This window comes from Phyllobates terribilis, unplaced genomic scaffold (assembly GCF_046119375.1).
Source record: "Phyllobates terribilis strain yellow unplaced genomic scaffold, ASM4611937v1 Scaffold_71__1_contigs__length_7168151, whole genome shotgun sequence".
Classification (NCBI taxonomy): Eukaryota; Metazoa; Chordata; class Amphibia; order Anura; family Dendrobatidae; genus Phyllobates; species Phyllobates terribilis.
This window is the reverse complement of record NW_027362831.1, coordinates 3,599,175-3,671,263: the sequence shown is the minus strand read 5'-3', so window position 1 is coordinate 3,671,263 and position 72,089 is coordinate 3,599,175. Positions and strand designations below refer to the sequence as shown.

Here is a 72,089-nt window from a genome sequence, read left to right as displayed (position 1 = left end):
GGAAAAATGTGAAAATGTTATTTTTACGGCTCAATGTTATAAACTTCTGTGAAGCACCTGGGGGTTCAAGGTGCTCACCACACATCTAGATAAGTTCCCTGAGGGGTCTAGTTTCCAAAATGGTGTCACTTGTGGGGGGTTTCCACTGTTTAGGCGCATCAGGGGTTCCCCAAATGCAACATGGCGTCCGCTAATTATTCAAGCAAATTTTACTTTCAAAAAGTCAAATGGCGCGCCTTCACTTCCGAACCCTGTCGTGCGCCCAAATAGTGGTTCTTCCCCACATATGGGGTATCTGCATGCCCAGGGGAAATTGCACAACACATTTTGGGGTCCATTTATTCCTGTTACCCCTGCAAAAATAAAAAAATTTGGGTCTAAAGTAACATTTTTGTGAAAAAAGTTAAATATTAATTTTTTTCTTCCACATTCCAAAAATTCCTGTGAAGCACTTGAAGGGTTAATAAAGTTTTTGAATGTGGTTTTGAGCACCTTGAGGGGTGCAGTTTTTATAATGGTGTCACTTTTGGGTATTTTCTGTCATAAAGACCCCTCAAAGTGACTTTAAATATGATGTGGTCCCTAAAAAAATGGTTTTGTAAATTTTGTTGGAAAAATCAGAAATCGCTGGTCAACTTTTAACCCTTATAGCTCCCCAATAAAAAAAAAATTTGGCTCCAAAATTGTGCTGATGTAAAGTAGACATGTGGGAAATGTTATTTATTAACTCTTTTGTGTGACATATCTCTCTGATTTAAGGGCATAAAAATTCAAATTTTGAAAATTGCAAAATTTTCAACATTTTCGCCAAATTTCCATTTTTTTTCACAAATAAACGCAAGTGATATCGAAGAAATTTTACCACAATCATGAAGTACAATATGTCACGAAAAAACAATCTCAGAATCAGTGAGATCCGTTGAAGCGTTCCAGAGTAATTATTTCATAAAGTGACAGTGGTCAGTATTGTTAAAATTGGCCTGGTCATTAACGTTCAAACCACCTTGGGTTGTAAAGGGGTTAAAAATGATGGTAATCCTAATTGACCTAAAACGGGAAAGGTTTATTCTGATTTCATGTCAGATATTGAGTAAAACATGCAGATGTGTCTTTTTATATAGTGTATGTAAACTTTTGGTTTCAAATGTATATATCCAGGGGTGGGTTACGGATAGCCAGGCCCCGGGCACTTCAGACTGTGTGGACCCCCGGGGGGTCACGTGATGGGTCATCATATACCTGAAACAGATTATTTCTGAAAAAATAGCTGCTGAGTGAAACTATAACAAAAAAAACATCAATTAACATAAAATTTACCTACAGTTAAAAGATTGTTTAAGCCATAGTATTGAACAGACCAATTGTAATATGTAACAAGTCTCTTTCCAATTGTCAGAAGCTTCTCATATCGATAGTGCAGCACAAACACAGAATACTGTAGAAAACATTTACAGGATCTCGTTTCCACTACAATAGAAACATCAGTCATTATATCAATAATAAAGTGTCAAATGTATAATGTAAAATAAATCTATATATATTTCATAAAGCTGCCAGGACCATAAACTGTAGAAAGTGTCCTCTCACTAAGCCTAAGCTCAAGCACAGCACATAGTTTGGGGTTTATTACTTGTTACATTTTATAGGTTAATTTGACCTTCAACCAAGGGGACTTAGTAGAGATTTGTCTCTGGACGCGTTACCCTTTTCCCCTGTATGATGCTGACCAATCATAAACTGGAGGCAACATGGAGGAAAGAAAACCCCCCCAGATTAGGTAAGACCTGACATTTTCTGTGTAATAGAAGACTTGTGTTTGAAGCACTACTCCAGGAACTTCGTTTAGTTGCACCATTCCAGCACTGAAATAATAAAAAAACAAAACACTAGACCGTAGCTTTAACCAGGTCACAAAACTCTCACTAGCGGTGATTACTGTGCAGGGGAGGAGAGCGGAGGTGTGTGATTCCATGTACTGCTCTGTATCTATCCCAGGCTGTGTGGAATAATGTCCTGGGACCTGGGGTAAACGCTGAGCGCTGTATGTGACACGTGCTGATCGGACACTGCAGCTCTCATCTCAGCCCTGTCCTGCTGCTGTGAGACTAGAGCTGTGGTGTGCGATCAGCATTTATCCCAGGTACCGGGAAGTTATTCCCCAAAGCCTGGGACGGATGCAGAGCAGTATATGAAATCTCACATCTCTGCATAGTAATCGCTGGAAGTGAGATTTTTTTTAACTAGTTAGACGTGTATTATATCAGATACAGAGAAAGCCAGTTCTGATATTCTCTGGGAGTGTGCTCTTTATCCTCTGCCTGACACCTCTTGCATATTATTGGACAATACAGGGGAAAAGTAAACGCCCCCTTAGTTGAAGGGGAAATTGGCGTAAAGTGTACAAGTTAATATCTCTGCAATGGAGATGAGAAATAAAAGAAACCATGTTCTATTCATATCTTCAGCAACTTGAATGTGAAGTAACTAGATCCTTTTTAAAGGGAATCGTTTAATAATATGAACCTGGCCCAAACCACATATATAGGCATGCAGGTCCTTGAAACCTAAATCCAATGACACCTTTATGACGCACACCCTGGGCCGTGTGTGGGGGAATACCCAGAGCCGGGTCTCTGTGTAATGCTGGGGGTTGTAGTCTCCGTGGCTCAGGATGGTCAAACCAGTGGCGGATCTGTTTATTTGGTTTTTAATGTTTAAATGTCCGACTACGCCACCCGTGGATTGCGGTCACTGAGAACCGCCGCTGCGGGGCAGACCGCTGAGGCTGATGTTGTGTGCGCAGCAGAGGGTAGTATAACTCCCCACGGGAGGAGTATAGCCTCAGGGCAGCGTGTGTAGATGGTGAGGGTTGTGGTGCATGGGAGCAGCAGAAATGACTCAGAGTCTGTGCAGTGCAGTTCAGGGTCTTTACTGTTGGTAATGACGAAGGCCCTGCCGGGAGTACTGGCTGACATTAGAGGCCTGGTCAGTCTCTGAGCGAACAAGAGTCCCCCTGGCCAGGTGGAGTTGTAGGCCTTCCCGTCTGACTGCACTCTTCCTGGCTACCTTGCTGTAGTCGTGTAGTAGCCCACGTCCCTGAGTGTGCCGTGTGGTGCTCACCCGTATGGCTGGTGACTTGGGGCCTTTGGTAGCTTCCGCTCCTCGATGGCGGTGCCGGTCCCTTGCGTGTGACTGAGCCTCCGGGCTTCCTATGGCCAGAGGACCTGAAATCCCCTGCCAGGTGGTTTCTGCTGCTGGATGTGGAAATCCTCACAGCCTCGGACTCCGGTGTCCGGTTCTCTGCGTCTTCGGCCAGGACGAGCTCTGCTTAGCTCCAGTCCCTGGCTTTCAGTTCCTGTCTCCTACAGAGCTCCTTGCTGCTGCTCTGTCCCTTTCTCTGGAACTATCTGAGCTAACCCCGCCCCAGATCCAGTTTATAAAGGGCAGGTTCCTTACCTCTCTGGGCTGGAGCAGGAGGTGTTGCATGTTAAAGTGCTCCTGACCAGTAAAACCCATGCTTGCTCTTAGACATGGTATTTCTACCACTGTGGCAACCAGACCCCTGGGGTGCCACATTTATATATTTTATCTGTTGCAGCATACTCAAGAAATCGGTTTTGTAACTGGGCAATATGATAACTAGTGGGTGAGTGGTCTGGTGGGCGTTGTTTTCCTTAGACTAATTGTTGCACAGTCCCACTAATCATGTTACCATGCCCTGTGGGTTTGAGTGACAATAATTGCAAGAGCGGTGCCACTAACAGCTCTTTGTAAATTTCAGCATCTCTGATATTGCACAATAAGCCAGGTGTGCACCTTGGCTTCATGGGAACACTGAGCATGCCGGGTATGCAGCACGGACGCAGGACACAGCCAGCTGTGGAATTTGCAGAGAAGCTGGCTGTGTCCTGTCATCATTGCCTGCAGTTAATACACTGTGCCCCAATAAAGTTGGGGTGCATACGCCTGACTTACTGCGCAAAGTCAAAGAGCCAGTGGTAACAATACTCTTGTAACTAATGTGACTCATGCTCAAAGGGGGAATAACGTGATTAGTGGGACAATTAGTCTGGGGAAAACAAAGCCCCCACAACTAGTCCCCCACTACTTAGCAAATTGCAAGCCCTGTTATAAAACTGATTTTATACATAGGCAGCAATTATTAAGCCCAAAAAAAGCCTTGTAAGAAGGGTATAAAGGGATCAATAAATAAGTGGTTACAGATTAGAGATCCTGATCGGTTCCCTTTAACCCCTTTACAACCCAAGGTGGTTTGCACGTTAATAACCAGGCCAATTTTTACAATTCTGACCACTGTCACTTTATGAGGTAATTACTCTGGAACTCTTTAACGGATCCCCCTGATTCTGAGACTGTTTTTTCGTGACATATTGTACTTCATGATTGTGGTAAAATTTCTTCGATATCACTTGCGTTTATTTGTGAAAAAAAAACTGAAATTTGGCAAAAATTTTGAAAATTTTGCAATTTTCAAACTTTGAATTCGTATGCCCTCAAATCAGAGAGATGACATGTGGGAAATAACATTTCCCACATGTATACTTTACATTAGCACAATATTGGAACCAACATTTTTTTTTTTATTAGGGAGCTATAAGGCTTAAAAGTTGACCAGCGATTTCTCATTTTTCCAACAAAATTTACAAAACCATTTTTTTAGGGGCCACATCACATTTGAAGTCACTTTGAGGGGTCTTTATGACAGAAAATACCCAAAAGTGACACCATTATAAAAACTGCACCCCTCAAGATGCTCAAAACCACATTCAAGAACTTTATTAACCCTTCAGGTGCTTCATAGCAATTTTTGGAATATGGAAGAAAAAAATTAACATTTAACTTTTTTCACAAAAATTTTACTTTAGACCCAATTTTTTTTATTTTCGCAGGGGTAACAGGAAGAAATGGACCCCAAAATTTGTGGTGAAATTTCCTCTGAGCACGCAGATACCCCATATGTTTGGAAAAAACACAGTTTAGGTGCACGGCAGGGTTTGGAAGTGAAGGAGCGCCATTTGACTTTTTGAATGTAAAATTTGCTTGAATAATTAGCGGACGCCATGTTGCATTTTTTGGAGCCCCTGATGTGCCTAAACAGTAGAAACCCCCCACAAGTGACACCATTTTGGAAATTAGACCCCTCAGGGCACTTATCTAGATGTGTGGTGAGCATGTTGAACCCTCAGATGCTTCACAGAAGTTTAGAACATTGAGCCGTAAAAATAAAATGTTCACATTTTTGCAACAAAAAATGTTTTTCAGCCTCCAATTTTGCATTTTCATGAGGGTAACAGGAGAAATTGCACCATGCAATTTGTTGTGCAATCCCCCCTGAGCACGCCGATACACAATATGTTGGGGAAAACCACTGTTTGGGGGCACGGCAGGGTTCGGAAGGGAAGGAGCGCCATTTGACTTTTTCAATGTAAAATTTCGCTTGAATAATTAGCGGACGCCATATTGCATTTGGGGAGTGCCTGATGTGCCTAAACAGTGGAAAACCCCCACAAGTGACACCATTTTGGAAACTAGACCCCTCAGGGAACTTGGCTAGATGTGTGGTGAGCACCTTGAACCCCCAGGTACTCCACAGAAGTTTATAACATGCAGCCGTGAAAATAACATTTTCACATTTTTCCCACAAAAATGTTTTTCAGCCCCCAGTTTTGCATTTTCATAAGGGTAACAGGAGACATTGCACCATGCAACTTGTTGTGCAATCTCTCCTGAGTAAGCCGATACCCCATATGTAGGGGAAAACCACAGCTTGGGCATACGGCAGGGTTCGTAAGGGAAGGAGCACCATTTGACTTTTTGAATGTAATATTTGCTTCAATAATTAGCGGATGTGCCTAAACAGTGGAAAACCCCAACAAGTGACACCATTTTGGAAACTAGACCCCTCAGGGAACTTATCTAGATGTGTGGTGAGCACCCTGAACCCCCAAGTGCTTTACAGAAGTTTATAACATGGAGCCATGAAAATAAAAAAATCAAACTTTTTCCACAAAAATGATGTTTTAGCCCCAATTTTTTTTATTTTCACAAGGGTAAGAGGAGAAAATGGACCCCAAAAACTTTTGTGCAATGTCTCCTGAGTACGTCAATACCCTACATGTGGGGAAAATATAGTGTTTGGGCGCACGGCAGAGTTCAGAAGGGAAGGAGCACTGTGTGACTTTTTGAACGCAAAATTGGCTGGAATTGAGAGCGAACGCCATGTCCCGTTTGGAGAGCCCCTGATGTGCCTAAATAGTGGAAACCCCCCACAAGTGACCGCATTTTGGATTCTACACCCCTCAAGGATTTTATCAAGGGGTATAGTGAACATTTTGAAACCAGAGGTATGACACAGAATTTGATAACATTAGGTCATCATATTGAATAAGTTGTCAATAGTCTTGAGTGCAAGTGCTTGCTACTTGAGTTTGCATCGGGTACTCGGGTATGCACCATGTATCGCGTGTGCTCGAGTGACATGCTGGAATCCCCGCCCGCATGTTTCACGGTTATTAGACACCCAAAAAAAAACATGCGGGGATCTCTCGTGCATGGCAGGCAATCTCCGCAAGGTTTTTTTGGCCGCAAAGCATATGGGGCGGAGACTCGAGCATGTCCCTCGAGCACCCGCGATACTCAGTGCATACCCGAGCACCTGATGCAAACTTAAGTAGCGAGCATTTGCGCTCAACACTAGTTGCCATATCGTCATCTCTTTTTTTTTTTTAATTTTGAAAAAAATCCCACCCCTAACCCCAACCCTAATACAACTCCAACAATAACCCTAGCCCAACCCTAACCCCAATCCTAACCCTAACCCTAGCACAACCCTAACCCTAGAGTTTATTTTTTACGCCGTTCCTCGTGTGGTATTTGTGATTAGATGACTTTATTCTTTGGGTCGGTGCGATTACAGCGATACTAGAATCATATTGTTTTTTTATGATTGACAGCTGTCACACACTAAAAGACGCATTTTTTGGTAAAATCTAGTTTTTGCATCACCATATTTTGAGAGCTATAATTTTTCCATATTTTGGCCAACAGAGTCATGTGACAGCTTGTTTTTTGGGGGATGATTTGACGTTTTTATTGGTATCATTTTTAGGCACATGACATTTTTTGATCGCTTTTTATTCCGATTTTTGGGAGGCAGAATAAACAAAAACCAACAATTCAGGAATTGTTTTTTTTTTTTAAATGTTATGCTGTTCCGCGTGTGGTAAAACTGATAAGGTAGCTTTATTCTTCGGGTCAGTACGTTTACAGCGATACTACATTTATATTGTTCTTTAATGTTTTGACGCTTTTACACAATAAAAACTATTTTATAGAAAAAATTATTTTTTTGCATCGCTTTATTCTGAGAGCTATAACTTTTTTAATTTTCGGATGATGGAGCTGTGTGGCAGCTTGTTTTTTGCGGGACAAGATGACGTTTTCAGCTGTATCATTTTTATTTATATTCGTCTTTTTGATCGCCTGTTATTCCATTTTTTGTTTGGCAGTATGATGATAAAGCATTGTTTTTTGCTTCGTTTTTTATTTTTATTTTTTACCGTGTTCACTAAAGGGGTTAACTAGTGGGACAGTTTTATAGATCAGTTCGTTCCGGATGCGGCGATACCAAATATGTGTACTTTTATTGTTTTGTTGTTTTTTTTTTCCATAATAATATTTATTGATGGGTACATTATATTTTTATTTTTGGTGGATTATTTTTTTGATTTTTTTTTTTTTAATATTTTCTACAATTTTTTTTTTTACATTTTTTAACACTTTTTTTTACTTTTATACTTTGTCCCACTATGCCCAAAGTATCTTCCTGCTGTCTGATGACCCGGATGTTGTCATGATGACATCGGGTCGTCATGGCAACATCCGGGAAGCTGCGGCAGACAGAGTTGAACGCCGACAGGAGAGGTGAGTATCGCGATCACCTCCCCTTGCCCCCGCAATGCTGCGACCGACTTCGATCGCAGCATTGCGGGGGTTAATGTGCCGGGAGCGGTGCGGGACCGCTTCCTGCACATAGCACCGGGTATCAGCTATGACAATCGGCTAACACCCGGCGGCTATCTCGCCCGCACAGCCTGTGTGCGGGCGAAATCAACAGGGCGTACTAATACGTACCTGGCTCTTAAAGCCCAGGGTGCAGGTACGTATTAGTACACCTTGGGCTTTTAAGGGGCTAAAGTTAAAATTTCTTGGAAATAATAGACCTGAATATTAGTGATGGGCGAGCACTAAAATGCTCGGGTACTCGTTGCTCGGGTCGAGCAAATTGGGATGCTCGGGTGTTCGACCCGAGAAATGAGCCCAATGAAAGTCTATGGGAAACTCGAGCATTTTTCAGGCGGCTTCCCTCGGCGGTCTGCAAAGAGCCTAAAAATTGCCCAAATCGATGGGAACAGTGCTCAAATGGCATGGGAACAGCATGGGGAAGACCCCTGGAAGTATTTCTGACTCCCCGGTCACTGCTGTGAACAACGTTGTCAGAGGTATTACGCCACTTTTAAGGACTTACTATAAAACATACAAAAACTAAACCAAAATGGATTTTCCTGGAAAATATGTTAAGGAACATCCTTTCCAGGGTAATGACTTGTATATAAGGCAAAATAAATAACCAAAACCAAAAATACTCCTCCACACATTGGGCTATGTTCACACGTAGTGTTTTTGATGCGTTTTTGCACTTTTGGACTGCTTTCAACCGTGACAAATACATTCACCGGGAAATGTCATTTTAACATTTTACAACCTTATCTAGCCATGTGGTGTGTGAGACATGATCAGACACATCCTGTTTCATTTATGAAGGAGGGACTCTGAAGGTCACAAAGCCTATTTTTATAGGGCCATCAGGCGGCCTTTACTATTCTTAGAGAGCCATTAGCTAGCTATGCTTTGTTGTTCCCATTACTAAAGAGTGGGTTTCCTATACTGTTATTGCATATGCAGTGATTGGCAGGGCTGCCCAAAATTTGGACGCACCCCAATACCCCTTTGAAGAGACGTAGAGGAGGGCCTCCTGAAAAAAAATGTTCCCATTATTAGGAAGTGGGTCTCCCATTGTGTTTGCCTATGCAGTGAATGCAAGGGTTGCCAAAAAATTGGAGGCACTCCAATGCCCCTTGGAAGAGACGTGGAGGTCAGAGGGCCTCCTGAAAACAATGTTCCCATTATTAGGAAGTGAACCTCCCATTGTGTTTGCCTATGCAGTGAATGCAAGGGTTGTCAAAAATTGGGAGGCACTCTAATGCCCCATGGAAGAGATGTAGAGGGCCTCATGAAAAAATATTCCCATTATTAGGAAGTGGGTCTCCCATAGTGTTGGCCTGTGCAGTGAATGCAAGGGCTGCCAAAAATTGGGAGGCACTCCAGTGCCCCTTGGAAGAGACGTAGAGGGCCTCATGAAAAAATATTCCCATTATTAGGAAGTGGGTCTCCCATAGTGTTGGCCTATGCAGTGAATGCAAGGGCTGCCAAAACTTGGGAGGCACTCCAATGCCCCTTGGAAGAGACGTAGAGGGCCTCATGAAAAAATATTCCCATTAGAAAAGAGCGGGTCTCCTATACTTGTGACGCCCATGCACTAAGTGTATGGGCTGACAAACATTTACCTTTGGGGGGTATACATGAACATACTGTATAATTTTTTTTTTACAGGCATCATAAACACCCTTTAAAAATTTTACGGGCATCATAAACACCCTTTAAAAAAAGTATGTGGGTGTTGCATCATGGACCACGGTCACCCTGGTGATATGGTGGTGGAGGATGAGGAGAAGGAGGAGGACAAGAGGAAATAGCCAAAATCAGGAAGCGTATACCCATGTGTGGGTCTGAAAAGATGCATGGGAATACACCTCCCAAAAAAAGACACTGGATTTGAGTTTATGTTACGCTTCTATCATTCGGTGGTGTTGAGAAGTCTGGCCCAATCCAGCCCTTGTTCATTTTTAGAAGAGTCAGCCTGTCAGCATTTTCAGTTGACAGGCGGATGTGCTTATCAATTATAATTCCACCAGAGATAAAAAAAACCCGCTCTGATAAAACGCTGGCGGCAGGGCAGCCAGGACCTCCAAGGCGTAGAGAGCCAGTTCATGCCACGTGTCCAGCTTGGATACCCAGTAATTATAAGGCCCAGAGGAATCATGGAGGACGTCGGTACGGTCGGCAAAGTACTCCTTCAGCATCTTCCCAAACTATGCACTCCTTGTGAGAGTAACCCGGCACATCAGGGCCTGTGCGATGGGAGGGGCTGAGAAAACTCTCCCAGAACTTTGAAAGTGTTCCCCTGCCTCTGCTGGATTGGAGTTGTGTCTCTCTCGGCTGTACTCCTTGGTTGTCCAACGAACTGTGGCCTCTGCCATCAGCGTTTTCAGATGGGAATTTTTTTAATAGTTCCGCAACAAGGGCCTTCTGGTACTGCCCCATTTTTGTAGACCTGTCTGCCTCAGGAATAAGAGATATAAAGTTCTCCTTGTAGCGTGGGTCTAGAAGTGTCACCAACCAGTAATGACTGTCACCCAAAATTTTGAGAACGCGAGGGTCATGGGAAAGGCAGCGTAACATAAACTCAGCCATGCGTGCCAGACTGCTCACAGTCAAGACTTCCGTCTCCTCACCAAGAGGACGACTGACCATGCTCTCCTCCTCCTCTCTGTCCTCATGCCATCCACGCTGAACAGACGGTATGACAGTTGTGCAGGTAGTACCATCTATAGCGCGTGAAACTAGCTCCTGTTCTTTCTACTCCTCCTCCTCTTCCTCATTGTCACCCAATCCACGTTGGGAGACGAAATGAGGCTGGGCTGTGTGTAATCACCCTGTACGGTTCCTTGCTCCATCTCAACGTGCTGCACCTACAATGCATTCTCTTTGATTGTGAGCAGATAGCGTTTCAGAATACAGAGAAGTGGGATGGTGTTGCTAATTATGGCGTCATCGCTGCTCACCATCTTGGTGGAGTCCTCAAAGTTTTGGAGGATGGTACAGATGTCTGACATCCATGTCCACTTCTGAGGTCTTATGTGTGGAGTCTGAACTTCGACAGCCTTGTTGATGCTGGTAGTCAACAACTGCCCTCTTCTGCTCACAAATCCTTCCCAACATCTGCAGTGTAGAGTTCCAACGTGTTGGAACATCACACACCAGTCAGTGAGCTGGAAGCTGCAAATGCTGCTGAAGCACGGCAAGGGCGGCGGAAGCTGTAGCTGACTTTCTAAAATGGGCACACAGGCGGTGTACTTTGACAAGCAGATCTGGGAGCTCCGGGTAGCCTTTGAGAAACCGCTGAACCATGAGATTAAAACACATGGGCCAGGCATGGTACATTTGTGAGCTCGCCTCGCCTCAGAGCCACCACCAGGTTCCGGCCATTGTCACACACGACCATGCCTGGCTGTAGGTTCAGCAGTGTCAGCCACAGATCAACCTGCTCTTTCAGAGCTGTCCACAACTCTTCACCATTGTGCGGTTTGTCACCTAAGCATATTAGCTTCAGCACAGCCTGTTGCCGTTTGGCCGAGGCAGTGCTTCCAGCTTGTGACTGATGTGGTCATTTCGGAGATGGAGGCTGAGGTGAAGGAGCTGTAGACTGTGGGGGCAACCCTGATTGACCTAGGACCCGCAATCCTCGGCGTCGGGAGGATGTGTTCCGTCCCAAGGTCCGACTGGGTCCCTGCTTCCACTATGTTAACCCAGTGTGCAGTCAGAGAGATGTACCGTCCTTGCCCACAAGCACTTGTCCACATGTCCATGGTTAGGTGGACTTTCCCTGTAACTGCTTTGTTGAGGGCATGGCTCATGTTGTGAGACACGTGCTTGTGTAAAGCGGACAGCACAACGGGAGAAATAGTTTCGACTGGGGACCGAGTACAGAGGGACGGCCACCGCCATCAGGTTATGGAAAGCTTCTGTCTCCACGAGCCTAAAAGGCAACATTTCGAGCGAAAGCAGTCGCGAAATGTGGGAATTTAGTAGTGTGGCCTGTGGGGCGTTGGCTGTGTATTTGCGCTTGCGTTCCAAGGACTGGAGTATGGACAACTGAACGCTGCGCTGGGACAAGGACGTGCTTGATGATGGTGCTAGTTGAGAGTGTGCAATGACAGGTGCTGGGCAGGAGGCATCTTCACATACACTATGGACAGAGGATTGGCTTGCACTCACAACAGCAGAAGAAGCAGTGGTGTCACCCGCAGACAATGTTCCTGGACCCTGGGGTTCGGCCCACAAAGTCGGGTGCTTTGCTGCCATATGCCTGATCAAGCTGGTGGTGGTCAGGCTGGTAGTTTTGCTACCCCTGCGGATGCTGGCCTGGCAGGTGGTGCAAATGGCTTTTTTGGTGTTATCAGCAGAGTCTTTAAAAAACAACCAGACTCGGGAAGACCTAACAGTTGTACTGGCATCTTCTGTCGTGTTGGTGTTACGGGGAACAATTGCCCGCCTTCTGTCTGTGGCCAGCACACTGCTTCTTCCTGCATGTTGGGAGGCTCTGCCCCCCTCCCCCTGTGTGCTTCTGTCCTTGCTCTGCATGTCCTCCTGCCAGGTTGGGTCAGTTACTATATCATGCACCACCTTGCCTTCCACTTCCGCACCCTGGTCCTCCTCCTGACTTTCTGGCAATTGTGTCTCATCATCGTCCAAAATCGGAAAAGTGAACAGCTCTTCGGCATGTCCAAATGTGCAATTAGTTGTCTCTGGGCACTCGGCATGGTGGGAGGAAGGAGGATCAGGGTGAAAAATATGCGCTCCAGATTCTCGGCTACTGACACTTGACCATGTGGAAGACAGGGTGGTGGTGGTGGTGGTGGCTAAGTGACTGAAAGCATTATCTGTTATCCAACCAATAACCTTTTCACACTGCTCTGTGTTCAATAGTCGTAAACTGCGGTCCCCTATTAATTGGGACAGGAAGGTTGAGCAAGAAGATGTGGGTGTTTGTTGTGGCACAATTTCAGCTTGCCCAAGGCCTTGGCCTCTGCATGCACCATCACGATCACCATCATGTCCAGTTCCTCATCCATTGCCACGTGCCTTGCCCATTTTAAAGGGAGGACAATATCTTCCATGCTCACTACAAATGGCTGAATTTGGAGCAAACTTATATGTGATCTGTGTGATGGACAAACCACAGTTTTAAATAGCTGGCCTGTAGGTAACTATTTTTAAGAGCACTGACCTCCTGTCAATAAGTTCACTGACACACTGAAACAAAATTTCAATGGAGGCCAGAAATGGCTGTATTTTCAATGCAATTATATGTGATCCGTGTGACGGACAAATGACAGTTTTAAGTAGCTGGATTTTTAGCGCTGTAATATGGAAAGGACCTGGCTGTATTCTGCAGTGCCAACAAGCAAATGGCCAAGATAAACGGTGTTCTCTGGATTGCTTTTTAAGCAAATAATCAGGATTAAGATAAAAAATAAATTATTCCTGGCCCCTGATACCTGGGCCTATTTCTACAAATATCTGTAAAAGCACCAGCAGACAGAACTGGAATGGACCCTCTTGCTATGTGCACTGTAGTCTGCTATATACCCTGCCAGCCTGCCTAGCATGGCGGCGCTAGGTCTGATATAGACCTGATGACGCTGTGCGGCCAGCCAATCACTGTAATGCCACAACCTACATGGCTGTAGCATTACAGTGTGTGGCAGACAATCACTGCATGTTGATTGGCGCTCTAATGATCGCCAAACATGCAGTGAGGGGACCCGAGCTCCCGCCGAGCAACCCCGGAAATAATCGGCGAGCGCCGAGCATCTCAAGCAGTGAGATGCTCGGGCAAGCAGTGAGATGCTCGGGCATGCACCGAGCAGTAGCGAGCATGCTCGCTCATCAGTAGTTACGGTTCATTACAACATTCCACTCTAAAGCGACAGAATTACGTGACTGTCTTATCAAATCATGGCCCATCTTAATGGCTGACCCCATATTGGCAAAATATCTACCAGAGAGACAGCAAATCACTTTCAGAAAGGCAAAAAATCTCTGTGATCACCTTATGAGAAGCCACTATTATTCTACCACTCCCCCTAATTTTCAGAAAAGACCACCTCCAGTAAATGGATGTGTACCATGTGGTAGATGTGTGGCGTGTCCTAATGTTGAACAAGCTAACTCTTTCACATATTCCCAGGGCTCTAGGACCTATTACATCACCAAACCTATAACTTGTATCTCTAAAGCTATGGTCTATTATGCGACATGCCTGTGTCCTAAAATCTATGTAAGGCTCACAACTAGACAACTTAAGACAAGAATACGTGAACACGTCCTAGGTATTGAAGCGGCGGTAAATGAAACTGATATTTCTACGTTAAAAACTATTCCCAAGCATTTTAGAATACACCATAAGTGTGACGCATCTAAACTTAAAGTTCGGTGTATTGACATGATCACCACTAATATTAGGGAAGGTAGAGTGAGCAAACTATTAGCCCAGAAAGAGAGCAGATGGATTTGGACTTTAAAAGCACTCCATCCATTGGGCTTGAACGAAAATATTAGTTATGCCCCATTTCTCTGCTCACCTATATCCACATTGTTTTAGCTATTTTGTCTTACCTTTTTATCTAGTATGGTTGAGTATTTTTTTTAATTTAAACTTTTTCCTATTTCTTTAGTGTTCTCCTATGAGAGTTCGTCGTCTTTTTCTACCAAATTTTCATAAAGGCATTACATGGTGATTGGCATGTTTGTATACGTGATATCTCCATTTCTACCAGTCAATGACGTTGAGGACTTCCATTCTGCTATTGGATAACATGGACATAATTGCCGGCACTATTTGGCTCTCAAGATCTGTAACTTTTTTTCTCTGTGCACATTTTTGATCCATACAGTTAATATTGTATATCTTTCGCATTTATAGATCGATATTTTGAGGGATATTTTCTTATATCTTATTATGCATTTATACTATGATCTCATATAATCATGTTATACTTCAAGCTTTTCTTAAAGATATACTTTGTTTTGTCATTGCCAATTAACTTCTCATACTTATATATAATTGGCTATTGCCTATACCCTATATTTTTAACATACAGCACAGACCAAAAGTTTGGACACACCTTCTCATTTAAAGATTTTTCTGTATTTTCATGACTATGAAAATTGTACATTCACACTGAAGGCATCAAATCTATGAATACATGTGGAATTATATACTTAACAAAAAAGTGTGAAATAACTGAAAATATGTCTTATATTCTAGGTTCTTCAAAGCAGCCACCTTTTGCTTTGATGACTGCTTTGCATACTCTTGGCATTCTCTTAATGAGCTTCAAGAGGTAGTCACCGGAAATGGTCTTCCAACAATCTTGAAGGAGTTCCCAGAGATGCTTAGCACTTGTTGGACCTTTTGCCTTCACTCTGCGGTCCAGCTCACCCCAAACCATCTCGATTGGGTTCAGGTCTGGTGAGTGTGGAGGCCAGATCATCTAGCGTAGCACCCCATCACTCTCCTTCTTGGTCAAATAGCCCTTACACAGCCTGGAGGTGTGTTTGGGGTCATTGTCCTGTTGAAAAATAAATGATGGTCCAACTAAATGCAAACCGTATGGAATAGCATGCCGCTGCAAGATGCTGTGGTAGCCATGCTGGTTTAGTATGCCTTCAATTTTGAATAAATCCCCAACAGTGTCACCAGCAAAGCACCCCCACACCATCACACCTCCTCCTCCATGCTTCACGGTGGGAACCAGGCATGTAGAGTCCATCCGTTCACCTTTTCTGCGTCGCACAAAGACACGGTGGTTGGAACCAAAGATCTCAAATTTGGACTCATCAGACCAAAGCACAGATTTCCACTGGTCTAATGTCCATTCCTTGTGTTCTTTAGCCCAAACAAATCTCTTCTGCTTGTTGCCTGTCCTTAGCAGTGGTTTCCTAGCAGCTATTTTACCATGAAGGCCAGCTGCACCAAGTCTCCTCTTAACAGTTGTTGTAGAGATGTGTCTGCTGCTAGAACTCTGTGTGGCATTGACCTGGTCTCTAATCTGAGCTGCTGTTAACCTGCGATTTCTGAGGCTGGTGACTCGGATAAACTTATCCTCAGAAGCAGAGGTGACTCTTGGTCTTCCTTTCCTGGGGCGGTCCTCATTTGAGCCAGTTTCTTTGTAGCGCTTGATGGTTTTTGCAACTGCACTTGGGGACACTTTCAAAGTTTTCCCAATTTTTCAGACTGACTGACCTTCATTTCTTAAAGTAATGATGGCCTCTCGTTTTTCTTTACTTAGAATTTGTATTATGGCAAGCAAAAAGCAGCTAACAGTCTATTCAGTAGGACTATCAGCAGTGTATCCACCAGACTTCTGCACAACACAACTGATGGTCCCAACCCCATTTATAAGGCAAGAAATCCCACTTATTAAACCTGACAGGGCACACCTGTGAAGTGAAAACCATTTCCGGTGACTACCTCTTGAAGCTCATCAAGAGAATGCCAAGAGTGTGCAAAGCAGTCATTAAAGCAAAAGGTGGCTACTTTGAAGATCCTAGAATATAAGAGATATTTTCAGTTGTTTTACACTTTTTTGTTAAGTATATAATTCCACATGTGTTAATTCATAGTTTTGATGCCTTCAGTGTGAATGTACAATTTCCATAGTCAAGAAAATACAGAAAAATCTTTAAATGAAAAGGTGTGTCCAAACTTTTGGTCTGTACTGTATATACATTTGGGTTATGCTGTTATTGACAGTTTACCCCATTATGCTAGTTTCCTTTTCTCTCCGGTTGTATTTGACTATATATGTCTGTGGACTGGGCGGTACGCATGGCTTCACTGTTCTCTGTGGTGTCCTCACTGGCCGTAACAATATCTGCTCCATGGTGCGCGGTCACGTGGTTCACCACGTGCTTGCTGCGTCATGGTGATGTTGCCGTGGATGCGGCGGTGATTGCCATGTGTCATGCCACTCCCTCCCCACACCCATTGGCAGAGAGACTACACACCCCCTTTTCTATTGGCTCAAGGGTTTCTAAACCCTACCCACCTTCATTGACGCCACCTCCTGACGAAGGCAGCCGTGCCGAAACGCACATTAGGGTGAGTGCCATTGAGGACTGTGTTCACATCCACTGTGGCTGTAAGTATACTATAGGATTCATGCTACACTCTTTTTGGTGCCATTCTTTAATCTTTTTTCCTACTTAGGTGCATTTTCTAGGCTTTAATATGTATTAGGATATACTTTTACTCTGTAGCCTAAGGGGTCCAGGCACTGATACCACTTATAAAGATCTGCTACCCCCAGTATGAGCTATCTAGATTAGTACCTATATATAGACAGCGGTATGACTAACCTCTTATATAGCAACTACTTCTGACCTACCTCATAAGAACCTGCACTTTTATTGAATGCTTCACTGCATTTTAACAATATATACTTATTTTTTTGGCAGCCCAATTATGTATTTACATCAGAAAATAATCATGTTAATTTGTCTCATGCTCCTCATTAGTGCTCCTCCATTATTTTACTATTAACTGCCTCTGTTTCTGCAATTCATATTTTTTTCCTGTATTAATTATAATTAATAAAATTTTGTAATTTTTTCAGTATTATATGGGACTCTGACTTGAAGTTTTTTCCTCTTGCTTCTTATGTATGGAAGACTTTGTGGGGCCCATTATTCTGTATGGAGGACTATGTGGGGCCCATTATACTGTATGGTGGACTATGTGGAGCCCATTATACTGTATACTAGTTGGCCCACGACTTTGTCCACGTTTTTCATTTTGTCCCTCTGCATGTTTTGAGTTTTACATTCCTGATGTAGAATCAGTCTGGGTAAATGTACACGGAAATGGCAATAATGCAAAGCTGCTAATTGGACTTTGCTACAAGCCTCCTAATATAGCTGAACAAGTAGAGGATGATATGCTGCAACATATTAAAAAGGCAACAAAAGCAAGTCATGGTCAAGGTGCTGGCTCCCTTGAAATTGTTCCACAAAATGAAGTAATTCTCCCTGAAAATGATTGAAATTACACTTTTTGCTATAAACGTTTATTTCCTTTGCATGTATTGGAACAACACAAGAAAACAGAGAAAAAAAGGCAAATTAAACATAATTTCACACAAAATAGGCCGGACAAAATTGTTGGCACCTTGCCAAAATTATGGGTAAACAACTTTGTTTCAAGCATGTGAAGCTTGTTCAAACGCAATTGTGGCAAGTAACAGGTGTGGGCAATATGAAAATCACAACTAAAACCAGATAAAAATGGGAGAAATGAATTCAATCTTTGCATTGTGTGCATATGTGTGGCACACTAAGCATGGAGAAAACAGAAAAAGGAGAAAAGAACTGCATAATCAATAAATTTACAACCCATACAGTCAAATATGGTGGAGGTTCAAAGGTGTTTTGCTGCCTCTGACTGTGTGCAAGGCATCATGAAATCTGAAGATTAGCAAAGGATTTTGGGTCACAATGTAGTGCCTAGTGTCAGAAAGCTGGGTTTGAGTCCTAGGTCATGGGTCATCCAGCAGGACAATGACCCCAAACATACTTCAAGAAGCACCCAGAAAATGGATGGAAACAAAGTACTGCAGAGTTCTGACCAGCAATGAGTCTGGATCTAAATCCCATTGAAAACCTGTGGAGAGATCTTAAAATTGCTGTATGGAGAAAAATATTAAAATTTGAGAGTCCTTAGTGGTTGATACCATCTTTTCAGTTAGCCATTAGTCAGTAAGCTTTCGAGACTACTCAGGTCTCTTCATCAGACAAAGAATAACACAAAATCTGAAGAGTCAAATATTTATACATAATAGGGCTCAGGAATAATGCAATAGATAAGACAAGTGACATGAAGCAGAACTATCAGTTTGGGAAAAGGATAAGCAGTTGTGGCCGTAAAAATGTGTGGCCACAAGTAGATCTATTCTTTTTTTGTGTGGCGATGAGAATTCATCCAAGTTTTTGCCCTGTCTCCCCTACATACAGACCCCAAGTTGGACATTTGCTACATATTAAGTACATTACATTAGATGTGATGCAGCTGAAAGTACCTGGGATCTTGTGGTCCTGATGTGAGTTGGGAATCTTTATCTTGTCCGTGGTCATTATAAACGGACAGGTTTACATTTACAGTTGGTGAGGATGAATTTTATAAGTTTCACCACAAAGGTGAAAATATCCTCCCGGTCAGTTTGCTTTCCCTCCCAGTACCTTTTCATTCTAGCAATGTTAGGTTTCTAGGAGATTATACTCGTTCCTTTTATTTTTGGTTCTCCTTAGCTTGCCTTCTTTGCCCTATATGAATGGGTTTTTGTTTCTCATTCAGGTTTTTTGTATATTACTTCATACTTTCCTTTCCCCTTGTTGACAGTGTGTTGCAGCCTCCCCTCTGGTTCCTCAGGAGGTATGAGAAACTCCTCAACGGCTTATTAGGGAGTTAGGTCTGTGGTGGTGTTTTTAGTTGTGCAGCTAGGGCCTTTCTTGTCTGTACAGAGACTAGTTGGGTGTAGTTGCGGCATTCTCCCCAGTGTGGTTATCAAAATGCGCTTTCTGGTTAAAACATTTCCCACATTTTGAACATGAAAAAGGCTTCTCCCCTGTGTGAATTCTCTGATGTATGTTAAGATGTGATTCCTGTACAAAACAGTTCCCACAATCTGAACATGAAAAAGGCTTCGCCCCTGTGTGGGTTCTCTGGTGCTCATCAAAATCAGAATTCTGGTTAAAACATTTTCCATATTCTGAACATGGAAAAGGCTTCTCCCCTGTGGGAGTTCTTAGATGTTTGGTAAGAGTTGATTTCTCTGTAAAACATTTCCCACATTCTGAACATGAAAAAGGTTTCTCCCCTGTGTGAGTTTTGTGATGTTTGATAAGATTAGATTTTGCTGTAAAATATTTCCCACATTCTGAACATGAAAATGGCTTCTCTCCTGTGTGAGTTCTCTGATGGTTGATAAGAGTTGATTTCTCTGTAAAACATTTTCCACATTCTGAACAAGGAAAAGGCTTCTTCCCTGTGTGAGTTCTCTGATGTTTGAAAAGATATGATTTATTTGCAAAACATTTCCCACATTCTGAACATGAAAATGGCTTCTCCCCTGTGTGAGTTGTCTGATGTATATTAAGATAGGATTTCTGTACAAAACATTTTCCACAATCTGAACATGAAAAAGGCTTCTCCACTGTGTGGGTTCTCTTGTGCTTATCAAAATCAGATTTCTGGATAAAACATTTTCCACATTCTGAACATGGAAAAGGCTTCTCCCCTGTGTGAGTTCTCTGATGTTTGATAAGAGTAGATTTCTCTGTAAAACATTTCCCACATTCTGAACACGAAAAAAGCTTCTCCCCTGTGTGAGTTTTGTGATGTTTGATAAGATTTGATTTCTTTGCAAAACATTTCCCACATTCTGAACATGAAAATGGCTTCTCTCCTGTGTGAGTTCTCTGGTGGCTGCTAAGAGTTGATTTCTCTGTAAAACATTTCCCACATTCTGAACATGAAAATGGCTTCTCTCCTGTGTGAGTTCTCTGATGGCTGATAAGAGTTGATTTCTCTGTAAAACATTTTTCACATTCTGAACATGGAAAAGGCTTGTCCCCTGTGCGAGTTGTCTGATGTTTGAAAAGATTTGATTTCTGTACAAAACATTTCCCATACTCTGAACATGGAAAAGGCTTCTCCACAGTGTGGGTTCTCTGGTGCTTAAGAAAACTAGATTTCTGGTTAAAACATTTTCCACATTCTGAACATGAAAATGGCTTCTCTCCTGTGTGAGTTCTCTGATGGCTGATAAGAGTTGATTTCTCTGTAAAACATTTTCCACATTCTGAACAGAAAAATGGCTTCTCTCCTGTGTGAGTTCTGTGATGTCTGATAAGAGTTGATTTCTCTGTAAAATATTTTCCACATTCTGAACATGAAAATGGCTTCTCTCCTGTGTGAGTTCTCTGATGTTTGATAAGAGTGGATTTCTCTGTAAAACATTTTCCACATTCTGAACAGGAAAATGGCTTCTCTCCTGTGTGAGTTATCTGGTGCCTAACAAGACTTGATTTCTGATTAAAACATCTCCCACACTTGGAGCAAGAAAATCTATTCTTCGCTGTGTGAATTTTTTGATGTTTAAGAAAAGACTTTTTGAGAGGAAAACTATTTCTATATTCTGAATGTGAAAATGGCTTCTTTGCTTTAAGAGCAGTTTGTTTTTTAATGCTTATTTTGTGACTTTGATTTTCCTTATTAGTCGGTAATAAATCAGAAGACGGGACCTGTTTCAAAGGATCAGATGACAGATCTTTTCTGTGAAGGGATGATGGTAAATCTAGAGTAATGTCATTCATTTCAATTGTATCCTGTGGGATCTGAAAATTATCTGATTTGAAAATTGAAGATGTCAGCTGTCCCTCTGATCTCCTGGTACAGACATCTGCCAAGAATAAAACCAATTATTATTTATTAATAAAAAATCCTTCAATTTTATATTTTTGAACATTTCTACTTAAATTGTCTATAAAAAAGGCAAGTTATATTAAAAAATTCACTTATTCACCAGGACAATGACCATCTAATAGAAAATCTCATAGGATGAAGCAGTGGAGCGTGGTGTTCAACTGTTTGTTCATTCTGCCTCCCAAATATGGAGTTAAAGGCTCAGGCTCTGTCCAGCCACTAAGATTAGGGTTGCTGGGACCAGTAGTACCATCCAGTCTGGCAGTATGGGGGTGTGTGCTGTCCAGCTGGATTAATCTGCTCCCTGCTTCAGCCATTTGGAGAGCACTGCACCCTACTAAAGGTGGAAGCATATTGCTGGAAGCTGCCAGATACAGCCTTGTTCTCCTCTGGATCAGTCCTCTGTGCTCAGCTCCTGGCTTGTGTATTTACTTCTGTTGTGACCTTGGCCCGTTTACTGACTACTCTTGCGTCTTCTGATTTTGTATTTTCTCTGCCCTCCTGGTTCTGACCCGGCTACCTGACTATTCTTCTTCCCATCTCACTCCACCGAATAGCAGGTAACACAGTGGCCCAAGCCTAGGGGTCTCTGTGTAGGTTCAGATCCATGTAGAGGTGTTAAAGGGTGATGAGCAAAGTAATTTGAGAAATCTGTAAACAGGGTAGATAGTTATAAACCTGTTCGTGGTAGCCATCTTTTGAGCATTCCTAATAGCTAAATGGCGCTTCTTCCCTTCTTAACCTGCCATGTGCCCAGACAGTAGTGTACAACCGTATATAGGGGATTGTCAGATTCAAAATAAGTTGGAAAATAATTTGTAAGGTCCATTTGTTTCCTATTATCCTTTGTGAAGAATTCCAAAGATATCACCACATAAAGGGACACACGTCAGATTTGAAAAATGGGGCCTGATTAGAAACATAATACTGGCTGCAGGAAGAGGTTAAATCAGAGGATTACTGAAGTCAAAAACTGTGAGTATAGACAATAACACATCTACTGAAATGATAAAACTGAACTGTCTCCATCAGAGAAAAATGAGTAACTAGTGGTGAAACCTCTCTGGGGTAATTGGAGTATGGGGCTCGGTGGCTCTTGGCAATCTAAACTATCGTAAGGGACAATATTTTCTGTCAGATGAGTTTCAAGAAGAAATATTAGACATTTAAAGTGAACTTTTTATAATAGTGCAGAGCTGAGGTGTCTTAAATATAGATCTCGGGCATTTGGAAGAGGCAATGGAGATCTTTTTGAAAGACTACCAGGGAGTTACAGACTCACATAAGTGAGGCCGGCCGATCCCACCACAATCAAACTAACATACAGAATGAACTTGTAAAAAAAAGAATATATAAACAGGTTACATCTCCAACAACAACGTATGTATGAAGGGAGAAATCCAACACTAAACTGGAGTCACACTCATTTATGGTTGACCATTTGGGCCGAACAAGCCGGAACCCCGAACACGAACCTGAATCTGAAATGCCGAACAAATTCGCTCAATACTATTTATGATGTGGAGTGAATCCATGAAACCAGGGCTCGAGCCATGCCAACACATCTCCTGCAGGCGTGAATAAATGTATATTACAGCCATCAGCCGCGCACAGCTTAGAGAGATATCATGGCACAGGTGTAATGTTTTCTGTATAGTTTATCACAATCCTGTTTGAAGTTAGTTGGTTTTAAAAGAAATTGAAAAGTCAGGATAAAGGGAAACTCTGTTGTTATTGTACAGAAATTCACACGTGTCCCTCAGTGGACATTTAATGTTGTCGATCATAAAAGTGAAGTTTGGCCAGAAAGACTGGACCTGGTCTTGTAGGGACCATATGAGCACATTCAGCAGCACAGAAGGGAGAGAAGGTAGATTCATCCAATAAGATATCAGGGATCTAGGAAGCCAACAGCATCATTACCCTCCGCTTTCTCTTACAGGCTCATCATAATAGTTTTCTTCAAGTGATTTTTTAATTTGTCAGGACAATCTACATACGCTGACATTTGGCTTTGTAGTTTACAGAACTGGGCAGGTAACGGTCAGCGTCTCCTAATCCCAGGGGGTAGGTGGATCCTCCAGGTTGTAAGTTCTATAGAAAAGGGCTTTCACAATTTCCCAAAGTAATTTGAATATTTTCGGATGGAGGAGAATGTTGTGGTCTAGCGGCAAAATGGTGATCACACGATTGTGATACGACTACACCACTGATAAAGAAGCCACAGCCGGTGTCTGAAAAGAATCTGTGACTTCTGTGTATTCAGTGGTTACTACTCACCTGGGTAGTCATATGTAGGAATCTCCTCTTTACACCACTCATCACCCCTCACATATGTCTCTGTAGTATTAATATGGGTCTGATCTTCACCCTGAAACAAATATTATAAAAGTCAAAGACAGATGGAAAAGTCACACGTTTGATCGGCTCTAATACTGTTATCTCCACCGTTCTCATGACACAAATATAAAACATAATAATGGTGGATAAAACAGAACTGAAGACATGACCTTTACAGCCGTCTACACATCATAGGGGAAATCTCATGACACCTTCTCTCCATCTACCTGAGGAACATTGGGATCTTCTTGTTTACAGTCCTGTGGAAGAAGAGGATGGGGACATCTCTCTGGTGTTGTCCTCTTACTGGATAGATCTGGAGGAAACACATACAGGGACTGTATTCATTCTTTACATACAGATAATTATAGGCCGTGTGTATTTAGTCCTGTCTATTACCTGGTGATGTGAGGGGCTGGGGAACCTCCATCATGATGTCCCTGTACAGATCTTTACGTCCTTCTAAATACTCCCACTCCTCCATGGAGAAATAGACGGCGAAATCCTGACACCTTATAGGAACCTGACACATACAATGATACCGTCATCCCCCAATCCCTTCACAGCATTACTGTATAATGTCCCAGCATTCCCAGCAGTGTCACCTCTCCAGTCAGCAGCTCAATCATCTTGTAGGCGAGTTCTAGGATCTTCTGGTCATTGATGTCCTCATGTATCAGGGGGTGAGGTGGAGGCCCCGTGATTAATCTCTGGTTATGGAGAGACACATTAATAAATCTCACTACAGACATTTCCAGAGTCCTCACCTCTCCAGTTCTGTTCATCTGTTATTCCCATAGATAAGAATGATGTAATGGGACGTCATCAGAATCTCTCACCTCTCCAGTAAGCCGGAAGAGGATCTCTAGGGTGAGGTGTAATATCCTCTCCACCATCTTGTCCATCATTTTCCTGGATAAATCAGGAATATTTATATTATATTATATAATTATAGACGATCGTCACTGAGAGGATCCGGTATTTTAGAGATCTGAATGAGAAAAAGATGAGCTGATGGACCATTTTTCTGCAAACGATGATGCGGAATCCAAAATGTACCACAAGTACCCTTTATCCCTTAATCTGGTGTTCAGGTCTATTGCCGGTATATTAAAATCTGTGACATTCGAGCAGTACCTTCTCAACCATAAAAATTGTCCCTTGGGTTTTCCTCTTTTTATGGGGATGGGGGTGGTGGTTATCCCACTTCAATAGTTTATTAGTGCTTGAAGGTTTATGGTAGATGAGTGTCCCTAGGGTCCCGTTACAATCCTTCTTGATCAGTACATACAGGAAAGGCAACTGGTAATAATTGGTGTTGGTCTGCTCCTTTAAACAAAATGTACTTTTCAGGTTATATCCCCAGTACCCTCACTTTTCATCCCTTCTTTTGAGGCCCACACAGTCAGACTCTATCGGCCCTTCTCCCTGCGAGTGGCGGTTGTGTATCGCCCTCCGGGACCCTCCTGTCAGTTTGTGGATCACTTTGCCACTTGGCTTCCAAACTTTCTATCCTATGACATCCCCACCCTCATCATGGGAGACTTTAACATCCCAATAGGCGATTCCCTCTCCCCATCTGCCGCTCATCTTTTATCGCTAACTTCCTCCTTTGGCCTTTCACAGCTTACTAATTCTCCTACACATAAAGATGGAAATACTCTTTGACCTGATCTTCGACCGGCTCTGTTCAATACATGACTTAACTAACTCTCCTCTTCCGCTCTCTGATCACAACCTTCTTTCATTCTCTGTCAAGAACTGTCACCCTGCTCAAGACACCTCCACTTTCCACACTTATAGAAATATACATGCCATTAACACCCAGAAATTTATGAAAACGGTGCAATCATCATTGGCCCCAATCTCCTCCCTCTCATGCCCTGACTTTGCACTGAAGCATTATAACGAAACATTGCAATGAGCCCTGGATGAAGGCGCAGCTCCTACACAGAGAACAACTCGGCACAGACGGCGACAATCCAGGAACACGCTGCAAACACGTTTTCTCCAGCGGGGCTCCAGGTGTGCCGAACGGCTGTGGACAAAATCTAATCTGGCCGAAGATTTCCTCCATTATAAATTTATGCTTAAAACCTATAACTCCGCCCTTCACCTCTCCAAGCAAACCTACTTTAACAACCTCATCATCTCATGGTCCAATAATCCTAAACACCTGTTTGACACTTTTCATTCTCTCCTTAATCAAACAGCACAGTCCCCAACCACCAACCTCAGCACTGACGATCTGGCCAATTATTTCAAAGAAAAAATTGACCATATCCGACAGGAAATTTTCTCTCAATCCCCAAATGTTATGCATGCTCCTCCCTCACACATTGTATATTGCTCATTTTCTGACTTCGAACCAGTCACGGAAGAAGAAGTGACAAGGCTCCTTGCTTCCTCTCGCTCTACCACCTGCACCAGTGACTCTATTCCTTCACATCTCCTTCAGTCCCTTTCTCCAGCTGTCACCACTCACCTAACTAAAATATTCAACCTCTACCTCTCATCTTGTATTTTTACCTACTTTTTTAAACACTCCAGCATACATCCATTACTTAAAAAAACATCCCTGGACCAGAACTGTGCTGCTAACTACAGACTTGTTTCCAATTTTCCCTTTATCTCTAAACTCCTGGAAAGCCTGTTCCACTCCTGTCTAATATGCTATCTCTCAGATAACTCCCTTCTTGACCCTTTACAATCTGGTTTCTGCTCTTTACATTCTACTGAAACTGCACTCACTAAAGTTTCTAATGATCTACTAACAGCCAAATCTAATGGTCACTACTTCCTGCTGATTCTTCTGGATCTCTCTGCAGCATTCGACACTGTGGATCTACCTCTTTGACCGCTCCTTCACTGTGTCTTTTGCTGGCTCCTCTTCTTCTCCCCTCCCCCTTATTGTCGGGGTTCCTCAAGGATCAGTCCTAGACGCCCTTCTTTTCTACTTATATATCGCTCCTATTGGACAAACAATCAGCAGATTCGGTTTTCAGTACCATCTCTATGCTGATGACACCCAATTATACACCTCTTCTCCGGACATCAACCCTGCATTATTACAAAATACCAGTGATTGTCTTTCCGCTGTCTCTAACACTATGTCCTCCATCTATCTAAAACTGAATCTGTCAAAACCTAAACTACTCCTATTTCCTCCCTCCACTAACCTATCTATGCCCGATATAGCCATTTCTGTTTGTGGCTCCATCATTACTCGCCAGCAACATGCCCGCTGTCTTGGGGTCATACTTGATTCAGATCTTTCCTTCACTCCTCACATCAAATCACTCGCTCGCTCGTGTCATCTACACCTCAAAAACATCTCTAGAATTAGAAATTTTCCTATCTTTGACTCGGTAAAAACTCTTACTGTAGCTCTTATTCATTCTCGTCTGGACTATTGCAACTCTTTACTTATCGATTTCCCTCTTTCTGAACTTTCCCCTCTCCAATCCGTCCTGAACACAGCAGTCAGGGTCATATTCCTCGCCAACCGACACAACGATGCCTCTTCCCTGTGCCAGTCATTGCACTGATTGCCCATCCAATACAGAGTTCAATATAAACTTATCGCTCTTACCCACAAAGCTATCCACGATTCAGCACCACTCTACATCTCCTCCCTCGTCTCAGTCTACCACCCTACCCGTGCCCTTCGTTCTGCTAATGACTTAAAACTAAAATCCTCCGTAATCCGAATCTCCCATTCCCGTCTCCAAGATTTCTCGCATGCTGCACCAATTCTATGGAATGCACTACCCAGGACAATTCGATTAATTCCCAATACTCACAGTTTTAAGCGTGCCCTAAAAACCCATTACTTTAGACTGGCCTATCACCTCAACACACTTACCTAACTGTCCCAGTTTGGCCCATATTAAAATTTTCTTCAAAATCGTGCTCCTACCATCCATGCACTGATTAGCCTCTGTCTGTACTGTACACATACTGGCTGGAGACCAGTTCATGTAGTGTTATATAGTTACCCTATTTAGTATATTAAGGCAGTATTATACAATATATGTACATTTTACCTTTTGTGTCTCCCCTATTTCCTTACAGACTGTAAGCTTGTGAGCAGGGCCCTCACTCCTTTTAATATCTGAGTTATGCTTATTCTGGAAAGTCTGTATTGTCTGTATAAGTCCCCCCTAAAATTGTAAAGTGCTGTGAAATATGTTGTCTCTATAAAAATAAAAATTATTATAATAAATTCAGATGTAAATCTAAGGCCCACTCTATTGATGTTGAGTTCCCCGACAAATTAAAAAGATTGTTCACTCGTCCCTGACCAGGTGATAAAAATGTAGTCAATATATTTGTACCATACCCCAATATATGGATGCCATCACTTATGATCATCCCTGAATATTGTGGCTTCCTCCCACCAGTCCAGGAATAAGTTAGCATATGAGGGAGCACAGAGGCTCCCCATCGCAGTACCCCTGAGCTGGAGGAAGTACTTCCTGTCAAAAAGAAAGAAGTTCTGCGTAAGAGTGAATTTTAGAAGATCCTCCATGAAGTCATTATGTCTGCTACACTCTATCGATCTCGATTTCAAGAAATGTCTTACTCCTCTGATACCATCCTCATGTGGTATATTACTGTACAAAGTCTCGATATCTAGTAAGGCCTGCTCCCCTACATGCATGTATACATCCTCAAGGGTCTACATGTAGGGGACCAGCCAAAGGGAAAACCATTTTCCAGACGGATTATTCCAACTGTAAAATCTCAGGTGGTACTGGGGGAACATTATACTGTGGAGGGCATCATACATACTGCATAAGGAGTACAATGGGGGCATTACACTGTGTAGGGGCATCATACATCCTGCATAAGGGGCATAATGGGGGCATTACACATCCAGCATAAGGGGCACAATGGGGGCATTACACTGTGTGGGGGCATCATACATCCTGCATAAGGGGCACAATGGGGGCATTACACTGTGTGGGGGCATCATACATCCTGCATAAGGGGCATTACACTGTGTGGGGGCATCATACATACTGCATAAGGGGCATAATGGGGGCATTACACTGTGTGGGGGCATCATACATACTGCATAAGGGGCATAATGGGGGCATTACACTGTGTGGGCATCATACATCCTGCATAAGGGGCACAATGGGGGCATTACACTGTGTGGGGGCATCATACATCCTGCATAAGTGGCATAATGGGGGCATTACACTGTGTGGGGGCATCATACATACTGCATAAGGGGCATAATGGGGGCATTACACTGTGTGGGCATCATACATCCTGCATAAGGGGCACAATGGGGGCATTACACTGTGTGGGGGCATCATACATCCTGCATAAGGGGCATAATGGGGGCATTACACTGTGTGGGGGCATCATACATCCTGCATAAGGGGCATAATGGGGGCATTACACTGTGTGGGGGCATCATACATCCTGCATAAGGGGCATAATGGGGGCATTACACTGTATGGGGGCATCATACATACTTCATAAGGGGCATTATGGGGACATTACATTGTGTGGGGGCATCATACATACTGCATAAGGGGCATAATGGGGGCATCATACATCCTGCATAAGGGGCACAATGGGGGCATTACACTGTGTGGGGGCATCATACATCCTGCATAAGGGGCATAATGGGGGCATTACACTGTGTGGGGGCATCATACATCCTGCATAAGGGGCACAATGGGGGCATTACACTGTGTGGGGGGCATCATACATCCTGCATAAGGGGCATAATGGGGGCATTACATTGTGTGGGGGCATCCTACATCCTGCATAAGGGGCATAATGGGGGCATTACACTGTATGAGGGCATCATACATACTGTATAAGGGGCATAATGGGGGCATTACACTGTGTGGGGGCATCATACATACTGCATAAGGGGCATAATGGGGGCATTACACTGTGTGGGCATCATACATCCTGCATAAGGGGCACAGTGTAGAGTTGGCATCATACATCCTGCATAAGGGGCATAATGGGGGCATTACACTGTGTGGGGGCATCATACATCCTGCATAAGGGGCACAATGGGGGCATTACACTGTGTGGGGGGCATCATACATCCTGCATAAGGGGCATAATGGGGGCATTACATTGTGTGGGGGCATCCTACATCCTGCATAAGGGGCATAATGGGGGCATTACACTGTATGAGGGCATCATACATAGTGTATAAGGGGCATAATGGGGGCATTACACTGTGTGCGGGCATCATACATACTGTATAAGGGGTATAATGGGGCATTACACTGTGCGGGGGCATCATACATACTGCATAAGGGGCATAATGGGGGCATTACACTGTGTGGGCATCATACATCCTGCATAAGGGGCACAATGGGGGCATTACACTGTGTGGGGGCATCATACATCCTGCATAAGTGGCATAATGGGGGCATTACACTGTGTGGGGGCATCATACATACTGCATAAGGGGCATAATGGGGGCATTACACTGTGTGGGCATCATACATCCTGCATAAGGGGCACAGTGTAGAGTTGGCATCATACATCCTGCATAAGGGGCATAATGGGGGCATTACACTGTGTGGGGGCATCATACATCCTGCATAAGGGGCACAATGGGGGCATTACACTGTGTGGGGGGCATCATACATCCTGCATAAGGGGCATAATGGGGGCATTACATTGTGTGGGGGCATCCTACATCCTGCATAAGGGGCATAATGGGGGCATTACACTGTATGAGGGCATCATACATACTGTATAAGGGGCATAATGGGGGCATTACACTGTGTGCGGGCATCATACATACTGTATAAGGGGTATAATGGGGGTATTACACTGTGTGGGGGCATCATACATACTGCATAAGGGGCATAATGGGGGCATTACACTGTATGAGGGCATCATACATACTGTATAAGGGGCATAATGGGGGCATTACACTGTATGAGGGCATCATACATACTGTATAAGGAGCATAATGGGGGCATTACACTGTGTGGGGGCATCATACATCCTCCATAAGGGGTATAATGGGGGCATTGCACTGTGTGGGGGCATCATACATCCTGCATAAGGGGCATAATGGGGGCATTACACTGTGTGGGGGCATCATACATACTGCATAAAGGGCATAATGGGGCATTACACTGTGTGGGGGCATCATACATCCTGCATAAGGGGCATAATGGGGGCATTACATTGTGTGGGGGCATCATACATCCTGCATAAGGGGCATAATGGGGGCATTACACTGTGTGGGGGCATCATACATACTGCATAAGGGGCATAATGGGGGCATTACACTGTGTGGGGGCATCATACATCCTGCATAAGGGGTATAATAGGGGCATTACACTGTGGGGGGCATCATACATACTGCATAAGGAGCATAATGGGGGCATTACACTGTGTGGGGACATCATACATCCTGCATAAGGGGCATAATGGGGGCATTGCACTGTGTGGGGGCATCATACATCCTGCATAAGGGGCATAATGGGGGCATTACACTGTGTGGGGGGCATCATATATCCTGCATAAAGGGCATAATGGGGGCATTACACTGTGGGGGCATCATACATCCTGCATAAGGGGCATAATGGGGGCATCATACATCCTGCATAAGGGGCATAATGGGGGCATTACACTGTGTGGGGGCATCATACATACTGCATAAGGGGCATAATGGGGGCATTACACTGTGTGGGGGCATCATACATACTGCATAAGGGGCATTACACTGTGGGGGGCATCATACATTCTGCATAAGGGGCATAATGGGGCATTACACTGTGTGGGGCATCATACATACTGCATAAGGGGATAATGGGGGCATTACACTGTGTGGGGGCATCATATATCCTGCATAAGGGGCATAATGGGGGCATTACACTGTGTGGGGGCATCATACATCCTGCATAAGGGGCATAATGGGGGCATTACACTGTGTGGGGGCATCATACATCCTGTATAAGGGGCATAATGGGGGCATTACACTGTGGGGCCAGTAAAGGGGTCCTGTACTATGAGAACAATACGTTTCCTCCCTTCCTGTCTCCATAGTTGGGTCGTATGTATCTATTACAGGAAACAGAACAAAAACCTTATAAAGGGGCAACACAAGACCCCAAAAGAGTCTCCGTGCTGAAGGGGTTAATGCCCCCTGCGCCCAGTAATGGGGTCTCCACATACCTCCACTTGCAGAGCCGCCACCACATATATGGCTGCTCTGTGCGCACAGGAGCTGTGATGAGGTCACAGGAGGGGAGGAGTCAGGGGTCACATGATCAGGGGCCTCAGTGGATGCAGGACTCTGCTGTGCTGGTTGTCATGGTGCTGGAGGAGCTGAAGTTTATGTGTGGGGTCAGGAGGGGTTTACAGTGTGGATGTAGCAGAGCCGCGTGTGTACGAGGTGTACGGAGCAGAGCCGCGCGTGTACGAGGCGTACGGAGCAGAGCCGCGTGTGTACGAGGCGTACGGAGCGGAGCCGCGTGTGTACGAGGCGTACGGAGCAGAGCCGTGTGTGTACGAGGTGTACGGAGCAGAGCCGTGTGTGTACGAGGCGTACGGAGCGGAGCCGCGTGTGTACGAGGCGTACGGAGCAGAGCCGTGTGTGTACGAGGCGTACGGAGCAGAGCCGCGTGTGTACGAGGCGTACGGAGCGGAGCCGCGTGTGTACGAGGTGTACGGAGCAGAGCCGCGTGTGTACGAGGTGTACGGAGCAGAGCCGCGTGTGTACGAGGTGTACGGAGCAGAGCCGCGTGTGTACAAGGTGTACGGAGCAGAGCCGTGTGTGTACGAGGTGTACGGAGCAGAGCCGCGTGTGTACGAGGTGTACGGAGCAGAGCCGCGTGTGTACGAGGTGTACGGAGCAGAGCCGCGTGTGTACAAGGTGTACGGAGCAGAGCCGCGGGTGTACGGAGCAGAGCCGCGTGTGTACGAGGTGTACGGAGCAGAGCCGCGTGTGTACGAGGTGTACGGAGCGGAGCCGCGTGTGTACGAGGTGTACGGAGCAGAGCCGCGTGTGTACGAGGTGTACGGAGCAGAGCCGCGTGTGTATGAGGTGTACGGAGCAGAGCCGCGTGTGTACAAGGTGTACGGAGCAGAGCCGTGTGTGTACGAGGCGTACGGAGCAGAGCCGCGTGTGTGCGAGGTGTACGGAGCGAAGCCACACGTGTACGAGGTGTACGGAGCGGATCCGCGCGTGTGCGAGGCGTACGGAGAGGGGCCGCGCGTGTGCGAGGCGTACGGAGCGGAGCCGCGCGTGTGCGAGGCGTACGGAGCGGAGCCGCGCGTGTGCGAGGCGTACGGAGCGGGGCCGCACGTGTACGAGGCGTACGGAGCGGATCCGCGCGTGTGCGAGGCGTACGGAGAGGGGCCGCGCGTGTGCGAGGCGTACGGAGCGGAGCCGCGCGTGTGCGAGGCGTACGGAGCGGAGCCGCGCGTGTGCGAGGCGTACGGAGCGGGGCCGCGCGTGTGCGAGGCGTACGGAGCGGGGCCGCGCGTGTGCGAGGCGTACGGAGCGGAGCCGAGCGTGTGCGAGGCGTACGGAGCGGAGCCGCGCGTGTGCGAGGCGTACGGAGCGGAGCCGCGCGTGTGCGAGGCGTACGGAGCGGAGCCGCGCGTGTACGAGGCGTACGGAGCGGAGCCGCGCGTGTACGAGGCGTACGGAGCGGAGCCGCGCGTGTATGGAGCGGAGTCGCGCGTGTACGAGGCGTACGGAGCGGAGACGTGCGGAGCGGAGACGCACGTGTACAACTTGTAGGGAGCAGAGCCGCGTGTTTACGAGGTGTACGGAGCGGAGCCATGTGTGTATGAGGTGTACGGAGCGGCCAAAATCAAAGCCCTCGAGGTGTGAAGAACATACGACCCCCTAAAGTGACCCCATTTCAGACACTGTACCCACGAGGGAAGTCATCTGAGGGTGTAATGGGCGTGGTTATCCCACAGGTGTCTCACTGATTTCTTTACCACTCGTTTGTGTGTAAATAATATTACATTTGCTCATAGCCGCAGCGAGGGGTTCAGCCAGGGGCGGACACACCACCGATGCACCCGGGCCCAGAGGTGGAGGGGAGCCCATGCAGGAAGGGGCGCAGTGCTCAGGCAGTAGACCACGCAGCTGCTATGGTGCCCTTGACTGAGGGCTGATGCTGCTTAACCCCGTCCACTCCCACCTGTAAAGATTTTGATACCCTGGGCAGAGTGCGGGCATTGAAAAATGGGGCATGTCATGCAGGAGAGAGGCCGCTGGCCAATGAATGCTTTCCCATCAGACTATTGAGAGCGCTCATTGACTGCTGTGTCTGTCCTCCTGCAGGGACTTAGGCTAAGTGCCCCGATAGCGTTTTTCAAGCGTATATGCTGCGGACTGCATATTACCACCACATAGTGACCAAATAATGCCACATACAAAGAATACCGACACACGATGACTAGACCACATATCACCACATAGTGACCAAATAATACTACATACAAGGAGCAAATACCACCACACCATGGCCGGACCACATTTTACCACCACATAGTGACCGAACAACACCACATACAAGGAACAAGTACCACCACACCATGACCAGACCACATATTACCACCAGATAATGACCAAATAATACTACATACAAGGAACATAGAATTAAACCTCATACTCTTGTTCATGCATATTTGTATCCCACCCTGTATATAAACTGTTTATTGCAGGAAATTTGTGTGAAAACCACCGATGTTAGGAAATACACCCGCATCTGATCTGGTGCAAAGCATAATATCCTGGCAAAGGATCATAGAGCCGCAGATATTCCAAGCATTATCAATCATATCAACGGGAGGCAAATAGATGCATCATTGTAAAACAAACAAAAACAAGTATGTACAAAACACTGGTGAGATTACTGTAGAACATTGCAATGGTGAATCAGATTAGATGGAACGTACAAATCCATGCTATCCAGGAGTTGGATGTATAACAGATCAATTGCAATGGGACAGGTCTGCATAGAGTCTGATGCAAAACCTGATCGTAAGGCTATAGGTATAGCAAGCATTTCTATCTGTATCAATGAAAAACAAATTGTAAAGGAAATATTGAAAATCTTTTCTTCTCCCCTGTCATAGATATTAAGAAGTCTCTCTCAGACTCCTCTTCCCTCCTCCCCTATAGTAATTGTCCACGGGAGAAGAGCTGACACTTTGGCCAGTGGCCTCTATGCAAATCAACACATATGAGAAGGGCCTTGTAAGCAAATGCTGGCCCAAAAGCTGCTACCAAACTCAACACAGGCTTGTGATAGATTTACAGCTAACTGGCTAACTGAGAAGGTTGTATTCCCAGTGCTTCAAAGGGAATGTAACAAAGGCCTGCAGACGGCCCGAAGCCAATATGGAATAACTAAAGTTCCATATGTCCGATAATAATGGGGCCTATATTTTGGGTGGCAGGGTCAGCTAAGGAACAATATGGATATTTAACCGTCACTGTAAGCCCCTCTGGGGAGCTGTGGCGCAAAAGTAACAAAATAGCAGACGGTGTGGTCTTTGGAGAAAGGTAAAATCATAACGGAAAATATGGTATCACTTTTGGGGCTCTACGATCAACCCACGATAAGTTATTGCAAAAAACAGATATCTAATAAAAATATGAAGGCTGGAGACTAGCCCCCGTGATGTCATCACAGGGGGTATGTGGGCAGGTCTCCCCTTAGGCATAAAAGAATCCACGGAGGATGGATCAGCACTTATGTTGGAAGTTACATATTTTGTGTAGCACGGGTTACATTCGCTGAACGGCATCGGAGTGCTTCTCTCCAACTATACTGAGTGGTCCCTGCGAACAGTATAGAGTAAGTTGAGAATTGGAAGACAACAGTAATGTGTTGCCTGACAAAGGTTTTCTATAGAGTGTGGTGTCCACTTTATAAGATGTTACTATCCCTGTCAGGAAAATATCCAGAAATGGAGTGGAAAAATCAAAGGTTCACTGACAGTTAATTTGTATTTGAATTCCTATTCCTTAAATTTCAAAACAAATTGTGACACTAACTGGGGGTCACCTCTCTATACTAAAAGTACATCATCAACATATCTACCAAGCCAAAAAATGTGCTCATAAATGGATTATCATCAGAAAATATGTAAATTTCTTCCCACCACGACATGTACAGCATAGCCAAAGATGTTGAGAATTTGGAGCACATGGGGGCTCCAAGTACTTGTAAATAATATTTAGAATCAAACATAAAATTGTTGTGGGACAACAAATATTTTATGTTCTAATGAACCTTTTTAAATTCACAGAATATCCACTATATTTATTTAAATGGTGTTGAACAATGACAGCCAATGCATGAGAGATGAAGGAATACAGGTTGACAACATTGCTGGTGACAAACCTATATTCTTCTTGCCACACGAACCTGTCAAAAACCCTCAGGACAGACGTAGTATCTTTCACATGGCCTGGTGTTTGAATAACCAGAGGATACAAATGTTCACCAGCCATTGTCTTAAATTCTCATTCAATGAACCCATACCCGAGATAATAGGGCGAAGGGTGGGGGGGAGATACCCTTTTGTGTTTTGGGGAGCCCATGAAAAATGGGATAATCAGGTAACAGCCTGCGCTGAATTTTGTTATTAAACACCGACAAATAAATGCCTTCCTCCAGAATAGTGGACAACATTGTTTTATACAAATTGGTAGGATTCATAGAGAGCACCGGAGCAGATTTCATATATCAACAGTTCTAATAGCACATACTCCGGGGCATCAAAACATTGTGTCCATACATAATAATGATCTCACACAGTTTTCTTTCTTTGGTCTTGTAAAAGTTAATTATCCTGTAAGGGGTGGAAACAGACAGAAACACCTTAATATGTGTGAAGCCTTCTGGATCTGACGTGTAAATACTAAATAACCTTCGGGTAATGAATTTCCGCAATGACCTGTTTTACATCTATTGATGAAATTCATACTGGTTTATTCCCAGCAGACCATCTATATGGTGACATTCCAGGTTTTCTGAATTTATTTTGTGTTTTTCTGGTTATTATTTGCCGGCGTACTTATTTGCCTTTCTGTATATTGCGCTATCATTGCTGATTCATCTTAGCAGAACGCACATAAATGATGAAAATATCTTAAAGATTTTTCAGCAATGACGGAGTATTTCCATTGCAATGTTCTGCAGCTTATTTATCTTCCATTTCTCATATATTTATTTTTGTCCGTTTTTTCGCAATATAATTCAATGATTTGTTTTTCCTTGATACAGATAGAAATTCCCGCTACATCCACAGCTTCACGATTAAGTTCTGCATCAGATATTTGTTTTTGTCAGTTTTATTATAATGTAATTACCTGTTTTTCGTTGATACAGATAGAAATGCTTGCTACATCTATAGCCTCACGATCAGGTTCTCCATCAGACTCTATGCAGACGTCTCCCATTGCCATTGATCTGTTATACATCCAGCTCTTGGATATCATGGATTTGTACGCTCCATCTAATCTGATTCGCCATTACAATGCTCCATCTAATCTGATTCGCCATTACAATGCTCCACAGTAATCTGATTCGCCATTACAATGCTCCACAGTAATCTGATTTGCCATTACAATGCTCCACAGTAATCTCACCAGTGTTCTGTACTTGTTCTCGTCTGTTTTACAATGATGCATCTATTTGCCTCCCGTTAATATGACAGATAATGCTCGGTATATCTGCTTCTCTATGATCCTTTGCCAGGATATTATACTTTGCACCAGATCAGATGCGGGTGGATTTCCTTGTAAATTTTCTACTACCTATTCAATTTTGATTTGCATATTTTTTTCCCCCTTTATATGTTCATTGTTATAGGTTTATAGTTTCTCCATATTGGTTATTGTGCATATTATTTTATATTATATTTTTACGTGTGTCAGATCGATAAGAACAATATTTCTATTCACAATTTAGACATTGATATGCGTTTTATCTGTTTATTGGACATTGTTATTGCGATGCTCTATACTGAATCTATCATCCATCTCATGTATACATGTTCCTGTCCCTCTATAATCAGTATATCCTCCCACCTTCCCTTGCTATAGTTGATGGCATTTGTGATGTTCTGACCCTGTGATCTCACACCTGTACACTTAAACCCGGTGTTGTGTTCCTATATGGGATAATCCCCTGGCAGCTAACACCGGTGGTCTTCACACAAATGTCCTGCAATAAACAGTTTATATACAGAGGGGGATACGGATATGCATGAATAAGAGTATGAGGTCTAATTCTATCTTATTTTTCACCATCATGGTGTTTTGCATTTCTGGCTTGTTGTGTGACGCTTGTAATGATCATCTTGTCTGTATTTGATCTCGTTGCCTTCAATGTGAACTATGGCTTGGATTTTATTCACACCTTTTGCATGTCTAATTGATTTCTCATTTCGTGTCATGTGACTCCATTGTGCTTGTATATATATGACTTCATTGTCCTTTTCTCATCTGCTATGACTAAGGGCGCAACCCTAGCGCCAGAAATTTGTAAGAATTTTACATTTTTTGTTTTTTTAAATTATCCAATACATTTTTTTCATATTTTACCTGTTGGAGTGCTGATTTTCTCCTTCTCGTTTCCTTCATATGTCTGGGCTCACCAGCGGGACCGGCGCCCTTCAGTGGACTATCTTCACCCTGTTAGGATTCAGTGTTGCAACTCCCTAACCCTCCCTCCTGTTTCTTCACAATATTTTAACACGTATCCTAGGCCTCGCTGTTCCCCATACAAACTTGCTGTTAGAATTGTTGAGACGGGAGAAAAAGGTTTGAGGAACGCAGACCGGAACGGTCTGAAATATATAAAGAAGATCTGGTAAAATGTCCATTTTGATCACACTAATACAACCAAACCAGGACAAAGGTTTCAAGTTATAATTCATTCGATTTTTAACCATTTGTTCAAGGTTGGGGGGATATAATTTAAACGATACAGATCATCCAAGTTCCCCAGAATTTGTATACCCAGGTACTTAATTGTGTCTTTCTGCCACTTAAAGGGGAAGTTAGAAATTAGTTATTGTGTCAGTTCAGGGTTAAAAGTTATGTTCATGGCTTCTGTTTTAGAGTAGTTGACTTTAAAATTGCTTTCATGGCCGAGTTATTCAAATTCCTTTATTATAGAGGGAAATGAGATCATTGGGTTTGACACATAGAGCAACAAGTCATCTGCGTATAGAGCTAGTTTATAGTGATGTGAGTCTATAGTAACTCCACTAATATCTGGATTTTTGTGTAATGCTACCGCAAAATGGTCCATCACCAATGTGTATAGGAGAGGTGATAAGGGACACCCTTGTCTCGTCCCCTTTTTAATAGAAAATGTGTCATATAGAAGGCCGTTTACCCTATCGCTTTAGGGTCAGTGTAGAAGGATAGAATTTTAGATAACAAGAAAGAGTCCAACCTAATTTGTGGTAGGGGGCTCTTCAAGAAAGTCCAATGCACTGTGTCAAACGCTTTTTTAGCGTAGGCAGAAACAAGGCACATTGGGATCCCCTGTTTTTTGCATGTGAAATTAACAACGTTTTATTTTTATTATCACGAGCTTCTCTGTCCTTAATGAAGCCAGCCTGATCGTTGCTGACAATTGAGGGTAGATAGTGGGAGAGCCCTGTTGTAATTAATTTAGAGAATATTTTGACGTCTATATTATTTAATGATATTGGACGAATATTAGGGCAGGTATTTGGTTCTTTTCCGGGCTTTGATAAAACCGTTATATGAGCCTTAAGTGATTGGGGGTCAAAAGGCGGAGTCTTCTGAGATATTATCAAACACTTTGGCTAAAAATGGTAATAACTGGCAGGAAAACATCTTATAAAATCTATTATTGAATCCATCTGGTCCAGGGCTCTACCCGATAGGGAATTATTTATTGGCCTCTCATATCTCCTGTTCAGTGAAAGCTTTGTCTAGTATCTCCTGCTCAGGGGTCTGTAAGGAAGGAACGGCAGTGTCCATAATAGATTTGTCATTTTTAGTTTCAAGAATATTAGGTGGCATGTCGTGGTATTGTCCATGAATATTATATAGCGAACTATAAAAGAAACTAAATGCTTCCGCTTTGTCAATGGGGTTATGAATTTCTGGCCCGGGTGCCCCTTTTATTTTGGATACGTATGTCCTTTACACGTGTGGATGTAACCTCCTTGCCAATGAGCAACCACATTTATCTGTGAATTCATACGAGTACCTTCACATGTGATCTTGGCATTTTGTATACGTTTGATCTAGTAAAGACCTTCGCTCCTTTCTTTTTTTCAGATTATTTTTATTTAACAAAACAAAGAATTACCAAAATTTTTTTTTTAAATAAACTTTGTGACAAAAAAAAGAAAAAAGAAAAACCAGTAAACAATACAAGAACCGGTTTACAATGATATAAATCCCAATATCGCTCTATAGTACAAGGTTTTGGAATAGTAATTTTACATTTGTACATAAATATCTGAATACTTCCTGACGGCTTATTTTTTTCCCTATTGAGACATCAAAAGAAAATGAATATATCTAAGAAGGAGCAATTGTGTGGACTGAGACAATTATTATTTGCTGACACCTTGGGTATAAGGATATAAATTCCTGGTTTACTGTAAGGAAATGGACAAACGATCCAGGATAGTATTTCTGTGAAGGTTTTCTGAAGCAATACCTGGGGTAATTAACCATTGCTCCCATATTTGTATGGATTTCTTGAGAGCTTTCCTTTTTATATAAGATCCACTTTCCAAGCATAGAGTGTTATTTATCCTGGATTTTAGTTCTGTTATCGTTGGGGGAGAATTGTCTATCCAATGTAGTGCCAACAACTTTCTGGCTTGGAATAATATTCTTGAGCGACCTATTGCCATATGGAGTCTGGGTCTACATCTTCTCCCAGGAGTCCTAGGATACAGATTTTAGGTTCCAACTGAAGTTGTATCCCAAATACAGATAGTACAAGAGCGATCACCCCCTTCCAGTAGTCGCCAATATTTACACATTTCCACGTCATATGCATCAGGTTGGCGTCCTTTTGACCACATCTAGGACATGTGTCATCCATTTCTATTTCAATTTTAAATAAAATACTTTGGGATCTATATACTCTATGAATGAGAAGAATTCGGGACAATCTTTGTGACTCTGACAATGAAAGATTCGGTGTCAAATCCAGTATTTCCCCCATTGCTCCTCAGATAACGGACCCAAATCCTCCTCCCATTTTGTCTTAACTATCAATATTATCCAAATGTAGGGCCAGTAACTGCTTATAAATAAGGGTTAATAGACCTTTTGTATCCACTGCTTTAGCAATGGTATCTATTGGGTGATGTCTATCAATCAGTATGGCGTTTATTCTAGTACCCCTATCCTCCCACTCACTAATATTGTTTAGCTTCTATGGCTCTGGTAAGTTATAGCTGTGCCATAAAGGAGTATAGTTTGTGTACTTTCCAATCCCCAGAATATTTTTACCCCTATCCCACACCTTATATATTAACTTTAGTGTACAACATTTTAAGTAATTTTCTCGAGGAGGGCCCATATCTAGTACCGAGAATGGAAGCTTCCACTTTGTACCTTCCATAAGTAGGTGCCCTGAAATTACACAATATTTGCGAGTACCCCATCCATGAAACTACTTTAGCTCCATTCTAGCGTTAAGCAGGTCTGAGTATACCTGGAGGGAAGCAGATCATTTATGTTGTTTGTCAAGGAGATCAATCCGCTCAAGCAAATGGAGACTTTAGCTGTTCTCTCCTTTTTTTAGCTTTTATCTATGTTTTATTATTATCCCTCTGAGGACACATGCGAGTGCTTCCCATTTAAATGGTAAGGCAGTTTCATCATGCTCATATATTTGAAGGAGTCTATAGTCTCAAGAAGGTCTGAGACACAGAGTGAGTCTTTCAGCAGATTATCATTTAGGTTCCAACATCTGAAGCCTTTGTGGAGTCCGGCATAGTCAGATCTATAATACAACGGGAGATGCGTGTCTCTGAAGCCTTTATAGACTGATGAAGTGCGACAAGCCTGCGCAGTCCGGCTCCAGACAGAAGCAGGCATGGAGCCGTTACGGGTAAGAGGAGCGTGTATGGCGCCGGAGATCACGGTATGCATAGACACTGAACGCATACCGCGATCTCTGGCGCCATACTTACATACTTACCTGACCGGGAAGGTTTGTTGCCGCAGCGCCTCTCTTCGCTGGAGACCGGAGCAGGAGTTCAGGTGTCGGAATCAGCACATGCACATAGCGCTATTTGAAGTGTGTCTTCAGTAAAATGGCGCCAGACAGCGCGGTATGGGCATGCGCGTACTCTGGCACCGCACTCCTCACCTAGCCTCCAGCAGAACAGAACACCGCAGTGCTGGAGCACAGAGAAGAAAGGTGAGATTAAGTGTAGCGTGAAAGGGATGAGGGGTGCCATACATACCAGGATTGGGGGGTGAGGGGGCAACACATCTGGAATGGGTATGAGGGGTACCAAGCATACTAGGATTGGGGGAAGAGGGGTACCATGCATACCAGGATGAGGAACGGGGTGCCATGCATACCAGGATGAGGGGTACCACACATAGCATGATTGGGGGGGTGAGGGGTGCCATACATACCAGTATAGGGATGAGGAGTGTCATGCACACAAGGATTGGTGGGTGAGGGGACCATGCATACCAGGATTGGGGGATGAGGGGTGCCATGCATACCAGAATAGGGATGAGGGGTACCATACATACCAGGATAGGGATGGGGTACCATACATACCAGGATAGGGACGAGGGGTACCCTACAGGATAGGGACGAGGGGTACACTACATACCAGGATAGGAATGCGGGGTACCATGCATACCTGGATAGGGATGGGGTACCATGAATACCAGGATAGGGATGAGTGGTACCATACATACCAGGATAGGAATGCGGGGGTTACCATGCATACCAGGATGAAGGGTACCATGCATACCAGAATAAGGATGAGGGGTACCATGCATACCAGTATAGGGATGAGGGGTACCATGCATACCAGTATATGGATGAGGGGTGCCATATATACGAGGATAGGGGATGGGGTGCCATGCATACCAGGATAGGGATGAGGAAGCCATATATACCATGATTGGGGGATGAGGCGTGCCATGCATACCAGGATGAGGGATTGGGTGCCATGCATACCAGGATAGGGATGAGGAAGCCATACATACCAGAATTGGGATGAGGGGTGCCATGTATACCAGGATGAGGGATGGGGTGTCATGCATACCAGTATAGGAATGCGGGGTACCATGCATACCAGGATAGGGATGAGGGGTACCATGCATACCAGAATAGGGATGAGGTGTGCCATGCATACCAGTATAGGGATGAGGGGTGCCATACATACTAGTATAGGGATGAGGGGTGCCATACATACCAGGATAAGGGATGGGGTGCCATGCATACCAGGATAGGGATGAGGGAGCCATATATACCAGGATTGGGGATGAAGCGTGCATTGCATACCAGGATAAGGGATTGGGTGCCATGCATACCAGGTTACTGGGATGAGGCCATACATACCAGAATTGGGATGAGGGGTGCCATGTATACCAGGATGAAAGATGGGGTGCCATGCATACCAGGATGAGAGGTACCATACATACCAGAACAGGGATGAGGGGTACCATGCATACCAGGATAGGAATGAGAGGCAACATGCATACCAGGATGAGGGATGGGGTGCCATGCATACCAGGATTGGGGGATGAGTGATGCCATGCATACCAGGATGAGGGATTGGGTAACATACATACCAGGATTGGGATGAGGGGTGCAATGTATACCAGATTTGGAATCAGGGGTGCCATGCATACCAGGATTGGGGGATGAGGAGGCCATACATACCAGGATTGGGGGATAAGGGGTGCCATACATACCAGGATAGGGATGAGGGGTACCATGCATACCAGGATGAGGGATGGGGTGCCATGCATACCAGGATTGGGTGATTAGTGGTGCCATGCATACCAGGATGAGGGATTGGGTATCATAATACCAGGATTGGGATGAGGGGTGCAACGTATACCACATTTGAAATGAGAGGTGCCATGCATACCAAGATTGGGGATGAGGGGTGCCATGCATACCAAGAATGTGGATGAGGGGTGCCATGCATACCAGGATTGGGGGTGAGGGGTGCCATGCATACCAGGATTGGGAATGAGGGGTGCCATGCATACCAGGATGGGGATGAGGGGTGCCATGCATACCAGGATGGGATGGTGGGGACAGGATGGGGGCAGAAGAAATACCAGGAGGGGGCAGCATATACCAGCATGGGAGACCATATACCAATAAAAATGCTCGCCACCCGGGCATAGAACGGGTTCAATAGCTAGTTACAATATACAGGAGCATGAACTGACCATACAGCAGTTCCTACCGGAGATGTAGGTTGCCATGTAGGCAAGTGACGGCTAATTAAGAAAAGGACTATATGGCTATGCATATTGTGTAAAGGAGAATAATAGGTATAATCCTTTACGTCTGGATGTAGAATCCTCCATACATCGACCAGTTGCTACCAAAGCACAATTAGCAAAGCTTTTGTTTGTCTTTTAGACTGGTGACTCCAGCCCAGGGGCGCATCTAAAGAAGGATCCAAGACAAAATTAACCCCTTTACAACTCAAGGTGGTTTGCACGTTAATGACCAGGCCAATTTTTACAATTCTGACCACTGTCACTTTATGAGGTAATTACTCTGGAACGCTTCAACGGATCCCCCTGATTCTGAGACTGTTTTTTCGTGACATATTGTACTTCATGATTGTGGTAAAATTTCTTCGATATCACTTGCGTTTATTTGTGAAAAAAACGGAAATTGGGCGAAAATTTTGAAAATTTGAATTTTTATGCCCTTAAATCAGAGAGATACAATAAAGACCAAAAGTTTGGACACACCTTCTCATTTAAAGATTTTTCTGTATTTTCATGACTATGAAAATTGTACATTCACACTGAAGGCATCAAAACTATGAATTAACACATATGGAATTATATACTTAACAAACAAGTGTGAAACAACTGAAAATATGTCTTATATTCTAGGTTCTTCAAAGTAGCCACCTTTTGCCTTGATGATTGATTTTTCAACAGGACAATGACCCCAAACACACCTCCAGGCTGTGCAAGAGCTATTAGACCAAGAAGGAGAGTGATGGGGTGCTACGCCAGATGACCTGGCCTCCACACTCACCAGACCTCAACCCAATTGAGATGGTTTGGGGTGAGCTGGACCGCAGAGTGAAGGCAAAAGGGCCAACAAGTGCTAAGCATCTCTGGGAACTCCTTCAAGATTGTTGGAAGACCATTTCCGGTGACTACCACTTGAAGCTCATCAAGAGAATGCCAAGAGTGTGCAAAGCAGTCATCAAAGCAAAAGGTGGCTACTTTGAAGAATCTAGAATATAAGACATATTTTCAGTTGTTTCACACTTTTTTGTTAAGTATATAATTCCACATGTGGTAATTAGTTTTGATGCCTTCAGTGTGAATGTACAATTTTCATAGTCATGAAAATACAGAAAATTTTTAAATGAGAAGGTGTGTCCAAACGTTTGGTCTGTACTGTAATTCCACATGTGTAATTCATCGTTTTGATGCCTTAAGTGTGAATGTACAATTTTCATAGTCATAAAAATACAGAAAAATTTTAAATGAGAAGGTGAGTCCAATCTTTTCGTCTGTACTGTATGTGAGCAATTATATGCGTTTTCCATTGAAATCACCAGGACCCAACTCCTCTGCTTTCCTCACAATGGCCTCTTTTACATTGAAAAAATGTATGCGACAGATAATGTCCCTTGGACACTCAGGATCTGGGCCATGATTGCCTATTGTACGGTGCGCCTTTTAAATCTCCAGCTCCTTATCAATAGGATCACCAAGGATATTATTGAATAATGATCGCAGTGTTGGCATAATCACTTGTGCATTGATGCTTTCAGGTATACCACTTATCCAGATATTATTGTGATTTTCTTGATCATCAACCATATTAAACAGATGGTTTATTTACTGGCTGTGAAGATCCAGTGTTAGTTTCTGGGTGTTATGATGGCCTCTAACTTGGACGACATTATCCTCTAATCTCTGTACCTTGTCCGTAAGCTGTGACAGGATAGAAGTGAGGGGACGTATTTCAGTATTGTATGTGGTCTCCAGACTCTGAATATATTGCTCCATATCTTCTTTAGTAGGGATAGACGCAATCTGATATACAAATAAGTTATGTTGTTCCCCACATCAGAATAACCTGTGGCTGGGGGGTAAATGTCCCTGTGAAGCATGCGCTGCTCAGTATGTGGGCTTTGGTGAGAGTACAGGGAGATTTGTGGAGCTGTTTTCTTGTGAGGCCGACATTAAGAGAGAAGTTGGTGCAGGACTTACAGTCCGGAGCTGTCAGGCATCATGAGGGTTAAGACTGCTTCTTTTTCCACACTGAAGTGAGGCAGTAATGGCTCCAGAGCAGGAAGATAAGACCTTCCATAAGAAACGATGAATACCAGACATGCTGACAGAGGAGGAGGACCTCAGATTAACCTCTGATCTCTTCTTTCTTTCCCATATCGAAAGTCATGTGTGAGGCTGTAAATTGCTTATAATTCCCCCAAGAACACGATCTGAAGAGAGTGCTTTCAGTGTGTGCATTCTCTTGGTGCTATGTCCAGGCCCTGTCCTTCCTGTTGATGTTCAATACGTCTGAAGGTGGCGTTGATTGGGAGCAGGATTGTGTGATGTAACAATCTTGTGTGATGTAACAGCCTTACGGAAACACAAGTTGTGACACCAATGGAACGGCGCCAGAACAGGAAGTGCGTATGAGTGTTTTTATTTTAACAAGGCCAAACATGAGAAATGAGAAGGAGTTGTCCTAGTAGTGGACAACCCCTTTATGAAGATACAATTTTCGGTTAAAAATGTAAAAGGCTTCTCCCCTGTGTGACTTCTATGAAGTTTGTTAAGAGTTGATTTCCGTGTAAAACATTTCCCACATTAAGAACATGAAAATGGCTTCTCGTCTGTGTGAGTTCTCTGGTGACTAAGAAGTGATGATTTCTGCACAAAACATTTCCCACATTCTGAACAGGAAAAAGGCTTCTCCCCTGTGTGATTTCTCTTGTGCTTAACCAAATCTGATTTCTGGATAAAACATTTCCCACATTCTGAACAGGAAAAAGGTTTCTCCCCTGTGTGAGTTCTCTTGTGCTTAACCAAATCTGATTTCTGGATAAAACATTTCCCACATTCTGAACAGGAAAAAGGCTTCTCCCCTGTGTGAGTTCTCTGGTGATTAACCAAATCTGATTTCCAGCTAAAACATTTCCGACATTCTGAACAGCAAAAAGGCTTTTCCCCTGTGTGAGTTCTGTTGTGCTTAACCAAAACTGATTTTGAGATAAAATATTTCCCACATTCTGAACAGAAAAAAAGGCTTCTCCCCTGTGTGATTTCTCTTGTGCTTAACCAAATCTGATTTCTGGATAAAACATTTCCCACATTCTGAACAGGAAAAAGGCTTCTCCCCTGTGTGACTTCTCTGGTGATTAACCAAAACTGATTTCCGGCTAAAACATTTCCCACATTTTGAACAGGAAAAAGGCTTCTCCCCTGTGTGAATTCTCTTGTGCTCAACCAAACCTGATTTCCAGCTAAAACATTTCCCACATTCTGAACAGGAAAAAGGCTTCTCCCCTGTGTGAGTTCTCTGGTGCTTAACCAAATCTGATTTCCAGACAAAACATTTTCCACATTCTGAACAGGAAAAAGGCTTTTCCCCTGTGTGAGTTCTCTTGTGCTTAACCAAACCTGATTTCTGGCTAAAACATCTTTCACATTCCGAACAGAAAAAAGGCTTTTCCCCTGTGTGAGTCCTCTGGTGATTAACCAAATCTGATTTCTGGTTAAAACATTTCTGACATTCTGAACAGCAAAAAGGCTTCTCCTCTGTGTGAGTTCTCTGGTGATTAACAAGATTTGATTTCTGGTTAAAAAATTTCCCACACTTGAAACAAAAAAATCTATTCTCTGCTGTGTGAATGCTTTGATGTTTAAGAAAAGACTTTTCGAGGGAAAAACTATTTCCATATTCTGAACATGAAAATGGCTTCTTTGCTTTAGGAGCAATTTGTTTTTTAATGCTTATTTTGTGACTTTGATTTTCCTTAGTAGTCAGTAATGAATCAGAAGACAGGACCTGTTTCAAATGATCAGATGACAGATCTTTGCTGTGAAGGAATGATGGTATATCTGGAGTAATGGCATTCACTTCAATTGTATCTTGTGTGATCTCAAGATCATCTGATTTAAAAATAGAAGATGTCAGCTGTCCCTCTGATCTCCTGGTACAGTCATCTGCCAAGAATAAAACCCATTATTATTTATGAATAACATATACTTAAAATTTATATTGTAGAATAATTTTACTTAAACTCTCCGTAAAAATGTACATTATGTAATAGTATCATTATTTACCAAGAAAACATCACAGAAAAATCAGCCTTACCAACACCAAATCAGATAACAAATGCATTAGCATTTTAGTGTTGGTTGGGTGTACTGGGGTGTCTGTCCATGTGAGGTGCACTTATATAGTGCTGGGCAGCCTTCCTGATCTAATAGTATGGGCATCATCAATAGGCTGTAAGCCAGACACTGTGCATCAAACCTGCCTGTGTGACTGGCGTCCTATGCAAGCTTCATCTGTGTGCATCTTTAATACTAAGTAATCACCCCCTCCATGAATTGGTATGATTGTGAGTGGTTGCTCCATAAGTATTATGCACCTGCGTTGCCCCCCCCCCACCTTTATCATGGGGGTCTGCGGCATCCTGCTAGTGCATTTGTTATATGATTTGTGTTGGTAAGGCTGTATCTTTTTCTGTGATTTTTTTTTTATTTTGCCCTATGTTAGCCGTCATTATTCACCAAGACGATAACAGTTCACAGTCTAATAGAAAACCTCATAGGATGAACCAGTAGAGCGTGGTGTCCAACTGTTTGTTAATTCTGCCTCCCAAATATGGAATAAAAAGCCACCAAACAATGTTATGTAGGCAAAAATAATATCAATAAAAACTTCTACTCATCTCACAAAAAACAAGTCCCCACTCAGGTCCATCATCTGTCAATGGAAAACCAGAGGTTTCCACATTATTAGTGGCTCAAAGACTCTAGAAATGCAACATGGCTTCCATAAACCAATCCAGCAATATCCACCCTCCCAAAGTCAAATCTCCCCCTCACTTCTGAGCCTTGCAGTGCGCCCAAAACACATTTATCATCCATGTATTTGGCATTACTATAGTGAGAAGAACCCACTTAATTGATGGTGTGTGTCTCCTGGAGCACAATCTGGGCACTAGGTGTTGGGTAATGAAATTATATATTTGTAATTTTCACTCTCCATCATCCACTGCGTGCTAATTTCCGGAAAGTGCCTGGGGAATCAAAATAGTCACTGCTCCTATAGATTATTTCACTGAGGGTTATAATTTCCAAAATGGAGTCACTTTATGTGGATTTCTACTGCTCTGGTTTTCTGCAATTTGGTCACATTAGGGCTTCTGCAAATGGTGGGTCCCATCTCCTCTGGGATCTGCTCCTGCAACGTCTGCTTCTCTCACCAGGAGCCGCCTTATTCATCCTGCAGGCGGCGCTGGTGATGGAGGAGACGTCAGAACCAGAAGCTCTGGGTGGTGCAGGTTCTGTCCAGCCACTAAGATTAGGGTTGCTGGGACCAGTAGTACCATCCAGTCTGGCAGTATGGGTGTGTGTGTTGTCCAGCTGGAGTAATCTGCTCCCTACTTCAGCCAACTGGAAAGCACCACACCCTACTAAAGCTGGAAGCATATTGCCGGAAGCTGCCAGATACAGCCTTGTTCTCCTCTGGTTCAGTCCTCTGTGCTCAGCTCCCGGCTTGTGTATTTGTTTCCTGTTGTGACCCCGACCTGTTTACGGACTACTCTTGTATCTTCTGATTTTGTGCTCAGCTAACGGCTTTTCTCTGACCTCCATGTTCTGACCCGGCTATCTGACTATTCTTCTTGCAATCTCACTCCACAGAACATTAGGTAACACTGTGGCCCAAGCTTAGGGGGTCTCTGTCTAAGTCCAAATCCATGCAGAGAGGTTAAAGGATGATGAGCAAGGCAAACCCTGGGATCTGGAAAATGGAGTAGATAGCGCCAAGTCTGTTTGTGGTAGCCATCTTTTGAGCTGCGAGGTGACAACGAACAGTGTCCCCAATACATTGTGTCTGCACACTATCCCAGCAAAATCTGCATTCCTAATAGCTAAATGGCGCATCTTCATTTTTTAACCTGCCATGGGCCCAGACAGTAGTGTACAACCGTATATAGGGTATTGTTGGATTCAAGAGAAGTTGGAAAATAATTTGTAAGGTCCATCTGTTTCCTATTATCCTTTGTGAAGAATTCCAAAGTTATCACCACATAAAGTGACACACGTCAGATTTGAAAAATGGGCCCAGAAAGGAACAGAAAACTGGCTGCAGGAAGAGGTTAAATCAGAGTATTTTGGGCACTAACTACTATAGTCAAAACTGTGAGTATAGACAATAACACATCTACTGAAATGATCAAACTCAACAGTCTTCATCAGTAAGTAGTGAGTAACTAGTGGTGAAACCTCTCTGGGGTAATTAGAGTATGGGGCTCGGTGGCTCTTGGCAATCTAAACTATCGTAAGGGACAATATTTTCTGTCAGATGATTTTCAAGAAGAAATATTAGACATTCAAAGAGAACTTTTTATAATAGTGCAGAGATGAGGTGTCTTAAATTTAGCTTAGAGATATATCATGGCACAGGTGTAATGTTTTCTGTATAGTTTATCACAATCTGGTTTGAAGTTAGTCGGTTTCAAAAGAAATAGAACAGTCAGGATAAAGGGAAACTCTGTTGTTATTGTACAGAAATTCACACTTGGCCTCACTGCACATTTAATATCGATCATAAAAGTGAAGTTTGGCCAGAAAGACTGGACCTGGTCTTGTAGGGACCATATGAGCACATTCAGCAGCACAGAAGGGAGAGAAGGTAGATTCATCCAATAAGATATCAGGGTTCTAGGAAGCCAACACCATCATTACCCTCCGCTTTCTCTTACAGTCCCATCATTATATTTTTTTAAGTGATTTTCTGGCTTTGTGATTTACAGATCTGGGCAGGTAACGTCTCCTAATCACAGGGAGTAGGTGGATCCTCCAGGTTGTAAGTTCTATGGAAAAGGGTTTCAATGCCCAAAATCATTTGAACAGTTTTGGGTGGAAGAGAATGTTGCGGTCTAGAGGCAAAATGATGATCACACGATTGTGATACAGCCGGACTACACAACCGATAAAGCAGCCACAGCCGATGACTGAGAAGAATCTGTAACTTCTCTGCATTTAGTGGTTACTACTCACCTGGGTAGTCATATGTAGGAATCTCCTCTTTACACCGCTCATCACCCCTTACATATGTCTCTGTAGTATTAATATGGGTCAGATCTTCACCCTGAAACAAATATTGTAAAAGTCACAAACAGATGAGAAGTCACATCTATGATCAGCTCTAATCCTGTTATCTCCACCGTTCTCATTACACAAGTATAAAACATATAATACTGGTGGATAAAACAAGACTGAGCACAAGATCTTCACAGCTGTCTACACATCATAGGGGAGATCTCATGACACCTTCTCTCCATCTACCTGATGATCCTGAGGAACATTGGGATCTTCTTCTTTACAGTCCAGTGGAAGAAGAGGACGGGGACATCTCTCTGGTGTTGTCCTCTTACTGGATAGATCTGGAGGAAGCACATACAGGGACTGAATTCATTCTTTACATACAGATAATTATAGGCCGTGTGTATTTAGTCCTGTGTATTACCTGGTGATGTGAGGGGCTGGAGAACCTCCATCATGACGTCTTTGTACAAATCTTTGTGTCCTTCTAAATACTCCCACTCCTCCATGGAGAAATAGACAGCGACATCCTGACATCTTACAGGAACCTGACACATACAATGATACAGTCATCCCCCCAATCCTTTCATACATAGCATTACTGTATAATGTCCCAGTATTCCCAGCAGTGTCACCTCTCCAGTCAGCAGCTCAATCATCTTGTAGGTGAGATCTAGGATCTTCTGGTCATTGATGTCCTCATGTATGAAGGGGTGAGATGGAGGCCCTGTGATTGAGCTCAGGGGTCTTTCCCATCCCTCAGACACATGGACCTGACAGCGCTCACTAGAGGTCTTCACTAATATGTAATCCTGGTTATGGAAAGACATATAAATAAATCTCCCTCCAGACATTTCCAGAGTCCTCACCTCTCCAGTTCTGTCCATCTGTTATTTCCATAGATAAGAATGATGTAATGTGACGTCATCAGAATCCCTCACCTCTCCAGTAAGACGGAAGAGGATCTCTAGGGTGAGGTTTAATATCCTCTCTGTCATCTTGTCTCTGTCCATATCCATCTTTGATGGGTCCATAAGGAAAATTCTCTTAAATAGAAGATCTTCACTGAGAGGATCTGATATTGTGTAATAATACAATTACTGGAGATAATAAGGGGAAACATTTGAGGAGATTTATTATTTTACAGTATTTAGATTTCTTCTTTACATCTACTAATAAAACCTATATATTTTAGGCCACAGACAACAAGCAGTTTGTTCCTCGGAGTCTGTAGCTGAACACGTTTCTCATAGACTCATCTTCCATAACGCTAATTCTCGTCTCATTTACCAACACTGCAATCGGCATTAGCAATACTGCAGGAGATATTCATTACACGTGACATGAGAAATAACTACTTCAAGAGGAGGACAGCATCTTCCTCTTTTACTGCGGCTCTACAAACATATTTAGCCAGAGTTCTTCACTGACTACATCTCCACCGGCCGTCTATATGAATGTTTCCCGTCTTCCCCGGACTGTAATCTTCTATCACGTTAGTTCTCATGTCTGATTCACACACAGAAGTTTGAGGCTTTGATATATGGTAAGGTTTTTAATATTAAAGAGAGTAGGACTATCCCGAATGGGTTCATTTTACCATGGTGGGATAGCTTTTATGCTATTTTTGATCAAAAACAGTGTTACTAAGAACCCTATTTTATTTAAATGCACGTTTGGTTTTTATTTATTTACAGCAGGGTTTATGATCATTTTTTTCTTATAGTTTTTTTCTGATTTATGGCCATAGTAAACATGCATTTATGTGCTGCATGGATACCAACTTAAACCAAGCTCAAATTCTGTGTTTTTTTCATGGGCACCATAGTGGCCCTGTGGGCTGCTGCTATGGATGATACACCCCTAACTATCCAACTATCATATGGTAAAAATCTCATAGGTCCTGGATTTATTAGTATCTGCACTAAGAATGGGGCTAAGTGAGTATTTATTAAAGGGAATCCACTCCACCGACTACCCCACGGCCAGCAAGCATCAGAATCTTCACTGAATAAAAAGCCATTTCTTAGCAAACAGACCTCTAAAATGAGGCATACAGGTATGTATAGATTCACATTTCTATCACCTGTATGCCAATATGAGAGGTCAGATAAGTCCCAGGGGGTGACAGATTCCCTTTCATCAGTCGTGGGGTAATCATAAAACCAGATATGTATCAAGGTATTCTAAGGTGGTTAATGGTTGCGTAGTCAATGGGAGTCATGTGTCACAGAGATGGCTGGTCTCTGTGATGTAACCCGGAGTGTTTCTCTAGGACACATAAGCACTAAGAGGATCGTTTGGTGCACCTGGGAGCCGGGTTACGGGTAGCTAGGAGAGAATGAGCGGGTCCAGCTACCCACATACCTCACCTCTGGGTGTGGTTAACAGCCTATAAAATGGAGGCTGTTGTTTGGCACATGGTCTGTGTGTTTGGAGGGAGAAGGCCTCCTGTGTATGTTTGTCTTCAAACCAAGCCAGGACACTGGACGCTACCCCAGCTTGTGTGCCACACAGGCCTGGCTGAGCAGAGACCTGCTAAGGACATTTACTTTGTTTGCCTGATCTAAAGGCTATTTTCTTTTCTGTTTGGCTTCTGGGTTTATGAAGCAAGCAGCATCAACAGGAGACCAACACGCTGTAGTTACAGCAGATCCAGCAGTACTAGCAGAAACAACGTCAGCAGATGCAGCTTCTGGCAACCGCCATCCAGGAGAGGATGAGCGCTCCAACCCCAGGTCCGACTGATGATTCCCAAGTCCGGAAGGCGGCATGACGGGCTTTGCAGAAAATGACCCTGGGGGGATGACGTTGAGACCTTCCTGATGGTGTTTCAAAGGGTCACCGAGAGGGAGAAATTTCCACAAGAGCAGAGGTACTGTCGCCATACTTGACTTGGAGAGCCCCAGAAATACGCGCAGTAGGCATACTATGATTTATCTTTGCAGGGCACCCTATTTAGCTTTGCATAGTACGCCCTATTTAGCTCTGCATAGGACGCCCAAAAGGCGTACTATGATTTAGCTTTGCAGGATGCCAAAGAGTATGACAAGCTAAAAAGTGAGATTCTCGCACGCTTGGGGTTGACAATGACTATCAGGGCACAGCGGGTTCGTATCACCAGAACAAAACCACCTCCGTCCCAAATGTTTGACCTGCGGCACCTGGTCCAGAAGTGGCTGCAGCCAGAGTCCTCAATGCCTGAGCAGATGGTAGAGTGGGTGGTGATGGACCGGTTTGTGCACTCCCTGCCGAGGCCCATACAGCCTTGGGTTGCCCAGGGTGATCCCCGGTATGCGGATGAACTGGTCGGACTGATCGAGAGATACCAGGGGTTTGAAGGTTCCTTGGGAAGGCAGCCCACTACATACTGGAGTTCCCAACAGGGGGTGGAGGCCCAAAAGGTGGTGGGACTTCCAAGGTCCAAATGGACGAGGGAGGTGGTGCCCAAGGTCCATACAGGTGATGTTGTTTGCTGGAGATGCCACGGCCCAGGCCATATAGCCGCTCGTTGTCCCCTGACCCTTGAGCCGATGGACAGCAGCATAGGACAACGTAGTTCATATTATGCTTATCCGGCCTGCATTGTGAACTGTCCACCCAGCGAGGGGCCACAAGCATGTCACGCGAAGGTGAACGATGGGAGGTAACGGCACTGCTAGACTCCGGGAGCCTGGTGATCCTTATGAGGGCCACCCTTCCTCTCCAAATTATCCCGGGGAAAAAAGTCGGCGTTCAGTGCATTCATGGTGATGCTAAAGACTACCATAAGGGCCAGAGTGGACATTGAAATGGCCCACGGTACAGAGTCCAACGAGGTCGGCGTTGTTCAGGACTTGTTGCACCCTATTATTATAGGCTGGGACTTTTGCTTGCTTTGGGATCTGTGGGGGAAGGGTTCTGGGTTCGCTGGCTCAGATAAGAAAAAAATTAACCCTAATGAAGTATCACCACACCCAGAGTCAGACAGGTTTCCTTTTTGTGTACTTGTGGGGGATGAGGAGGTAGTGCCCCCTGAGTCTGCCATTCCAGAGTTAGGGGTGACCAGCGAGAATTTTGCGTTTGCCCAACATAGGGACCTAACTCTGAAGGAAGCCTTTAATAATGTCACTATTATAAATGGAGTTGCACAGGAGTCGGGGGCTGACACAAGGTTTCCCCATTTTATGATGAGTAAGGAGTTGTTGTACCAGGTCAAGAAAGTGAGGGAGGAGAGTGTGGAGCAGTTAATACAGCCGGGCCCCTTTAGACGGAAGGTGTTGGACATGGCCCATTCACATGTCTTGGGGGGACATCTGGGAGTGGAAAAAACGCAGGAACGGATCGTGCATAGGTTCTATTGGTGAACATTGAACATAATTTAAAAAAACATCACAGTAAAAGATAATACCTTACCAACACCAGGTCAGATTGCCAATGCACTGCAGGATGCAGCAAGCCTGCATGATAAAGGCAGGGCCAGCACATGTGCAAAATACTGATGCAGACAGCCACTCACTAACCTACCAAATTCATAGAGGGGGTGGCTGTGTAGTATTATACATGCACACCGATAGTCTGCATAGGGCGGACGCCAGTCACACAGATATGTGTGAAGCACAGTGCAAAAAAATGTGCAAAAAAGATGAAAAATAGTGTATAAGATAAATACACCACATGATAAATACCCCACCAGGCCTCTTTAGTGTTGGCTGGGTGAATTGGGGCATATGTCTTGTGGGCTTGCATGTATATAGTGCTTGGCAGCCCGTCTGATCTAATAGTATGGGTGTCATCAATAGGCTGCAAGCCAGACAATGTGCATCACACATATCTGTGTGACTGGCGCCCTATGCAGACTCCATCGGTGTGCATGTATAATACTACACAGCCACTCCCTCCATGAAATGGTAGTTTAGTGAGTGACTGTCTGCATCAGTATTTTGCACATGTGCTGGCCCCGCCTTTATCATTGAGGCTTGCTGCATCCTGCAGTGCATTGGTAATCTGACCTGGTGTTGGTAAGGCATTATCTTTTAGGCTATGTGCCCACGATGCAGAAATACTCCGGAGTTTTTCCTGAGCGTTTCTGCATCTCCCTGGCAGAAAAAAAGCATGCGGATTGTAAGCGTTCTTCACATGCATTTCCGCATGCGGGTTGTCAAGCGCTTTCCAAGCGATTTTAGCATCACTTGGAAAGTGCTTGACAACTTGGTCACACTATATAAATCCATGCAACCGGCATGGATTTATATAGGGTGACTGAAAGAATGGTAAAAAATAAATATATACTTACCTTCTGATGGCCCCCGGTGTCTTTATCCGATGCGTCCTGGTTTGCCGGCAGCTCGCAGTAGACTAAACGACCTGCCGACGTTAGCGGTCGCGTGACCCGTCACATGACTAATTGACGTCATGGCAGGTCCTTTTCAGACCATCGCGAGCTGACGGCAAGCTGAGACGCATCGCTAAGGACACCGGGGGCCATCAGAAGGCAAGTATAATGTATATTTTTTATTTTATTCATTTTTTTTTTTTACAGGTTCTATTGTACCCGGGTCCGGAGGAGAGTCTCCTCTTCTCCAAACCCGGGTACCATCCGCACATTGAAACGCATGGATTCTGCATGTACAGATGCAGTGATGCGGATTCCATGAGTTCCAATGCAAGTCAATGGCGGCGAAAACACCGCGCTAACGCAAAATAATTGGTAGTGCTGCGGATTTTTCCGCAATGATAATCCGCAGCGGAAATTTCCGCAGCATGTGCACAGCACATGGGATTATCATTGGAGAACATGGCAGACCTTCTACCAAGCGTTTTTTAAGCATTTCTGCAGCGGAATTGCCGTGGCGGAAACGCTTAAAAAACGGATAGTGGGCATACAGCCTTACTGTGATGTTTTATGTTCACCATTTTTAATGTTTAGTGTTAGGACTGACAAGTATGAGGACCCTTGACGTTTGGGTTGCGAGCTTGTGTATTTTGGCCAAAATATCGAGCAATAGCTCATGTGGTGTATTTATCTTCTACACTATTTTTCATCTTTTTGCACATTTTTTTGCTGCAGGATGCGGCCAGGCCTCCTGAGTGTTGGCTGGGTGAATTGGGGCGTCTGTCTTGTGGGGGTGCACGTATATAGTGCGGGGCAGCCCGTCTGATCTAATAGTATGGGAGTCATCAACAAGCTGCAAGCCAGAAACTGGGCATCGCACATATCTGTGTGACTGGCGGCCTATGCAGACTCCATCGGTGTGCATGTATAATACTACACAGCCACCCCCTCCATGAATTGGTAGGTTAGTGAGTGGCTGTCTGCATCAGTATTTTTCACATGTGCTGGCCTTGCCTTTATCATGGAGGCTTGCTGTATCTGGTGTTGATAAGGCATTATCTTTTACAAAGGTTCTATTGGCCCGGATGTCACCGGGAAATATTTAAGTATTGCAGGTCTTGCACTATGTGCCAGTTAACTGCCCCCACCTCTCACTTTTGAAGTCCCCTCGTGCCATTGCCCATTATTGAAGTGCCGTTCGAGAGAATTGCTATGGACTTGGTCAGTCCCCTGGTTGAATCTGCTCGTGGGCATCAATTTATATTGGTTATCCTGCACTATGCCACATGCTATCCAGAAGTGATTCCACTGAGAAACTCCTCCGCAAAGAATATATCCCATGAGTTGGTCCACGTTTTTTCCCCAACAGGCTTACCAAAGGGACATAGAGGGAATTTCCTGGTCGGTGACTATGAGTAAGGTGATGAGGGAGTTATGCAAAGCCCTCCAAATCTCCCAACTGAGGACTTCAGTATACCATCCTCAGACAGATAGCTTAGTCGAAAAGTTTAACAAGACTCTGAAGAGTATACTGAGGAAGGACATAGAAAGGGACAGTAGAGACTGGGACTGTCTCCTACGGTATCTGTTGTTCTCCAACCGAAAGGTTTCACAGGCCTCTACAGGGTTCTCGCCATTCGAACTTCTGTATGGCCGACATTTGCGGGGTCTTCTGGATGTCACAAAGGAAATCTGGGAAGCCGAATTCACTCCCCACAGGATTGTCATCGAGCACGCTGCTCTGATGCAGGAGAGGATTGTGAAGGTGATGCCCATCGTAAAAGAACATCTCCTCCAGGCACAAGAAGCTTATGCTAAAGTCTACAACCGGTCAGCCAGAGTGAGGCAATTCAATCCGGGAGACCGGAGTCCTCATGCTAATTCCTATGGTGGAAAGTAAGTTCTTGGCCAAGTGGCAAGGGCCGTATAAGATGGTGGTAAAAGTGGGTGATGTGAACTACAAGGTCATCAACCGGGACGACGTAAGCCGTACCAGATATACCACATCAACCTCATCAAGCCGTGCCAAGACAAAGAGGCTGTGGAAGCTCCATGCTTGCTGGGCAAGCTAGAAGGTGACGTTGGAGGAGTCGCAATAGCGGAAACGCTAATGAAGGCCAAGAAACAGCAGTGTCGGGAGTTGATGCAGAAGAACAGGGATCTGTTCTCGGAATTGTCGGGCTGCACAAGGGTCATAGAACACAAGGTTCTGACGGAGCCACATGTGCGGGTGAACTTGAAGCCCTATCTGATACCTGAGGCCCGACGAGAGTTGATATGCAAAGCGGTAGCTTGTATGCTGAAGCTCAGTGTCATTGAAGAATCCAAGAGCAGTTGGTCGAGCCTGATCGTCTAGGTCCCAAATCCCAATGGTGAGTGGAGATTCTGCAACGACTATCTGAAGTTGAATGAGGTTTCCAAATTTGATGCATATCCAATGCCACGCGTCGTCGAGCTGATCAAGAGGCTTCGGCCAGCAAGGCACATAACCACCTTGGATCTGACGAAGGGATATTGGCAGATACCCATGGCACAGATAGCCAAAGAGAAGACTGCGTTTTCTACGTATGCCTGGATGCCGTTTGGACTGCAGGGGGCCCCTGCAAAATTCCAGAGAGCTATGGATTGCATCCTTGCATCCCATAAGAAATATGCCACAACATACCTGGACAATACTATCCTCAGTCCAGACTGGGAGAGTCATCTGGAAAAGATTCAGGCTGTGTTTGATGCTCTGAGGAAGGTGGGGTTTTCAATAAACTCGAAGAAATGTGGCATGGGGAAATAAGAAGCCAAGTAATTCGGATATGTAGTGGGTAGAGTCAAGCTAAACCCCCAAAATACTAAAGTAGAAGCAATCCAAAATTGGCTGAGACCAGGGTCGATAAAGCAAGTCAGAGCCATCCTGGGAATCGTGGGATACTACAGGAAATTCATCCCAAACTTCGCCATGATGGCCGCACCCCTGACTGACCTCCTTAAAGGGACAAAATCAGCCAAGGCCAAGTGGACTGCAGAGGCGGAGACATCCTTTCAAAAGATGAAACTGGCTCTGTGTAGGCAACCGGTCCTGGTTGCCCCGGACTTCAAGAAAGAGTTTATACTCCAGACAGATGCCTCAGATGTCGGGTTAGCAGCAGTCCTTTCCCAGGAGATACACGGGGAGGAGCACCCTGTCCTCTACCTGAGTAGAAAGCTGTCCTCCTGCAAGAAAAATTATTCGGTCATAGAGAAGGAATGCTTGGCTATAAAGTGTGCGGTGGACACCTTATCGTACTATCTGTTAGGTCGAAAATTTAGATTATTATCCGACTATGCTCCACTCAGATGGATGAGGGAAAAAAGAGAAAAAATGCCAGAGTCACCCTCGGGTTTTTAGCCCTACAGGACTCCTACTTCCCTGTAGAACATAGAGCAGGGAAGCTACATAGTAATGCCGATGCTCTCTCGGGAATCCCCTGTCTGGTAATAAAAGGTGTCAAGCCCACGGCTTTAGGCAGAGGGGGGGGGGAATGTAAGGTGGCTAATGGTCGCATAGTAAATGGGAGGTATGTGTCACAGAGATGGCTGGTCTCTGTGATGTAACCCGGAGTGTTTCTCTAGGACAGATAAGCACTAAGAGGATCGTTTGGTGCACCTGGGAGCCGGGTTACAGGTAGCTAGGAGAGAATGGGCGGGTCCAGCTACCCACATACCTCACCTCTGGGTGTGGTTAACAGCTTATAAAATGAAGTCAGTTGTTTGGCACATGGTCTGTGTGTTTGGAGGTAGAAGGCCTACTGTGTATGTTTGTCTTCAGACCAAGCCAGGACACTGGACGCTACCCCAGCTTGTGTGCCACACAGGCCTGGCTGAGCAGAGACCTGCTAAGGACATTTACTTTGTTTGCCTGATCTAAAGGCGATTTGCTTTTCTGTTTGGCTTCTGGGTTTATGAAGTAATAAACGCACATGAACTTTTAAAGGAACATGCCTCCTGGTTTCCTCCCATTGTGCCCTAATGAGTAAAACCCCTACAATATGTATAAAGGAAAGGGTATGGTACTCAGAGAATGTTTCAATAATCCGCCTCAACGCATTTTCCCAACAGGTTCATTAGGAGGCTTGATAGAGGGATGATAATTCATGATGTTCAGCATAGTGTGCCTAATAGCCAGGTGTCCATGTTTAAATATCCCACTTCATCGAAAACCCCTCCCAGACTAGGAGACCCATTCCCATTCCTAGAGGTGAATTGTCACAGGATATACAGAATAGAGTCTGTCTACAATAATATACTGCGCCTACGCTACTTCTCATGAGCTAGAGGTTCGATAATGTCCATCACCTAGTGTGCATGTCCGGAAGTGACGTTCTTTATGCTGAAACACCAGATAGGTACGAGTTGCGCGGCGGCAATCAGTTTGTGACTGCGCATGCCCGTAGTTATCATTCCATCTAGGATCATTGTCCACAAATGCGCATGCCCACATGTCTCTGGAGAGCATATGGTATTGCATTGCATTCCACCAACAGAAAAATCCTCTCTGAGATCAATATCATGGGAGACTAAAAATAAGTATTGCACATCCCCCCATCATGCAATCGGCATGTGGATCTACTTTATCACTACAAAATATATGGGATGGTGGCCCACAGTATACTCCTAAATGGTCATATTTGACCCCTATTGCATAATTAGAGATACACAAGGATCACCACACTTGTTAGTTACTTAATAGTATAAGTGGGATATAACTGATAAGAAATAATTCTGATATAGAAGCTCAGATCTCCTGATGAAGTAAAACAATATGTGAACCTCGTTCACAGGGAACTGAGTAGCAATGAGTAGAGTATAAAATCCTAAAATGTAATCCGGAATGGGTCTGTATTCATACAAAACAGGCATAGGAAATTTGCTCAGTCACTTAGGGCCTTGTGAATCCAGTCTGGAAATCCACTCACTTTCCTTTTTGAGTATACATCTATTGAGATCACCACCTCTCACATTGGGTTTAACCACCTCAATGATACAAAAGGAGAAGTCTCTTGTTTCACCTCAATGTGCACTGTTCATATGTCTCACTAATGGGGTGTCCCGATGTCACGCCAGGTGTGAGTGCAACACAGAGTCACGCCAGGTGTAAGTGCAACACAGAGGAGAAAGGGAAAGGGAGCCCAGACACTAGGGAAAAGGGGGAAGAGGTGACCTCCTAATCTGGACTAGCATCATCCAGTCTCCCCCTAACGTCCCTATACAGCCTCCGCAGCTGTTGCCCATCACATGCCTCGCCCAACTATCCCTGGCATAAGGTTATAGCTGGGGGTGGAAGGAGATGAGCGCTAGTCAACCTCCGCTAGCACTCTAAAGACAAAAGGGGAAGACAACACAGGGGAATTACAACTTCGCTTTAGAAGAAACTCCAACAGGGCACACGGCCTAAAGACTCCAAAGAGAACGTGATGCTGCTTCAGCCAAGTTCCAAGTAGAAATGAGTATACCCGGCGACGTCAACATAGACACACCAGGTATATATACACCCAGACTAAATGGAGGTAGAATCTGGGTCCTAAACACAGCCTCCCATCTAGGCAGCTGCCTGCATTGCCAAACGTGGAGATCTCCTGCAAACCCCTGCAGGGCAACTGTCACCTCTGACACACCCGTGGCACCCAACCATGGCGTATTTTGCCCAAATGCCCCCTCCACACTCCTCTAAGACGGCCTCTTGGTCGTGCATACATAATCTAGGGGGCAGGTGCATGTGGCCACATATACAAGTCCTGAGGTTTTACAGTTGGAATAATCCCTCTGGAAAAAGGTTTCACCTGTAGAGGAACTCAAGAAAGATTTACATGGTCTCATCCAATTACATGTACAACTTTCTACACATCTAAAGAAACCACAGATTCATCTATCTAGCCATGTCCCCTTGGGTGCAGTTTTTTCAGAAACTATGCGCTAAACGGTCCCTAATTGACCAACCCTTTCTGAAAGTTATTGTGGGAGTAGATCACACAGAACCCTCAGGTCCAGGTCGGCCACAAGTACATCCTAGTGTTTTCTGAGGATATTAAAGATATGGTCACTCTGATTGTCACAAATTCCTATTACTTGTGTTATCCCATATTTTTCTTGGTGTCTTGGTTAGGTATGGAGGAGTGTCTGTCTCTCCTGTTTTTCTGCAAACAATCATGCGGAATCCAAAATGTACTGTGGGTACCTTTTTCCCTGAATCTGGTGTTTGTCTATTGCCTGTATATTAAGATCTGTGACAGAGCAGTTTCTTCTCAACTGTAAACATTGGCCCTTGGATATTGTTTTTTTTTTTTTTTTAAGTAGGATGCGGTGGTGGCTATGCCACTTTAATAGTTTATGGTAGATGAGTGTCCCTAGGGTCCAAACAAGGGCTGTGGAGTCAGTGCCCATTTTGGTGGAGTTGGAGTCGGTATAAAATTGACCCACTCCGGCGCCTAAAATATGTAATAAATTGGGTACAGTAGTTCAATGCAGTTTGTGAGGAATATTTTTTCATAAGAATTTGGGAAAGTTATGAAATGTCCTATAAATGTCTTTCCTATTCCTGATCTAAGGGTCTAGACTTTTAGCTGAGAAAAATTTGTCCTACTGTAAATTTATCACTTAAACATGAGCCATGTATGAGGGAGTCGGAGTCGTGAAGTCGGAGACAGTGTCATGGAAATTTAGGAGTAGGAGTCGAAGGTTTGGCTTACCGACTCCACAGCCCTGGCTCCCATCCCGTACTTTCTTGATTGGTACATCAAGGAAAGGCAACTGGTAATAATTAAACTCTGATATAAATCTAAGGCCCACTCTATGGATATTGAGTTCCAAATTCAAGAAACTGTTCACTCGTCCCTGACCGGATGATAAAAATGTTGTCAATATATCTATATCATGCCCCAATATATGGATGCCACCACTTATAATCATCCCTGAGTATGTTGGTTTCCTCCCACCAGACCAGGAATAGATTAGCAGATGAGGGGGTACAGGGGCTCCCCATCGCAGTAACCCTGAGCTCGGGTAAGTACTTCCTGTCAAAAAGAAAGACGTTATGAGTAACAATGAATTTTAGAAGATTGTCCATGAAGTCATTATGTCTTCTACACTCTACTGATCTCAATTTCTATAAACATCTTACTCCTCTGATATAATCCTCATGCGATATATTACTGTACAAAGCCTCGATATCTGGTAAGGCCTGCTCCCCTACATGCATGTATACATGCTCAAGGGTCTACATGTAGGGGAGCAGGCAGAGGAAAAACCAAGTGCAGCGGGATTATTCCACTGCAGGACCTCAGGCGGTACTGTGGGAACATTATACTGTGTGAGGGCATCATCCATACTGCATAAGGGGCATAATGGGGGGCATTACACTGTGGGGGCATCATACATCCTGCATAAGGGGCATAATGGGGGCAGTACACTGTGTGGGGTATCATACATACTACATAAGGGGCATAATGGGGGGCATTACACTGTGGGGGGGCATCATACATCCTGCATAAGGGGCATAATGGGGCATTACACTGTGTTGGGGCATCATACATCCTGGATAAGGGGCATAATGGGGGCATTACACTGTGTGGGGGCATCATACATCCTGCATAAGGGGCATAATGGGGGCATTACACTGTGTGGGGGCATCATACATCCTGCATAAGGGGCATAACACTGTGTGGGGGCATCATACATCCTGCATAAGGGGCATAATGGGGGCATTACACTGTGTGGGGGCATCATACATCCTGCATAAGGGGCATAATGGGGGCATTACACTGTGTGGGGGCATCATACATCCTGCATAAGGGGCATAATGGGGGCATTACACTGTGTGGGGGCATCATACATCCTGCATAAGGGGCATAATGGGGGCATTACACTGTCTGGGGGCATCATACATCCTGGATAAGGGGCATAATGGGGGCATCATACATCCTGGATAAGGGGCATAGGGGCATAATGGGGGCATTACACTGTGTGGGGGCATAATACACCCTGCATAATGGGGGCATTACACTGGGGGGCATCATACATCCTGCATAAGGGGCATAATGGGGGCATTACACTGTGTAGTGGCATCATACATACTGCATAAGGGGCATAATGGGGGCATTACACTGTGTAGTGGCATCATACATACTGCATAAGGGGCATAATGGGGGCATTACACTGTGTGGAGGCATCATACATACTGCATAAGGGGCATAATGGGGGCATTACACTGTGTGGAGGCATCATACATCCTGCATAAGGGGCATAATGGGGGCATTACACTGTGGGGGGCATCATACATACTGCATAAGGGGCATCATACATCCAGCATAAGGGGCATAATGGAGGCATTACATTGTGGGGGCCATCATACATCCTACATAAGGGGCATAATGGGGGACATTACACTGTGTGGGGGCATCATACATACTGCATAAGAAGCATAATGGGGGCATTACACTGTGGGGGGGCATCATACATACTGTATAAGGGGCATAATGGGGGCATTACACTGTGGGGGGCATCATACATCCTGCATAAGGGGCATAATGGGGGCATTACACTGTGTGGGGGCATCATACATCCTGCATAATGGGGGCATTACACTGTGTGGGGGCATCATACATCCTGTATAAGGGGCATAATGGGGGCATTACACTGTCTGGGGGCATCATACATCCTGGATAAGGGGCATAATGGGGGCATTACACTGTGTGGGGGCATCATACATCCTGGATAAGGGGCATAATGGGGGCATTACACTGTGTGGGGGCATCATACATCCTGGATAAGGGGCATAATGGGGGCATTACACTGTGTGGGGGCATCATACATCCTGGATAAGGGGCATAATGGGGGCATTACACTGTGTGGGGGCATTATACATCCTGGATAAGGGGCATAATGGGGGCATTACACTGTGTGGGGGCATCATACATCCTGGATAAAGGGCATAATGGGGGCATTACACTGTGTGGGGGCATCATACATACTGCATAAGGGGCATAATGGGGGCATCATACACCCTGCATAAGGGGCATAATGGGGGCATTACACTGTGGGGGGCATCATACATCCTGCATAAGGGGCATAATGGGGGCATTACACATCCTGGATAAGGGGCATAATGGGGGCATTACACTGTCTGGGGGCATCATACATACTGCATAAGGGGCATAACGGGGGCATCATACATCCTGCATAAGGGGCATAATGGGGGCATTACACTGTGTGGGGCATCACACATCCTGCATAAGGGGCATTACACTGTGTGGGGGCATCATACATCCTGCATAAGGGGCATAATGGGGGCATTACACTGTGTGGGCATCATACATCCTGCATAAGGGGCATTACACTGTGTGGGCATCATACATACTGCATAAGGGGCATAATGGGGGCATTACACTGTGTGGGGCATCATACATACTGTATAAGGGGCATAATGGGGGCATTACACTGTGTGGGGGCATCATACATCCTGTATAAGGGGCATAATGGGGGCATTACACTGTGTGGGGCATCATACATCCTGCATAAGGAGCATAATGGGGGCATTACACTGTGTGGGGGCATCATACATACTGTATAAGGGGCATAATGGGGGCATTACACTGTGGGGGGCATCATACATCCTGCATAAGGGGCATAATGGGGGCCATTACACTGTGGGGGGGGGTGGGCATCATACATACTGCATAAGAAGCATAATGGGGGCATTACACTGTGGGGGGGGCATCATACATACTGTATAAGGGGCATAATGGGGGCATTACACTGTGGGGGGCATCATACATCCTGCATAAGGGGCATAATGGGGGCATTACACTGTGTGGGGGCATCATACATCCTGTATAAGGGGCACAATGGGGGCATTACACTGTGGGGGGGCATCATACATCCTGCATAAGGGGCATAATGGGGGCATTACACTGTGTGGGGCATCACACATCCTGCATAAGGGGCATTACACTGTGTGGGGGCATCATACATCCTGCATAAGGGGCATAATGGGGGCATTACACTGTGTGGGCATCATACATACTGCATAAGGGGCATAATGGGGGCATTACACTGTGTGGGGGCATCATACATACTGTATAAGGGGCATAATGGGGGCATTACACTGTGTGGGGCATCATACATACTGTATAAGGGGCATAATGGGGGCATCATACATCCTGCATAAGGAGCATAATGGGGGCATTACACTGTGTGGGGGCATCATACATCCTGTATAAGGGGCATAATGGGGGCATTACACTGTGTGGGGCATCATACATCCTGCATAAGGGGCATAATGGGGGCATTACACTGTGTGGGGGCATCATACATCCTGCATAAGGAGCATAATGGGGGCATTACACTGTGTGGGGGCATCATACATCCTGTATAAGGGGCATAATGGGGGCATTACACTGTGGGGGGCATCATACATCCTGCATAAGGGGCATAATGGGGGCATTACACTGTGTGGGGGCATCATACATCCTGCATAAGGAGCATAATGGGGGCATTACACTGTGTGGGGGCATCATACATCCTGCATAAGGAGCATAATGGGGGCATTACACTGTGTGGGGGCATCATACATCCTGTATAAGGGGCATAATGGGGGAATTACACTGTGGGGGGCATCATACATCCTGCATAAGGGGCATAATGGGGGCCATTACACTGTGGGGGGGGGGGCATCATACATACTGCATAAGAAGCATAATGGGGGCATTACACTGTGGGGGGGCATCATACATACTGTATAAGGGGCATAATGGGGGCATTACACTGTGGGGGGCATCATACATCCTGCATAAGGGGCATAGTGGGGGCATTACACTGTGTGGGGGCATCATACATCCTGCATAATGGGGGCATTACACTGTGTGGGGGCATCATACATCCTGTATAAGGGGCATAATGGGGGCATTACACTGTGGGGGGGCATCATACATCCTGCATAAGGGGCATAATGGGGGCATTACACTGTGTGGGGCATCACACATCCTGCATAAGGGGCATTACACTGTGTGGGGGCATCATACATCCTACATAAGGGGCATAATGGGGGCATTACACTGTGTGGGCATCATACATACTGCATAAGGGGCATAATGGGGGCATTACACTGTGTGGGGGCATCATACATCCTGCATAAGGGGCATTACACTGTGTGGGCATCATACATACTGCATAAGGGGCATAATGGGGGCATTACACTGTGTGGGGCATCATACATACTGTATAAGGGGCATAATGGGGGCATTACACTGTGTGGGGGCATCATACATCCTGCATAAGGAGCATAATGGGGGCATTACACTGTGTGGGGGCATCATACATCCTGTATAAGGGGCATAATGGGGGCATTACACTGTGTGGGGCATCATACATCCTGCATAAGGGGCATAATGAGGGCATTACACTGTGTGGGGGCATCATACATCCTGCATAAGGAGCATAATGGGGGCATTACACTGTGTGGGGGCATCATACATCCTGTATAAGGGGCATAATGGGGGAATTACACTGTGGGGGGCATCATACATCCTGCATAAGGGGCATAATGGGGGCCATTACACTGTGGGGGGGGGGCATCATACATACTGCATAAGAAGCATAATGGGGGCATTACACTGTGGGGGGGGCATCATACATACTGTATAAGGGGCATAATGGGGGCATTACACTGTGGGGGGCATCATACATCCTGCATAAGGGGCATAATGGGGGCATTACACTGTGGGGGGCATCATACATCCTGCATAAGGGGCATAATGGGGGCATTACACTGTGTGGGGGCATCATACATCCTGCATAATGGGGGCATTACACTGTGTGGGGGCATCATACATCCTGTATAAGGGGCATAATGGGGGCATTACACTGTGGGGGGGCATCATACATCCTGCATAAGGGGCATAATGGTGGGCATCATACATACTGCATAAGGAGCATAATGGGGGCATTACACTGTGTGGGGGCATCATACATCCTGCATAAGGGGCATAATGGGGGCATTACACTGTGGGGGGCATCATACATCCTGCATAAGGGGCATAATGGGGGCATTACACTGTGTGGGGGCATCATACATCCTGCATAAGGGGCATAATGGGGGCATTACACTGTGTGGGGGCATCATACATCCTGCATATGGGGCATAATGGGGTAACTACACTATGTGGGGGCATCATACATCCTGCATAAGGGGCATAATGGGGGCATTACACTGTGTGGGGGCATGATACATCCTTCATAAGGAGCAAAATGGGGGCATTACACTGTGGGGGGCATCATACATTCTGCATAAGGGGCATAATGGGGTAATTACACTATGTGGGGGCATCATACATCCTGCATAAGGGGCATAATGGGGGCATCATACATCCTGCATAAGGAGCATAATGGGGGCATTACACTGTGGGGGGCATCATACATTCTGCATAAGGGGCATAATGGGGGCATTACACTGTGGGGGGCATCATACATACTGCATAAGGGGCATAATGGGGCATTACACTGTGGGGGGCATCATACATCCTGCATAAGGGGCATAATGGGGGCATTACACTGTGTGGGGGCATCATACATCCTGCATAAGGGGCATAATGGGGGCATTACACTGTGCGGGGCATCATACATCCTGCATAAGGGGCATAATGGGGGCATTACACTGTGGGGGGCATCATACATCCTGCATAAGGGGCATAATGGGGGCATTACACTGTGTGGGGGCATCATACATCCTGCATAAGGGGCATAATGGGGGCATTACACTGTGGGGCAGTAAAGGGGTCCTGTACTATGAGAACAATACGTTTCCTCCCTTCCTGTCTCCATAGTTGGGTCGTATGTATCTATTACAGGAAACAGAACAGAAACCTTATGATTCTTATAAAGGGGCAACACAAGACCCCAAAAGAGTCTTCGTGCTGAAGGGGTTAATGCCCCCTGCGCCCAGTAATGGGGTCTCCACATACCTCCACCTGCAGAGCCGCCACCACATATATGGCTGCTCTGTGCGCACAGGACCTGTGATGAGGTCACAGGAGGGGAGGAGTCAGGGGTCACATGATCAGGGGCCTCAGTGGATGCAGGACTCTGCTGTGCTGGTTGTCATGGTGCTGGATGAGCTGAAGTTTATGTGTGGGGTCAGGAGGGGTTTACAGTGTGGATGTAGCAGAGCCGCGTGTGTACGAGGTGTACGGAGCAGAGCCGCGTGTGTACGAGGTGTACGGAGCGGAGCCGCGCGTGTACGAGGTGTACGGAGCGGAGCCACGTGTGTACGAGGTGTACGGAGCGGAGCCGCGCGTGTACGAGGTGTACGGAGCGGAGCCACGTGTGTACGAGGTGTACGGAGCGGAGCCGCGTGTGTACGAGGTGTACGGAGCGGAGCCGCGTGTGTACGAGGTGTACGGAGCAGAGCCGCGTGTGTACGAGGTGTACGGAGCGGAGCCGCATGTGTACGAGGTGTACGGAGCGGAGCCGCGTGTGTACGAGGTGTACGGAGCGGAGCCGTCTGTGTACGAGGTGTACGGAGCGGAGCTGTGTGTGTACGAGGCGTACGGAGCAGAGCCGTGTGTGTACGAGGCGTACGGAGCAGAGCCGTGTGTGTACGAGGCGTACGGAGCAGAGCCGTGTGTGTACGAGGCGTACGGAGCAGAGCCGTGTGTGTACGAGGCGTACGGAGCAGAGCCGTGTGTGTACGAGGCGTACGGAGCAGAGCCGTGTGTTTACGAGGTCTACGGAGCAGAGCCGTGTGTGTACGAGGCGTACGGAGCAGAGCCGTGTGTGTACGAGGTGTACGGAGCGGAGCCGTGTGTGTACGAGGTGTACGGAGCGGAGCCGCGTGTGTACTATGTGTACGGAGCAGAGTCGCGTGTGTATGAGGTGTACGGAGCGGAGCCGCGCGTGTACGAGGTGTACGGAGCGGAGCCGGGCGTGTACGAGGCGCGCGGAGCGGAGCCGGGCGTGTACGAGGCGCGCGGAGCCGCGTGTGTACGAGGCGTACGGAGCGGAGCCGCGCGTGTACGAGTCGTGCGGAGCTGAGCCGCGCGTGTACGAGGCGTGCGGAGCGGAGCCGGGCGTGTACGAGGCGTGCGGAGCGGAGCCGGCGTGTACGAGGCGTGCGGAGCCGGGCGTGTACGAGGCGTGCGGAGCCGGGCGTGTACGAGGCGTGCGGAGCCGGGCGTGTACGAGGCGTGCGGAGCGGATCCGCGCGTGTACGAGGCGTGCGGAGCGGAGCCGCGCGTGTACGAGGCGTGCGGAGCGGAGCCGCGCGTGTACGAGGCGTACGGAGCGGAGCCGCGCGTGTACGAGGCGTACGGAGCGGAGCCGCGCGTGTACGAGGCGTACGGAGCGGAGCCGCGCGTGTACGAGGCGTACGGAGCGGAGCCGCGCGTGTACGAGGCGTACGGAGCGGAGCCGCGCGTGTACGAGGCGTACGGAGCGGAGCCGCGTGTGTACTATGTGTACGGAGCAGAGCCGCGCATGTACGGAGCGGAGCCGCGCGTGTACGAGGTGTACGGAGCGGAGCCGCGCGTGTACGAGGTGTACGGAGCGGAGCCGCGCGTGTACGAGGCGTACGGAGCGGAGCCGGGCGTGTACGAGGCACGCGGAGCCGCGTGTGTACGAGGCGTGCGGAGCGGAGCTGTGCGTGTACGAGGTGTGCGGAGCTGAGCCGCGCGTGTACGAGGCGTGCGGAGCGGAGCTGGGCGTGTACGAGGCGTGCGGAGCGGAGCCGGCGTGTGCGAGGCGTGCGGAGCGGAGCCGGGCGTGTACGAGGCGTGCGGAGCGGAGCCGGGCGTGTACGAGGCGTGCGGAGCGGAGCCGCGCGTGTACGAGGCGTACGGAGCGGAGCCGCGCGTGTACGAGGCGTACGGAGCGGAGCCGCGCGTGTACGAGGCGTACGGAGCGGAGCCGCGCGTGTACGAGGCGTACGGAGCGGAGCCGCGCGTGTACGAGGCGTACGGAGCGGAGCCGCGCGTGTACGAGGCGTACGGAGCGGAGCCGCGCGTGTACGAGGCGTACGGAGCGGAGCCGCGCGTGTACGAGGCGTACGGAGCGGAGCCGCGCGTGTACGAGGCGTACGGAGCGGAGCCGCGCGTGTACGAGGCGTACGGAGCGGAGCCGCGCGTGTACGAGGCGTACGGAGCGGAGCCGCGCGTGTACGAGGCGTACGGAGCGGAGCCGCGCGTGTACGAGGCGTGCGGAGCAGCGCGTGTACGAGGCGTACGGAGCAGAGCCGCGCGTGTACGAGGCGTACGGAGCGGAGCCGGGCGTGTACGAGGCGTGCGGAGCGGAGCTGAGCCGGGCGTGTACGAGGCGTGCGGAGCGGAGCTGAGCCGGGCGTGTACGAGGCGTGCGGAGCTGAGCCGGGCATGTACGAGGCGTACGGAGCAGAGCCGTGTGTGTACGAGGTGTACGGAGCAGAG

At 45.4% G+C, this 72,089-nt stretch overlaps 2 protein-coding genes across 2 annotated transcripts; both read right to left on the bottom strand.

Annotated features, from left to right (window-relative positions):
- Positions 1 to 18,080: 18,080 nt before the first annotated feature.
- LOC141194456 (uncharacterized) lies at positions 18,081 to 69,696 on the bottom strand. The gene is made up of 7 exons (XM_073662377.1): positions 69,636 to 69,696; positions 24,646 to 24,718; positions 24,412 to 24,516; positions 24,206 to 24,329; positions 24,034 to 24,122; positions 23,747 to 23,837; positions 18,081 to 21,443 (listed from the first exon to the last, which is right to left on the bottom strand). The coding sequence occupies exons 1-7, from the start codon at positions 69,659 to 69,661 to the stop codon at positions 19,507 to 19,509; spliced, it is 2,445 nt and encodes an 814-aa protein (XP_073518478.1). The 5' UTR covers positions 69,662 to 69,696; the 3' UTR covers positions 18,081 to 19,506.
- LOC141194412 (gastrula zinc finger protein XlCGF53.1-like) lies at positions 51,286 to 52,272 on the bottom strand. The gene is made up of 4 exons (XM_073662326.1): positions 51,974 to 52,272; positions 51,763 to 51,886; positions 51,582 to 51,679; positions 51,286 to 51,384 (listed from the first exon to the last, which is right to left on the bottom strand). The coding sequence occupies exons 1-4, from the start codon at positions 52,223 to 52,225 to the stop codon at positions 51,286 to 51,288; spliced, it is 573 nt and encodes a 190-aa protein (XP_073518427.1). The 5' UTR covers positions 52,226 to 52,272.
- Positions 69,697 to 72,089: the final 2,393 nt, after the last annotated feature.

Excerpts from the sequence above, each read along its gene's own strand:
- LOC141194412 (XM_073662326.1), bottom strand. The coding sequence starts at position 52,225 with ATGGACAGAACTGGAGAGGTGAGGACTCTGGAAATGTCTGGAGGGAGA. Across the intron at positions 51,887-51,973 it reads TTGAGCTGCTGACTGGAGAG|GTTCCTGTAAGATGTCAGGA; the intron begins GTGACACTGCTG and ends TGTATGTGTCAG. Across the intron at positions 51,680-51,762 it reads CCAGCCCCTCACATCACCAG|ATCTATCCAGTAAGAGGACA; the intron begins GTAATACACAGG and ends TGCTTCCTCCAG.
- LOC141194456 (XM_073662377.1), bottom strand. The coding sequence starts at position 69,661 with ATGTGGTGGCGGCTCTGCAGGTGGAG. Across the intron at positions 24,123-24,205 it reads CCAGCCCCTCACATCACCAG|ATCTATCCAGTAAGAGGACA; the intron begins GTAATAGACAGG and ends TGTTTCCTCCAG. Across the intron at positions 23,838-24,033 it reads AAGATCCCAATGTTCCTCAG|GGTGAAGATCAGACCCATAT; the intron begins GTAGATGGAGAG and ends TATTTGTTTCAG.